General features: G+C 41.4%; 3 protein-coding genes across 4 annotated transcripts in view; 2 read left to right on the forward strand and 1 right to left on the reverse strand.

The window, feature by feature from the left end:
* Positions 1-4,089: 4,089 nt before the first annotated feature.
* Positions 4,090-37,918, forward strand: HOOK2 (hook microtubule tethering protein 2). The gene is made up of 22 exons (XM_072399492.1): positions 4,090-4,249; positions 5,075-5,160; positions 7,709-7,781; positions 9,418-9,468; positions 12,211-12,343; positions 12,900-12,967; positions 15,053-15,115; positions 16,164-16,244; positions 22,694-22,854; positions 24,970-25,110; positions 26,556-26,757; positions 26,863-26,973; positions 27,786-27,873; positions 28,231-28,300; positions 29,182-29,319; positions 30,786-30,873; positions 30,959-30,993; positions 31,505-31,587; positions 31,812-31,915; positions 32,902-33,006; positions 34,243-34,314; positions 35,254-37,918. Exons 1-22 carry the CDS (start codon positions 4,202-4,204, stop codon positions 35,422-35,424), a joined length of 2,172 nt encoding a protein of 723 aa, XP_072255593.1. The 5' UTR covers positions 4,090-4,201; the 3' UTR covers positions 35,425-37,918.
* Positions 37,919-39,920: 2,002 nt separating this feature from the next.
* Positions 39,921-46,677, reverse strand: PRDX2 (peroxiredoxin 2). Of its 2 annotated transcripts, none has more exons than XM_072399494.1 (6): positions 46,509-46,677; positions 44,407-44,517; positions 43,071-43,224; positions 40,651-40,773; positions 40,425-40,555; positions 39,921-40,161 (listed from the first exon to the last, which is right to left on the reverse strand). In XM_072399494.1, exons 2-6 carry the CDS (start codon positions 44,507-44,509, stop codon positions 40,076-40,078), a joined length of 597 nt encoding a protein of 198 aa, XP_072255595.1. In that variant the 5' UTR covers positions 44,510-44,517; positions 46,509-46,677; the 3' UTR covers positions 39,921-40,075. The 2 variants fall into 2 exon arrangements, with proteins under 2 accessions (XP_072255595.1, XP_072255594.1); XM_072399493.1 differs by having other exon boundaries at positions 46,462-46,596.
* Positions 46,678-52,282: 5,605 nt separating this feature from the next.
* The window catches only part of RNASEH2A (ribonuclease H2 subunit A), a 20,023-nt gene continuing 18,558 nt past the window's right edge, over positions 52,283-53,747 (forward strand). The window contains exon 1 of the mRNA XM_072399495.1: positions 52,283-52,456. Within this exon, the coding sequence (XP_072255596.1) occupies positions 52,285-52,456 (172 nt within the window). The 5' untranslated portion in view covers positions 52,283-52,284. The remainder of the gene's footprint in view (positions 52,457-53,747) is intronic.

A 53,747-nucleotide genomic window follows, 5' to 3' on the forward strand; every position in this document is an offset into this window, starting at 1 on the left:
CAAGGACCTTGTCTCAACACTGACTGAAGTTTAGAACAAGGTGGAGATACTAAACCAGCCATTTATAACCAGAGTTTCATGGAAACCTAAAATTCCTCCAGAAGTTTCCAGGGGTTCCTGATTTGTGGCTCATTGACCTCTTATAAGGTTGTGCTTAGCTATGGCTGAAAATTATTTTAAGGGTTCCTCATGCTTGGAAACAGGACTGGGCCAAGGGGAGTTTTGTTTGATGATCAAGGACCTTGTCCCGGCAGTGAACGATAAGGAAAAACTGATGAGCCATGAACAATCTAAGCTATAAATATTTTTTTTGGGGATATGAAACTGCTATCACAATTCAGAATAATTATTTCCCTTTCAGTCACATGTTACTCCGGAGCTGTGTCATTTTCTCTGCAATGACATTTCCCTAATCCTCCATGAGGTCAAAGGTTTCAATCTCCTTTTCCATACTGGGTAAATAAGTTGTTGGGTACTATAAAGGAGGAGTAGAGATTTATAACTGTAAATTGCAACTGAAAGTCATTTTTGAAGTGACTTCTTTTAATGACTTTTAATGACTTTGCATTTTAATGACTTTTTGGCCTTTATTGTGGGGTTGTATTTTTTACACACAACGGTCACCTCCCGTGATCGCCCATATATGATTGAATGGAACTGACATCCCTTTCCTGGGACTTTTTAAATAAGTCCCCTTGTATTCATGAACTACATACATGGATTTGAAAATATAGAAGGTGAGTAGAAGATGATACTCATCAATACTCTGGTGGTTTAATTTTCTTTTCTTATTCGGGCCCCCACCTCTTTGCACTAAGGAAGTTTCAAAAACACCTGAACATCTGCTAGAACCTACCCAATGCTCAATACAATGCAATTTTAAGGTTAGAGCCCCGGATATGGGGATGGGGGGCTGCAATGCAAAGGGGAGGCAAGCAGTAACCTTAAAGGTATAATATGGTGACCAGGGGCATAACTATAAATCAAGGGACCCACAAAAAAACCCTTGGCCTATCCATCAAAAATCACATTCAGGCCCAAAGGGTCCCTTCCATCTCCATAGCATGTGTAACACAGGGATGAATTTCAAGTTTGTGAGCGATACAGGGCAGCTAAAAGAAGGGGTAGGACCTGTCGTTGGAGGAGGTAATATATTTTTAATTCATCTCCTTGCTACACTGGATGGGGGGGGGGGGGGGGGGAGCAGATGCTGCCAGGGAAAGCATTGGAGGGGAGGGGGATCCTGATGGATAAGGGATACGAAATTGGGTTCCCCAGTATTTCATGGAAGAATAGAAGAGTTCAATAGTATGCACAGTAACAGAAAAAAGTCATAAGATTTTTATTGGTATAATGGGAATGGGGGTCATTATTGGGGGTAAAAATGTACATGACAGGTCCTCTTTAATTAAAGTATGTCACCTGCCCTCATATAAGGATGACCATTAGAAGGAGCATTTCTACTTTCAGGTAAATGATGCAATAGCGGGTACATAGACTATGCACCTGCTATAAATAATTTTCTCTTGAAGCAATCTGTATTTTTAGTGCTGCTTTAAATACCGCATGTTGTTGCACTTTGAACTGTTTTAAATAAAGCCAATGATGAAAGAATGAATTGTCTTTATTCCTGCCTCCCAACCCCAATTATAGGATTTTCATGAGTCCCTGTATTTAGGCCAATCCGCCACCCTGACTTCAAGCATATCAAACAGATCAGAAGCTCCAAACACAGGTCACAGAATTATTCTGTATTGGTTATGCTCATGGCATAGACTGGGCCTTGTACACCCATAGCCTATTACTTGTTGTTACATATTGTACGGCTACAGGGCGGCGGTTGATAGCGTATGCTATGATTAGACTTTGATGGTCTGAAGATTTGGAGCTATAGTGTATTAATAGTTCATGTGCTAGGGAGGAGCTAAAATACTTCTACATTTATTAAATTGCATTTTTTTTTAGCATTTTTATACATTTTTCCCTCTGTATTTTATTTTAGCCTGAAGATAACTCTAGGACCTGGGAATCATAGGGCAACTGTATTCAAGCAAGATTGGCAATAGGGGCAATAAAAAAAAAAGTGACAGAATTACAAGTGCCAATAATTCTAAAACAAAATAACAACTCCAGATCAGTATGCCACCTCCGTCCCAACCCTATGCTTACCTTTGCTGCAGGTAACCCTCATCCCCATTGGCTTGGGCTGTGCCAGAGGGAGGAAGCACATCTCGCAGCTCATCCTGGCACTGTCTTCTTCCCCAGCACTGGCACACTCTCTACTTCTTGGAGCATGGTGACCCATCAGATATGCTTATTGGTCAGAGTCTTTAAAATCAAGAGACTCCCCAGCTTCCAGGTGGGCTAATATTGGGCTGACAACACACTCCATCTCCCGAGCGTGCATAACGGTATCACATGAAATAGATAAGTAGTTTTTGTTGCTAAATAAAATTTAAAAAAATGATATCTACCTGTCCTACCAACAACAACTCTTCTTCTCTCTCTTGTTGTGCTCTGGTTCCACTTGCATTACTAGCATGTCCCTGTAGTGTCCTAATGAGGAAGCAGAACATGGTTAAAATCACAATGCTGGAGGAGTTGGTAGAAGGAAGTTTTAGCTTGGCTGAATATGAAGTAGGGGCCCCAAATGTTCAGCACTCCAGCTCCCTGCACCTCTGCCATTGTGCCAATTAAAGCCCTGGAGGAGGTGAAGGTACTGGGCAATTGCCCAGTTTGCTCTACTCCAAAACTGGCCCTGAGTCAGCATGATGCCAACAAGATAAATAAGGCAAAGTTCTCCTCTCCTTGAACCTTCCTACCTATTCTGACCTAATCTATACAAGCTGATCCTTGTTGGAGGGGAGCCAAGCTGAACATTGCAGGGCAAGAAGCAAAGTGCTCTGCTCCTTGTACCCTTTCTAATTATGGCTGCTCTGTATGGAATGATCTAGAATGGAGCGGTTGGAGGCAGGGTTACCCTGAGGATCTGAATGTTATCTCAAGGGTTCCTCCATGTTATAAAGGTTGGGAAAAGCTAGATGGGTTTCCAGTTAAGCCTTCTGTGCACAATGGTGGCTATACTATGGTATCTGTAGGAATATCCTCCTAGTTGGCTAGGTCAGGCGGGCATTAATGTTGTGGTTTTATTCGTGAACCAGTCCCACTCATCCACAGACGCCTATTGAGGATGAATAGGGGTGTAGTGAGCATTCAGTACCATTCATTGAGAACTACCACAAAGGCTGGGATACCTGGCAAGGTGGCAACCGTCGGGACCTCTCTTCCCACCACCAATCTAACCATATTGCCTTATAAAGAGCCATTATAGCCATTGTGTATAGTGCTTTATAACACATTCTGCTAACCCAACCCATTTCAGGCACCACCATGATGGCACTGTTGACGTCAGTCTGACCAAATTATGGTCAGTGGGTCACTGTAAACAATTGACATCTCCTAGATATCAACCATTTAGCTGCTTCCACCTTGCACCCATCGCCTTGTAAAGCCCACTTATGATTACAACAGCACCCCAACAACCACCAGCCAATGGGAAAGCTTCTCCCTGACTTTTCCACTGACAACTGGTATAGCTGGGTTGTCAATGTACACTACAGGAAAAGCTCCCATTGGCTGGAGTTTGTTGAGGAGAGCTGCACATAAATTTAACAAAAACCACGCATTTCTAGCCAAAGTTTAATTAATATTGCTTAGAATGCATTATTTATTAATCATGTCATGCTTTAATAACTAAAATCTAAACAGTGCAACTAATTGTCTCATTTTAAAAAAGTTAACATCAGATTAATTACTTTTAATTCATTAACAATATTTTGTAACATATGTTCAGTGGCTTTTGGCCACTTTAGGTGTGTCTGACGTATGACACGTCAGATACTTTAATCACTACAAAACAACACTTTCCAATCAGGCAGAACTAAAGACAGCCTCTAGTCCAAAACAGTAGCGAGTGCAGGACCTTTTTCAGGAAGTGTTGCTAATGGCCACCGGTGAAAGCCGCACGCTGATTGGAGGATAAATGGAAAGGGGCGGGTGTAACTAGATGATGCATGGTGGAAGTTAGCCGTGGCTGATACGGTGGCCGAAGAAGGACATAAAGGGTTTGAATTGGCTTTGGTTGGCCTAGAAGGATTCCTCCCGTATCGGTGCAGCGAGAAGAACCGGCGAGAGAGCGGAAATGAGCGGCAGGAGGCGAGAGGAGCAAAGTGACCCCCTGCTGACATGGGTATATAGTGGGGTCGGCAATACTGGGGAGTGCAGTGGGGTAACTTTATGTAATAACTTTCTTTAGACCTGGACAAGTCTTCCTATTACCCTCGGTGGGGGAAGGGTTGCTTCATGATACACCTGCTGGGCCCTGCATACTGCCCCTGCACCATATGTCATCCCCCACCTCACTTCCTATTCTAATTTGCTGCATATAAAGCATATTTTACATAATGTGCACATAAAGCCACTTCTTTATACTTTTCACAAGTTTTTATTGCTGTCTGTGTCCCCTTTAAAGAAATTCCCACTTCTATATGTCATGGTGACCACAACAGGAAGTGAGGGGAAATCCAAAAACTGTGAGTCTTTCATTGGGGACACCGGTTCCAATGAAAACACCCTTTTGAAACTTAATTAAATTTTAGGTCCCCTATAAAATGGTTTTATTGAGGGTCAGTAGAAAAATGTCCTCTATCTGGTTATTTTGTACTGTCTGCCACCCACAAGGGAGATCTCCCTTCACTTCCTGTATTAAAAGATGCAACAGGAAATGAGACTTGATCAAAGGCCTCATCCCAGATTTTTGTCACAGCCGATCCTCCCTCTCCTATCCTGATGATATTGTAGAATTTTGGATTATTGGTAATGATAAAAATGGGGTCACCTGTTCAGGTAAGGAGTTTTCCCATCACTTACTGTTGTATCTCCAGGACAGGAAGTGAGGAGAAATCACTTTGCCTGAACAGGTGACCCCATTCGTTCTGTATGTAAATGAGTGGATGCCTTACCCATTGACCCCACCCCCTATTATAATCACATTTTTCATTTCTGTATTTTCCAGATGCAGACATTTCAGGTGTCCGGACCCTGCACGTCGTATGAGGATCTGGCAGGCGGTGTTGCCATTGCTCAGGTCCTGCATGTCATGTGAGTAAATGTCCGTGAATCATTGCTGCCTTACAGCAGTCCCTAAATAAGCCGGTGGATTCTGGTAATCGTAAGAGGCTTCTTCTCCTGCTGTGGCTCATTCCTGGCACCTGTCGGGTATAAAAAATGTAGCCTGGCACCAGGGCAGCGTGACGCCTGTGTGCAGATCATCAATGGCTACCCATTGGTGCACTCAGAAAAAAACTTGGAGGGACTGTAAATGTATCAGGGAGTGCAGATGTCACATGCTGCAGGATAACCCTGTAGAAGGCGCCGTTGTGCACGTGGCAAGACCCAGCAAGCAATAAACTTTCACTTTGAAGGGAACCTGTCCTGTGAACACAGTGGCGAAACCTGAAACAGGACTATAGTTCTGCTTTGAAATCTGTGAGCAGGCTGGTTTATTATTGCAGAAGGAACAAGGGATGTCCCCTCTGGAATATAGCACACTTAACTGCCTGATCACAATATTCTCTTTATTAATAAACAGTATTTATATAGCGCCAACATATTACGCAGCGCTGTACATTAATTAGGGTTGCAAATGACAGAAAGATACAGACAGTGACTCGGAGAGGACCCTGCCCAGAAGAGCTTACACTCTAAGAGGTAGGGGAAGTATCACACTATAGGAGGGAGATATGGAGTGGTGGAAATAGTGAGGGTTAAGGAGACAGAAAAAGACCAGTAGCCAAGTTTGAAAAGATGGGTTTTGAGTGATCTTTTAAAAATATGCTGACCATGTGCAGCTCACTGATCGATGCCAGGTAACATAGCATACGCCAGGACTGATTGAACTCCCACACGCATGAGCAGAAATTGCGTCATCCCAGCCCAGCCAATCAGGATGGCTGAAGATCAGGAAACCTGGATGGGAAGAACATGATGGTGCCCTTAAAGGAGCAGGGACAGGTGAATGTTTCCAAAACTTGTCATCAGGCAGGTAAGGTTATTTATTGCAGAAGGGACATCGCCTGTCCCTTCTCCCGTAAAGGACCTTCCTGGTCACAATTTTTCATGATAGTTCGGCTTTAAAATGTAATGGTATTATATTTTCCATGTCCCGACGCCTCCCTCTCTCTGATATGAACATGGAAGTTAAAGTTTGAATTAGGATATTTATATTACAAAGTGATGGTGATGTCATTGCTGGGTCTCTGTGCTATGCAGACAGATTTAGACTGGTGGGGTAAGAAGGGTGCTGTGTATGGGTTCCTGAGCCTATCACAGCACCCTACCTTAGTATTCCTCTGAAGCAAGCAAAGCCCTGGGGAAGAAAGGGATAGACCATGCTGGCCAACCTCCAATCAGTAATCAGGACGAGCTCTATCTTGCAGGGTAAGCGTGAGGGGGGCCGGGGGTAATCCCAACATGGAAATAAGTCTCATGTACAAACTGGGACGAGATTCCAAGGTAACAATATAAGCACTAAAGATCCTGAAATTCAGAAATCATAGAAACTCTGTAGGCCAATCCAGGCTTATTTCTTTCTTTGCAATTCCTTCCTATCACATTTCCTTTTTTACACTTACATTGGTCTAGTCTATACAAAACCAAAAAGGGGACACATAGCACTTATATACCCCCAGCCACAGCGATTATGGGAATGAATTCACCAATGGCAGCTTGCAAGATACTTCTGTTCCTGTACCAGCTGTATGAGCTCCCAGAGAATTCTGGGAAAAAAAGAGCTCACAGCCAAAATAGATTAGCAGCTTTATCCCTCTGTAAAATAACTACAAAATGCCGGTTTTATGTTTTGCAATAACAGGCGATTATGTGCAGAATGCAGAGGCTTTACAGACAATGGCTCATGGTTAATCCCTCTGCATTCTGCCCATAATGACGTATTCTTGGAAACCTAACACTCGTGTTCTGTTTTCGGTTAAAGTGGACCTGTCATTACTTTTAGAAGTCTGCAAAAAAAGCATGGCAGTAGTATGAAGTCTCCACCTTAATATATCGCTGCCCTTGCACTACAGTGACTTTTCTTAGGCTTCTATAATATCAGTCTGCTGCAGGAAGAAGGAAATCTCTGCTGCCCCAGTGACTAAACAGCAGCATTGTAACTCAAGGTGGGAGGATGCAGAATGATGTCTGACTTAGAACTGCACAGGCACCAACATTTACATGGCATTTTAAATTTGGAAGCAGATGGTGACCCTGGAGGATGCTGGTAAAAAAATGGGACAATCCTGATATGGAAAGAAAAGCAGATGAGGGCATTGCCAGGATGGGTTCTGTGATGGTAGTGAGAGGTCATAAATACCTGGCAGTTGAAGAGTTACACATTTCCTAGACCCTGACCCCTACCCCAACAATGTGTTTTTGGCATTTGTCCTATTCAAAAAAAAAAAGTGTTGTTTTGGCTGCTGGGCGCTGCCATCTTCCTTATCTTTTTTTGCATCCCCTAGAACAGGTTGAAGCTCCAACGCCCCAATCCCAAAATATATCTATGGGACCATTAACCATATTTTATCTGTGAACTGTCTACTGTCTGCTTTGTACTCCTGCACAGGTTACTGACCTTCCTTTGTTCTGTCTGTAGTGACCCCACCTGGTTTAATGAGACCTGGTTGATGCGGATAAAGCCGGACACTGGAGATAATTGGAGGATGAAGGTGAGCAGTGATAAAAGCAGGAATTTAGAGATCTTATGACGCCTCACTTTAACTTTAGGAAGCCTTCAAGACTTTGAAGAAATCTATTCCAGGTTTACTGGATCACCCAGCTTCACTGAAAGTGTATCCTCTCCAGCCTTGGAGAGCTTTATTAAATCAGGCCCAGTGTGTTCACATGTAAGAGCTGCAGGTCTCCTTGCCTATGTTGCGCAATGAACAGGTTTTCTTAGGTTAAAATAAACTTGTGTCAGGGTGAGCTGAGCTGAACGGACTAAGAAAAAGACTTAAAGCATAAGTGCACCCTAAAACAAAGTTCATTTGCCCCTCTTCCCTGCCATAACTTGGTCCACCCTCTCCTTCTGCAGATACATACATACAAATCCAATAGCTGCTGCTTGTTTATGTAAAGTGCTTTGTGTTTGCTGTCTAGCTGCACCTGTGCATTACAGCTCCCTAGGCTTCTATAAGACCATCATCATCAATTGTGTGTGTGTGTGTGGGAGGGGGGCTAATGCACAGGTGCAGCCAGGACAGGGGTGATTTGTGGACCTGGATGTCAATGAATAGCTGAGCCATGGCTATCAGATAGAGGCACATATTTGTCCTTTGGAAGGGAGCAGAAAGAATAACCACGTGGTTTTAAAGGAATTCAGTGTTTTTTGCTTTGAGGAATAATTTCTCCACAGCACCCACAGCGACATAGGTTAGTAAAAGCTTGTTGGAAACAAAACTCTATTAAAAATGTAAAGGACAGTTACTTGTCCTCACCTGTACATGGGGAAATGTACCGGTAAATGGTTTTGTGGGATAAACTTACAACAGCCACATACTATGCCACCGGCTCTGACCCTTCTATATAAACAGTAGCACACTACTAAGTAGGCTTCTTGTCTCACTGAGAATAATAGCAGTTGGGTTTACTTTTTCGATGAAAGTAGACTTGCTTTATTGGTAATTTAGGAAGACCACAGCTTGGGTTGCAGTATGTATCTGTAACATCTCTAGAATTTCTAAGGGACCCCCTTTACATCTCATTACTACTGGGGGACAAAGGGTAACTGTACTTTGATTTATGAGAACAGTAATCCTTCAAAGCTGTTTGAAAAAGTCAGTTCTGATAAAAGTTCTGAGATGTATAGACACATCAATCATTTATATTTCCAAAAATTCCATTGTTCTTGTAACTTCCTGTGCACTGAATTGACTCTTAACTGATATAAACAACAATCCTATTCGTTTTCAAATTTTTCTTCTTTATACTACAAAAGAACACCACTGCGTGTAGTAGAAGAGGTGAGCTCCCTAGGGTGATAATTCTGTTCATTCCCTAAATGCCTTTTAAAGAGCGTTGTCACTATAGTACAGGAAGGGTAAAAAATAAAACACTGAAAACTAATGCAACCACCACATCTAGGGACTGGTAAGGTGCACTATAATAAATATGTGGGTTCAAATTCACTTTATGTAAGTATTACATCTCTATTACTTGGCCAATGATTTAATTTAGAGTTTAACGTATTGCATATGAATAAATATTTTCTTTAAATTCTAGATTTTTTTGATTTTAGGCATTAACTATCCACCCAATTACTAGCAAACCTCAAAAGCTTATCTTGTCTTTTGTTATCTTTTCCAGGTGAATAACCTCAAGAAAATCCTTCAGAGTGTTCTGGAATATTACCAGGATGTAAGTACATTTTATTCTTAATGTAAAATATTTCTTTAATACTTATATCAGGACAATAACCCCCTTAGAGAAGATATTCAGGCAAAGGCAAATTTAATGCTACACCTCCCTTACCTTCTCCAGAATGTATTTTAGCACAAGATCTCTCTAAGAATGCCTGGCCTGGCTAAATGGACACATCCTAGATTGTATGTAGGCCACCCAACTCTTTTTGGGTGGCTACTGAGGAGTTGGGTCACAATACAGGGGCTGCCATCCATCTACAATTTCTTCCCACCCGGGATAAAAAAATTTCTTGGACACTGTGTTTATAGAGGCCTAATATATTTTACACCAGCAGTCGCCAACCGGTGGTCCGCGAGAAAATTTTGGTGGTCGGTGGCTCTGGCTGGTGCACCCCCGAGTGGGGTCAGAAGAGGGAGCCCGCTGGGGGGCCACACCTGCTAGAGCCACGGACCATGTCCCCCGTTTAAATCCCTGGCTCAGGGAAGTGGGCGGGCTGTGTCTCTGGAGCCAACCCACCCACTCTCCCATCCCAGGCTCAGATCTGCGATGGGAAGTGGGCGGGGTTATGTCATCATGACGTCACTATGGGGGAGGTTTCTCCTTTGAGTGACACCCGGCTCCTTGTGCATGCATGGTCAGGAGACGGTAATTTTAGTGGTCCGCGGGATGAAAAAGGTTGGCGACCACTGTTTTACACAGTGCTTTATAGAGAGTCTATAAGTATGTCATTAACTGTCCCTTAGCGGGGCTCACTGTCTAATGTCATTCCCCAGTGTCATAAGTCCCAACAACAGGACAATTTTAAGGGAACCTAATTACCTTAACCACACAAAGAGAACATTTAAATTTAATGAGAATCCTCTTCTGGTGGAGATTCCAACCTAGAACATCAGGGAGCAGCGTGAGCATCCCAGGAGGCTCTTGGAAGAAGGAGCCTTTTTTTTTAATTGAAGGAATAAATTGCCAATCTCATGCATGCTCAGTGAGATCCACAATTATTTCCCCCATCTACGTCACCCGATTTTGCACGGTCACCGGATAGCTTACTAGGTCCCAAGTGCCCTAGGTCTTGCGGTTGGGAACTAGCTCTGCAAAGGCCAGGTTACTAACCTCTCCCTGTCCACAATGGCTCTGAATATTTGAAGGTGATTGCAAAGTTTAATTAGAATTGTAATTTTGATCAAAAGAGAAAATCCCTTAGTGGATGCCGAGTGTAATCCTATGACTCCCTGCAGCTTCTAAGCCATTGAGTTCCCCCTGTTATTCTTTTCTTTTACTCAAAGATCTACACACATACCATTGTGTCATGTGTACCTTGTAGAAAATAATTTGGTGGATTCCTGTGGATTTTTTTCAATTGTTTTGCATCCAATGACCTATTAGTAAACAAAAATTTAAAATTTATTTTCGTTTTAGCATTCCACCAACTAAAACTTTCCCTCACCCATGACATTGGTCCACTGTTTTCTATGCTGGGTTCCTGTTTGTTATTGACAGCAGAGTCTTTGTATTGTTGGAGTTTTCTTATCAGAATAGCTATCTTATATGCAAAGTTTTCTCGTGTCATTTACCTCCCCTGCACTTCCTCGTCACCTGCTGTGCAGTCCCGCACCACCTGTATATGTTAAAAACCTGTTATGATGGAAAGTTACCCTCCATGGTGACTTGGCTAACTGCCCGCAAGTTAAAATGATATTCCAGCAATTTTTTGGGGAAGTGGTGATAGTTAGAGCCTCTGTTAGGTTTTCGTTTTTTCTTAGCAACGCAACGTAAACTTACTGAACAGGAACTGTTCACCTAATGTGGCTTTTTTTATGGTTGTCTTTGTCCTCATGGAAGAGATTCTCCTTCCTCAAGTGGAGGGAGCATTTCCCAGCAGAAGCATAAAAATGAAAATGCAAGAAGCGTTTTGGCTGCAGGGAATAAACACAAAGGTCATACATTCCTATTTTTCCACTGTCTTTCCTACAGTGGAGAATAAACATCTTAAGGATTCTTTTTTTGAAAAATATTCATATTCAGGGGTATTACAAATCATGCTGAAGATGGGAATGAAGTGTGGAGGATATGGCTGCAGGAAGATAAAACAGTAGGCAATATGTGCAGGAGGGGAGTACAGAGGATATGATAGCTGACAGTGTATACAGGAAGGGAATGTGGTGGGAATTACGTCAATATGAAATGATTGATGTCATACACAGTGTGCAGGGGCAATATATAAAGAGATAAGTACAGAGGGTTTATTAAGGGGCAATATTTGCTTGAAAAAGTTTTGGGGGTATGATGGCAGGCACCGTGTTAATGAGAGGAATGCAGAGGGCATACCAGTGCAGTTGGTGGGGTGAGAACGCAGTTACCACATTCACAATGTATACAGACAACATGTCATAAAGGTAAAGTAGTTGAAAGTGTAGAAGGATAGGTAGGTTTTATTACTTTTTTCCACCACATGTAAAGCCACATCAATGATTTATACACATGAACTTCCTAATATTCGATATTTGCTGCCTAGATTTGTTCAGTTTCTAATAAAGAAACCTTGTGATAATCATGTAGCATTGGTGCCTTGCATATAGGGGCTTTAAGAAAAGCTGCATGGTTACTTTTCGGCTTTGTAAATATGAAGGCTGTTGGTACAGGCCGTGCAAGGGCTTTAGGTAAATGTCATGTTATACATTGATCAAGGTAGGGGTCCTTATGGTAAAACTTAACATTTGTGTTGTCATGTCTGCTCAGGTATTAATTCATCCAGTCTCCGAGGATCATATTCCAGATGTGGCTTTGATCGGAGAGTTCTCCAGCAAAGCAGAGCTCAGGAAGATGGTGCAGCTTGTCCTGGGATGTGCTATCAGCTGTGACAAGAAGGAAGGTGAGTGGAAATCTTGCCTTGCCTTGACAACTTCCTGCATGTGGAATAGTCACTCTTCTATTAAATGCCTTTATTTAAAATGTACCTTTAGCCAAAACTTCTTATGTAAGAAAAGGTTTATTGCTGTCTATTTTCCAATTTGGGGAGATGCCCATGCACTTCTGCATCTCCCCAAATGGGGAAGGAATACCCCCTCTAGAACAACTGAAAGAAATACCTCGAATGGGGAATATTCTCTTCAGTTCCTTAATCGGTGACTGTTAAATTTGGATTCAATGTAACAATAACCGTGGTCCCAAGTACAATTAGGTGGGATATCCCCAGTATAACTTCTTCCCACAATGCTGTAATCCTCTTCTTCGTGTCTGTGACTTTACAAAGGCTACCGAGGTCTTCTGTATCACCTGAACCTGGAACAAGGATCCAAAAGCCTTATCTGCATCTGGAAAAAGTAACACAGACCATAGTATATACCCCTCCTCGCAGCTCTGGTGAAATGTATTTTGCTGACTAGCGCATCTTAAATGTGATGTTGTAATATTATGTTTTGATACAGAGCACATCCAGCAGATTATGACCTTGGGGGAATCCGTCCAGCAAGCAGTCATGGAATCCATCCAGGAGGTAAGTGGAGAACCTTCTACTAAGTTCTTATTGTTATGACAAAATATATTGGGTTTGATTTTGCTAAAAGGTGTTCACTTAGTACAGATAATGGGGAAATGGTGCGAGTGTCCCTTTTTTAAAATATATTTTTATTTGAGTATATGTACGAGATAAACAATACATACAATGAAATAACTGCATGAATGTACAAATATCTTACAAAAAAACATGTGTTTACAGTAATTCCAAAGGAAACGCTAGTAAAAAGTACTTAGGTGATAGAAGACAATACATAATGAGCCAGGAAGAATCAGTTACTACCGGTATCATATTCTAAAACCACCGGGGGATCATTAGCAATCATTCTCAGAATATACCATGATGTCTGTTCAAAGGTTTGCTTCCTTTTTTTTTTTTTTTTTGGAGTGGGATTCCCATATCTCTATAAAAATTTCAAAATCTTGCCTCTGTTTCCAAGGAAGCCTCAATCCATGGATATGCGAAATATATAAGCCATATTTTCTTTAAAAAGACCCTAGGTTGGCGGATCTGAATCGAGCCATTTGTGCAGAATAGTTTTTTTGGCCATCAGAGACACATTAGATAACACGTTTTGGTAATTTGTGCTTCACGTAAAATGAGTGTTCCTAAGAAGACCCATGCCCATTTGGAGGATAAGGGTTCATAACCCTTGGGACAATCCCAAAAAGCATGGTACAAGTCAGTCTGATCACATGTACATTTGGGACAATGAGACGAGGGGCTAATCCATACACCAGGGGTCCGCAAAGTTTTAAGGCCATTTATAGGGTGGGCAGGAGCACAGTAGACCAGACCCCCCTCATGGCTCCGCCCACCACCAGGGAACACCCCTGAAGTGAAAGAGATTTACCTTCAGGGAGCTTTCCCTATTCACCGTATTTTTCGGACCATTAGACGCTCCGGACTATAGGACGCACCACGTTTTCCGCACGGGAAAACAAGAAAAAAAAATTCATTTGATTTCCCCTGAGATCCAGCTTGCGGCACTTGTGCCCGCCCATGAAGGCGGCTCCGATCGGCATTCATCAAATCAATCGGCGCCGCCTTCATGGGCGGGCACAAGTGCCGCACGCTGGAACACAGGAGGAAAACGGACAGAGGACCGGCGGGGACACAGGTAAGTAAAAAAAATATGCCCCTGTACCTCTGCATTCGGACCATAAGACGCACCCTGATTTTCCCCCCACTTTAGGAGGAAAAAAAGTGCGTCTTATGGTCCGAAAAATACGGTACCACGGTGGTGGAAGTATCAACGCTGGCCTCAGTAATTAGAGGAGCAACTGCAAGGGGGCGGCTCTGGTAGTTCCTAACGCCCCCTGGCCGATCCCCTGGCAACCCGCAGGTCCGGAGCTGTGGGTTGCTGGCCGGATCAGCCAGGAGGCCGGAACAAACTACTGGCTGGGCTGTATCTGGCCTAAAGGCCGGAGTTTGCCGACCCCTGCTATATACTGAGTGCCACTTTTTAATGGGTATAGCAGGTGTGTAGACCCAGGAACCCAGAACATCTCCCCAATGGAGTGTCTGGGGGATAAAAGGAATTGTCAGTTTAGTTCTTCAAAATGTTCCTAAAACAGAAATCTAAGGGTTGGGTAGGCTGACTCTTTAGCAGGCCACTGCCACAAAACAATGTATTGTAATACCTGTGTTCATTTAATGATAGAATTCCGTGTCCATTACATCAGTTGGAACAAATATGAACACTGACCACTATTGAGCAGCTGCAGCAACTGATTTTGTTAATTGATTTAATCAATATGCTTGGAAGTGTTCTAGTTAGTCTTGGGAAGATGAGTTTCATATTCCCATGCAAGTTTGTCAATGCAAAACCAACCTACAACAGATCTAACGCAGGGCAATCAAGTTGCTTATGAGGTCATTCTTGACAGGTTTAGCAAACTGATGTCCTCAATATACCCTGTCACTTTTTCTGGACAGCTTGGTCTGCATATAAATGTGGAGTTTGTATACAGATCATGAACACAAACACAGGGATTCTTCCTTATACAGCTTGTACTACTGTCAATATATTTTATTTGCTTTGTGTACAATATTTCTCTGCAGCTACTGAGTAAGGACCCCTCTGATGTTGTGACAGCCGACACTTATGTGAACTATGACAGTCAGGTAAGTAAAAAATGATCTTCCAGTTTGCTAGGCATGCCATATGATCTAAAACCTGCAATAATACCTCTGTTATGGCTGATTCTTTTATGAAAGCAAATGTTTGCACCTAAAAACTTTCTTGCGGTCTCAATTTGATTTCTATAAAGCTTGGTGTTAACTGTCCCTAGCTGTTCCCTGCCCTCTAGTGGGTATATTTCTAAAGTGCAGAATAACCTGGCTGACTTTAAAAGTCGTTGATTATTATTATTACATATTACGCAGAGCTGTACATTAACTAGGGGTTGAAAATGACAGACGAATACAGACAGTGACACAGGAGGAGGAGAGAACCGTGCCCTGAAGAGCTTACAATCTAGGCGGTGGGGGAATTAACACACAATGGAGGGGAGATATGTAATGGTGGGAAATAGTGACGGTTTCAAAAGACAGAAGAAGATGGGTGGCCAACTTTGAAAAAATGGGTTTTGAGTGCTCTTTTAAATGAGCAGAAATAAGAGTAAGCCGAATTGCCCATGGAAGACCATTCCAGAGAGTCGGGATAGCTCTAGAAAAATCTTGGCACTGTGCATGTGATGAGGTTATGAGAGAGGAAGTCGGTAGTAGATCATTGGACAAAAAATGTACAAAAAAATGGTCATTTGCTAATTCAAAGCTCTAAAAATGACTATTTCCCACAATGAACTCCCTCTGGGTACAACCTTACATTGTTCTATGGTACTTTTATGCGAAGGGCTGAGTGAGACACTAATTGGCACAGAATCCCCCCCCCCCCCCCATTAAAACTAAATTAACCCCCCCCCCCCCCCCCCCCCCCCCCCCCCCAACCAACGTGCAGAAGCAAAAGTTACTCAATTTTTTATGGGAGATTTTTTTTTATTCAGTGCTGATTGATTGAGAACTCAGTCAAAGCTGATTGTATATTTTTCTTAGCATGCCCTCTTTCAATCACTCTCTGTCTCTTTGTATGCCCCCTCTTCTGTCTTTTTTGTTTTTTTATCCCACTGTTCTTTTTCCATTTTTATTCTTTGTTTGTCATTCTCTCTTCTAGTCACGTAAATATTACTACATAAGTGAAGACACGGATGAGAAAAGTGATATCCTGCAGCGTTGTCATGACTTGGAGCAACAGGTATGTGTGAACCTGTGATACAAGAACTGTATCTTTCCAGGTAGCGTTATGTCTGACATTGCTCAGCACAGCACTGGGTGTTTGTGGTGGTGTTTTATTCTGCATTTGCTGGTTTAGAAACCCTCCCTCCAGTGACATTTTTCCTCAAAGGATAATTCCGACATAAACCCGTCAGAGTAACATGCAGATACAGGGAGAGTTGTGTAAAAACCTCTGCCACTATGCTCATTTTTGTTTTTTACAATTCAATCATAGATGGAACTTATTGGCCCATAGCTAGGTCTGTTTCTAGTATGGTGCACCCCCATATATTTTTGGAAAGCTACTAACATACAGCCACGTTTGCATACATTTGAGTGATTTTATTTGTACTTTAAGTAGTCTTGCTGTGTGCTTCTCACGTATTGTTTAGACTAGCAGGGAGATTAGCCTGTACTGGGGACAAGGTGAAGTCCACCTGCCTGTGCATAAAGATTTATACAAACATTGAGGCAAGAAAAAGACAAACAAACAGAAGTTTTCTTTCTGATCTCCCATCTCATTGTGATACAATGATATAGTGGCACTTCAGTATTTAAAAGTTGTCTGGGCAAATAATTTGCTGGTTTCCTAGCTCAGCTTTGCAGCTTCATTTGTCACTTCCTTTCATTATTAGGCATCATTTCATCTAGGTGGTGTTCTGAGGAAGCCTTGAAGTGTGATAGAAGCAGCAAAACTTAAACGGGACAGTATACAGAAATTCTAGAAATGGGTAAGGCCCATACTGGTCAGTCCCTGTTCTAGCTGTTTTGTTTTTTTTTTTTTTTATTCGGCATAGCACAATCCTAAGGCTATGTACACGGGTCACAAGATTCGAATGTGTATACAGCGATAGTCCGATGTTGTTCATGAATCTGTCCTGGTGGATCCACGAACAACCATAATGGAAATGAAGAGGAGAGGGCACAGTGGCGTGCCGCTTGCTTGTTCTCCCCCCTCACCTTTCAGTACAGCACTCGTTCATGCATCTTTCAGTCCTTTGATGGTGAAAAATCCTTTCCAAAGACAAAAGTCTGAGTGTATGTAGCCTAAGGCAAAAAAGGGATGCAAAAATGCAGAGCAGTCAGTCCATGGAGCAGAAGGGGCCACTATTTCCGTGGTGTGATGCACACAGTAAAATTACCTTGGTACACATAACAGCTGCCTGGAAAATCAGAACTTGGAAGCCCGTGTTGGAAATACAATGGTCTTCTGTATTCTAACAATTAGTGTTGATCATCTATTGATGGACACAGGATCTCATACCATTGGTTTGTACTCTTTACTTTTTCTGATTAAGACTTCTACAATCTTGTGATAGCTGTCCATTTGATGCAGTTAACTAGACAGAAATCTACTATGACCTAAAAGTGATTTTGGACTTTTGCTAGTCCAGATATGTGTGAGGCCAACCTGAAATGACTCCCACTGGTGCTGGGTCTTAGTTAAAGGTGTTTCCAGATCTCTTTGGTTAAGTTAGCTGCAGGGTGCTGTTCAGGTCCAGAACTGTTACATTTAACCTGTCTCTGCAGCCTTATTTGAATGAGTGGGCCAATCAGTCACAGCAGAAGAATAATAGTTTTAGGTTGTTGGGTAACCCTTTCTCGTCATTCTGTTCAGCTGCAAAACTGTCTAATGCTGTCTGAGAACAAATGTGATCTGCTGGTCGGTCCCTGTTGCTACAACATCTCTAGGCAAAGCCCCGCCATCCCAGGCATCCCTACTTCATATTCTACTGATTTTTATATATAACAACCATTACTTTTCTAGGCACCTCATCATTTTCATTTCAGACTTTGATCTGAAATAGAAAGCATTGAAGATCACATTAAATTTGTTACTGAATTGCTTGAGGCAACATTTCGGCCATTAGTGGCTGAAATTTTCTGATTCTCCTGACTTCCTATACTCTAGTCCTGATAAGTAAGCGCCTAAAAAAGTTGCAGTCTTTTTCTAGAACACTCAAGTTGAAAGATACTTTTGGTTCTGATTTTGTGTATACAAACTTATAAATGGAAAATCTGCCTGCTGCCTCCACCAGTTTGCATTTTCCATTTTAAAGCCCTTAAGGTGGCACATAGGGTAGCCCTTTGCACCAGCTGTTTGGTTTTTCCTACATAATCCACCATGTTTTCACCCATCCAAAATAGCTCTTAGCCTTGCACTCCTGTCACTCCACTCCTGTCCCCACGAAAAAAAAAAAGCTATCATTCCATTAAATCAAGATCAAAAGGCTGCTGCATGGAATTATTGCAGTGATAGTTTACTGGAAGCTTCCCAGCTTTCTTCTTGCAAGAGTTTCCTTTTGTGAATTTGTGGTTCTTCAAGCTAGAAAGTCTTTGGATAACGTTTATTATGGGACATAGAAATCCTTCTTTTTGCATGTCGCTAGGATTTTATCCTAGAAAGTGCATTATGGGACAGGTCCTTCCTGAGAGTATTGTTGTACTGCTTCTATGTACTTGTGGCATTCCAGGCATAAGATCCCCTGGCTCTTATCCTCAAGTGTTTTTTTTTTTTTTTTTTTTTTGCCAATGCCCAATCTTTCCAGATAACCTAATGGTTTTAGAATTCTGTGTCTATCAATGGAATCAAAAAGAAGTTTTCCAGTAAGTGAAATAAAAAATCCAAATATGGAGCCCAAATTCTGTTTCATAACAACGTACCAAAACAGAGCTTCTTGCGCCCAGCTATACAACTGCAATACAGATTTTAGAAACATTTAGGATTTAGGATTCTGCTTGGCTTGCAATCCATACTATCTAATCACACTGTGTAGCTAGGAAGTTTTTTTTCCACAGTGCAGAACTGATGGTCACCGGCTTTATCTTTGAACAGAACTTTAGCACCATTACAGTGAGCAGGCCGGTCACACAAGTAGCTTTAGATATTGCAGATAGAGAATATGGAATATTCTTTCTGGCTGTTCTGTGTTACAGAGAGGAGCAAGACTGGCCAAACAGAATTACCATCTACAGTATACTACCAGCTGAAAAAACACATTTTTGCTGCAGCTTTGTGGCTTAAACTGAATATTAGAAATGCATGTGATCGCTGACTTGAGGGAAAAAATATTTCTAAAACCAGCACCCACTGAAATGCTTTTGTTTTATCCCAAGTTTTCACAACAGCACTAGTTATTTAATGGCTCCTATTGTGTTTTTGATTTACTAATAAGTTGTCTTCAATCAGAAGAGTGCAGTGACATTTGGCTAATAAATGAAGAATGCTGCTTTTTTTTCATTGCATGATATCTTGTTATATAAATCGGGATATAAAAACCAATATTTCGTAAAATAGCTGTATGAACTACATTTGCTCCCTAGCCCATTTTTTTATTGTTGCACCTACACACAGACTATTCACATTAAGGATAAGGTCAGAAGAATATTTGTCAATCACATGGTTACCTGCTCCCTCATGCCCATGTTCAAGTACCTGGCATCAGAGATTGGTCAATATCATTTTTGACAGGCGCTTGCAAACCTTTGCTGAAGGTTGGAAGTTTATGGAATCTGTTTGAGTGGTAAACTGCCCTCAGATGCTGCATGAAACCTCTGAAAACTGAACTGCCTTGAAATGCCTGCAGAAAAAGGGATTTTAACCAGTCCCATTCATTTTTATGATAAGCAAGGCATTGGCGAAGTTTAATACCTTGTGGGTGGGTTTACCTGTATGTGTTTGAATTTCAACACAGGTGTACACTTTAGTTTAGTTTAGCTCGTTTGACACTTTTTGTCCTACAGTAGCCAAACGTTGGTAAATTAAGACAAAAGTTGCTTTAAAATGAAACATAATTCATCACTAGAGACTACTCTCTCTATATTATTTAATATAATCGGGACACTTGTTGATTAAAGGGACATAGCCTGAACATTACCTACATCATTGAGGTGCTTTGTAAATAACAGAACACAGCATATCCTTACACTGGAGACTAGCAACGTCATTAAAATACTTCATAATTATAAGGTGGTGGTGTATATTTTCACTACCAGTACTAACATTGCTGAGATACTTTGCAGTAATTTCCCCAGCCCCTTTTAGTTGGGTGCTCCACACGGCACTTTTCAGCAACCATCCGGCTGTTTTTGGGTGGTTACTGATGAGTTTGGACATAATACAGGGGTTGCCACCCACCAGCAATTTCTTTTCCACCCAGCTTAAAAACAATTCTGGGTTGAGACCTGCGTATTCAAAAGAACACTGCATATCATTTCACTAAAGACCTGTGATATCTCTTTCTTTATGTTCATACATATACAACCTATGCATTCACTAGACATCAGAGAACCTTAATTTAGGAGTATGCAGCCTATGCCTTCAATAGAGACCAATGACATCCCTGAGAATGAGTATAGGCAGACCGTTTGAATGGGTCGCTTACAGCATAGCAGCACACTAAAGTGCAGACACAATTTAATCTTATTCCCACCTTATATACCTGGCATTGTAGTGTGAAGCTCAGCAAGTTTGCTGACAGGGTGCGGTGCCATTCAGAATGATTGGCGCCACAGCAAACCTGCATGCGTTTCAAGCATTATCATTTGCTAATGCATCACAGAAATTTAAACTAAGTGTGATAGAATGCAGAGTCTCCATTCTCTAGGAACCAGCGACATCCCTTCAAATTCATGTGAACACAGCCCATACGTTCACTAGGGACCAGTGATATTACTGACCCTTTATATTCAGGTGACCACAACCTATACATTTAAGAGGACCAGTAACATCCCTGGCACTTCATATTCAGATGAACACAGCCTATACATTCACTAGAGACCAATGATATCCCTGAAACTTCATATTAATGTGAACACGGCTTATACATTCTCTATAGACCAATGTTATCACTGACACTTCATATTGAAGTGAACAAAGCCTATACATTTACTAGGGACCAGCGATATCCCTAGCACGTCATATTTAGATGAACACAGCCTATACATTCACTAGAGACCAATGATATCCCTAAAACTTCATATTAAAGTGAACATGGCTTATACATTCTCTATAGACCACTGTTATCACTGACACTTCATATTCAGGTAAACTTGGCTCGTCTAGTCACTGGACCTAGCACAGTCCTTTCATATATATGAGAAGCCTATACATTCACTAGAGACCGGTCACATCACAAAGGCATTTTAAAAAATTAATAATTATAAGCACACACTGTCAATTCTGAGTTTCTTTACTCTTTCAAATATAAAATGTTAGGTTTACACCTTGCATCATACTGACAGAATCTCCTAAAACAAACTCTGAAATATTGGTATATTTCTACCCCTATTTTATGTAACCGATATCAACCAGTGTGTTTACTGACCTGCGGTCTTTGGTGGTGGGATTGGGTTTCTAAGATCTCCCTCTTCATTGAGTGATTTTGCCCTCTAAAAAGGTTTTAAGCTGAGTTTGGTGTGACATCTGGAGATGTGGGTGAGTTTAATACCTGCCTTGTATCTGCTACCTCTAACCGTCATTTTCTGCATGTCTGCAACGGTTATGCCATGCCTGCTAATCTAACCCAGCACAGTACCCCTGCCGAACGGCAGCGGGCAGCCGTGACACTGAAACTTGCTTGGACTGTGTATGCTTGTATGCCAATGTTTGTGCATAACTGGTCGTGTGACCCATGTCGTCCTAAAAACTGATATCCCTTCTAATGTTATATGTACAATAAAGTGCTAACAAGATGGCCAATGAATGGTATCCATTTACTAGGCAGCACTAGGGGATGATAATACAGCTTGGTCACAGTCACAAGGTAGCCAAAGACTCAATATTTAAAGTATATTAGAGCAATCAAAACTAAAGATGTAAAATTTATGGATAGATTTGCTAGAAGTTTATGAATATGACAATACTAAACCTACAATGCACAGAGGCATGATGTTTGGTCTCTAATGGAAAAGATTCACTCTGGTCCATGTATACCTACCTGTCCCACCCCTACCTCCGTGAATAGTACAACCTTTCTACCCCACTTCATCAGTTATTTCCCTCTCCCAGTTTGCTCCCCCGTATAGGCGAGGTATAGGAAATTGAGTCTGGTATAGCCCTTTATATGGAATGGCAGAGGGTCACCTAATATTCAGGCATCTGCTGCATGTTCTTGTGCAGGATAAGTGGTCTTGTATCTGCCCTGCCTATAGTACATAGGCTGCTTAGTCCCATCTATAACTTTGATCTCTCTGCAGCAGAGGGATGATGTCACTGCCACTTTCATTAATCTCATCCAATGTGACTATAGGGCAAGGCTTTTAAATATTTCTGTTGTCTAGAGTTCAGCTTTAATTTTCCTCTTTAACACATTGTCAGCTGTAGCATGACAGGTCCTCTTTAATATTTCTTTCCTCTTCATTCCTGTTTCTCACACAATGGGGTTCTGGTACCTCTCCCCCCTTTCCTTTGTCCCCTTCCTTTTTAAGGTCTCGGTGCTTATGGAAGAAAAGCGGAGCCTGATGGTGGAAAACCGAGCCCTCCGAGAACAGCAGCAGGAGGAGGAAGGAATGGGATCACCCCAAATGTTCAACAAGAAAATGCTTCTGCTGCAGAGTCAGATTGAGCAGTTACAGGAGGAAAACTACAGGTATCTGAGAGCTGGATTAGAGCCTGACAATGAGTGGCTGATATTTCTTGGTGCCTATCAGTAAAATTCTGGTATATACCGCTAAATACACCTTCCAGGTGTTTACAGAGCATACTGATGTTATATTATTTCGTCCTTGCAAAAATAGATCCCACCGTCCCTTGTTTCCCAATCACACTATAGGGTTAAACGTCTGATCACATAGTGTATTTCTGGATTGTAGGAAAAAACTGGAGCTCTAAGGCATTATACACAGACACAGAACATGCCTATGCCCAGAGCTTATTAGGCAGAGCCTTTCACTCATCTGTAGGCCTCTTCTTATTGGTTGTTACGAGTTATTGGACTTTAAACCTCATAAATTCTCTTGGCACAAGCCCAGCCTTTGATAAGGTGACTGCAAGGGAAAAAACACTTTAGATCACCATAATGAACATTACCTAACCACCTTTAAAGGTAATTGCAATGTGTTAACATAGAATATATAATGATGTGAATGTCAAGAGCTTGGTCCCATGCAGAAACAAACAGTCACAGAGATCTTGATCTGCCGGTTAGGCAGTTGGGTGACATCAATAATCTCCTCCCAGCCAGGCAGGGAGAAATCCTAGCACAGGTCTCTGAGTCTGGAGAAACTTTAGAGATAGGAGGGGTCCAGAATAAGACGTCTCCCTGCTGTCAGAATAATCGCATATTGCTTCCTAGGACAGAATATTTAGGGACCAGACATGGTAAGTAAGCTGTCATGGAGTTATTTACATATTGTTTGTTTGTAATATTAAACTGGCCAAAAAAAACTTCGTGTAAGGCTACACGTCAGATTATTCTCGTTCGAGAATCTCCTCGGAGATGATATCAGATGAGAATCTAGCGTGTGTACAGCGCTCGTACTGACGACCGTCCTGGCGGTTCCACGAATGAGAAACAATCATAATGAAAGTGAAGGGGAGAGAGTGCAGCGGGGTGCCGCTCCATTGTGCACTCCCCTCCTTTAGAGCAGAACAGCACTGTATGTTCAGCTCTCGTTCATGCATCGTGCAGTTTTTTATCATTAGGATCGTGAAAGATCCTTTCCAATGACAAATATTGCATGTGTATACCCAGCCTAATACAGAAGCACACCTTAGCACTTAGGCTAGATTCACACCTACAGTTGGGTTGTGATGTGTTTACTGCTACCTCATGCATAGACCTGCTGGCTATTGAGAGACACTACATGGTAGTATCTCCCTGCGGCAGCACCATAGGGGAATAAATAGGAGCTACTGTGAGCAGTACTAGTACTACCCACTGCTGCCAACTGTCACACGTGCAGACATTTGCTCTGGCGTTTGAGTGTTCTAGCGGCTGTCTAGGTGCAATGTGCCAGCTCGCGGTGCAAGGATTGCACATTTTGTAATAACCTCCTTGGGTTTGCAGGTTCTGTCTTTTTGTTGTAATTTCCCAATAAATTTTCATTTTTGTGGTTTCAACATCTAGGCTGGCTATGCTGCCTGGCGAGATCCCATGGAGCCTCCTTGTAGCCACCTTTGTGTTGCAGCTCCTGACAGGGTCTACAGCTCGACCTTCCAACTCTGCATTCATTGACATGCACGTGAAAGCCTAAATGACATTAGTCCACTCCCCCGCTCTATAATTGTCAGCAGCTCGGAATCTGATGGTTATGCTTTAGCTGGCACAAGAGAGAATGGGTCATGTTGTCCCAATAAAGATGATGTGACCTTGTGGTTCTCCATACTCTCTCCCCAAGTGGACGTTTAATTTTTCCCTTTCAGACCTATAAGTAGAAAAGGTCAAGATTTGCATGCAAGATTTGACTTCAGCTGTGTGGAACTCTGGATCCACTGCTTGTCTTGATATTTAGATAAAGTGTCTTTAGCATTTGCATTCCTTTAAAAAAATACTTTGCACAATTTGTTTTATTGCTTGTATTTGTGGCAGAGTTACTTTAAAGTCCTACTAAAGCGATTTTTATGATGGAGTTTGGATACCTTTTATGTTTTTATTGCCATCTTTGCATGCTAGGGAGATTCATTGTTGTTACCATAAATAAATTGATGCCATTAAAAATACAATTGTCTGTTAAGAGCAATCATTGTTCTCGGTATGCTGCAGGTTGGAGAGTGCACGGGATGACTACAGGCAGCGATGTCAGGAGTTGGATCGGGAGGTGCAGGATCTACAGCAGCGTAACCAGGATCTCACAGGCCTGGCACACGAGGCCCAATCACTGAGGGATGAAATGGATGTGCTCAGGTGAGACGGTACTTTTGAAATAATAATAATAAAAAAAAGAGATGGTGCCCTTCAAAGAACAATTATCCTTGAGATCTCAGTTCAACAATAAATAACTTTACAATACTGACTATATCGTTTCTGTGCTGTGACTGCTTCCTTGTGAGTCCATGGGACGTTTCCCTGAATATTGGTTAGGATCTTGGATACAGAGAAGCACAGACCTACATAAACAAATATTGGCGCACTGACCTCAGGATCATAGTGAAAAAATATTATTTATCTTTGTCAATGTCATCATGGAAATGAAAATGGCATGTGAATGTTTAAATATGTAATGCATTGTGGTCTTGAGGATTGTCTGTAGTTGGAGCAGCAGGTCAATATTTCATTTATCTATTTTTTTCCACTGGAAGAATAATGGAAAGTCCTGGTCGCCACAGACCTAACAACTCAATGTGCTTTATGCTGTCTGCATATACATTATAATGTTTAATACTTTTTTATTTTTTTTTTTATTTTTTTAAATGTATTTAATTTTTAGCTAAACATCTACAAAAAACATATCTCAAAGAACAACAGCAGCACAATATTGTAGATATATAAACCAAAAGAAAATAACACATCAGTTCCACATAAGACATTGCTACAAGTAATTATACTTTGTATAGTCCCTTAAGATTCATAAAAATATCTTAACACAATAAGTAATTATCATACCAAACCGTTATGAACATTTCCATGTGGCAGTCCCAGTGAAAAAACGATACAGTAACAATCAAATACATGGTCAAAATACTCTGTTCATAATATACCGGGTAGAGTATTCAAATTTTCCATAAATGGCAGACTTCTCAGGGAGCAGCAAAACCTTATCAACAAATGCCACTTACCGAAAAAGTGAGTGACATCAAAATCATCTTCCTGGTCTGCTTCCAGTAGTTTCCTGTAAAAAAGTCGGTTTCCAAGCTGTTTAAACCTCGGTTAATGTGGGTGGTCGTTAATAAACCCAAGAAGCCATGATGGCTCTTCTTGCTGCTAATAGAAAAATACTAGCCCATCTTTTGGAAACTCACCCTAGTGTATTATCGTTAATATGGTCCCAACTGCCAAATATACATAAAAGAGGATCCTTTAACCCTATGTATAACTTGTAATATCTTTTGCCAGGAGAAAGAGTTCTGCATTTGTTGCACTGGGGTTGCTTCTCCTTCTTGCTACTTTTTGTGGGTAGAAAACCTTGTATACCTGGTGCATTCGTTTAGGCTGAGTTTCTCACCAACTTTCGTTGGTCATACTTTAATATTTCATTTGATATGAGAGGTATCAAAATTGAATATATTGGTAATATAATAATAAATATGTAATTTATTTGTGTGTTAAATTGATTGGGGTAATTCAGCTGTACAGTAGACAGCAGCATTTACTATAAATTTTAATCTTTCATCACTGTTACCTCTCTTAAGGCACTCTTCTGATCGAGTGGGGAAGTTGGAGTCTCTTGTGGAGTCCTACAAAAAGAAACTGGAAGATCTGGGTGACCTTCGCCGCCAGGTGAAACTTCTGGAAGAGAGAAACACAGTTTACATGCAGCGCACCTGTCAGCTGGAGGATGAGCTTCACAAAGCACATGCATCTCGGGGACAAGTGGAGGGGCTCACCAGACAGGTAAGACTTCCAGTGGCATTAAAATAGTTGCTAGGTTTGCATTCATCATCTTACTGCTTGAATGTATTAATTCCGCTGGTATGTTTTTATACTTGTACAATGCAGATCCAGGAACTGCACAAGAAGCACTCATCAGAATCTCTGCGTGCTGAAAAATGGCAGTTTGAATTCCAGACTCTTAAGGAGAAGTATGAAGCCCTACAAAAGGAGAAAGAGGTGAGCCTGCATTATAATATACAGTGGGAGGCCCTTATTCCAGTATTTGGTTCATATGTGGCAGGAGCTTTATATCAAGTAAACTAAATGTAAAATAATCGGGCTGCTTTGGTAGAATAGGTTTAGACTGGGTGGGGTGAATAGGTGTTCCCATGCGGCTCCCAAAAGCTGACAACTTGCTCTCCACTCAGCCGTCCACACCACTGTGTAGCCATGGTATTGGTCTTGCAATGCAGTCTGGGTTATCTAAAGGCAGTAATCTTTATTTTGTGACTCCCTATTTCCATCTGTGTGCAGTAAAGGAGTCAAGGAGAATTCAGTTCACAAACTTTCTGCATCAGACATTCTTGTATGTAAATAACAGCTGTTTTCAAAAGTAATTGCAATTATAGTGACCCTATTTCTAGATTACAAAACGCAACCAATGCCTCCTCCCCCTCCTTTCTCGTAAAAGAAGCTATTGAATACTTTTGGACAGGTGTTGTTTCCATTCTTTGCACAGCTGCTATCTGACATTACTTGGTGTGGGAGGTGGTACCTCCCATTGTACACGACATAACTTCAGAAAAAAGTTTTGATAAAATTACAAGTTAGTGTTGTCACTTTGATTTATACTGGTATTACTTTTTATTTCAGTTTTGGGTGAATCAAGACTATTATTTTTTTGCAGTTGTTTGTAGTTTATGGCCTACGTCTCTGATCCTGTATGTAGTGGAGATGTGGACTTATACTTGTGTATTTGTCTCTGGTTGATAGTGTTTGAAGTCGTTTTTTGTATCTCATGTTAATATGTATTTGTTTTTTCTCCCCAGCGGTTGGTGGTGGAGCGGGACTCTCTACGTGAAACCAATGAAGAGCTACGATGTTCCCACCTCCAGCAGACATGTCTTGTACAGGGAGGTAGGTGGCTGTGACAACTTTCTTTTACTCCTGAGTGTTGAAGGGAACCTATTATTCAAAATAGAGCCCACCATTGCTGACATCAGTCTGAAAATGGTGGCTGTTATTCTGATTGTCAGTTTCCTTATTTATTGTGTCAGCGACTTGGATACAGCCATGGAAATGAGAAAACATTTTAAATGGTTGAGGTCCGTCATAAGCACCTGTTGATATACTCTATTCTCAGAAGCATCTGATCTCTGAGCTTGCCATTATTTCAGGACCTTTTTTATAAACACCACTTAAACTAAATCTCAAAGGGGAGGGGGTGCTGTATACGTTGTTTGTGTAATGTGTTCTCATCCTTCGCTGTTTCAGATGTTCTTCTCTCTGGGCCATCCCCTTCAGTGGAGAATTTGGCAGCAGAGATCCTGCCCGCAGAACTGAAGTAAGTCTGCCCAGCAATGTCTTTCTGTGATGTGCTGTGGGGTGGAGGAGTAGAAGCAGCCATGTTTATATGCAGCGCATGATTGCTGAGTCTGTGTGCCTGTAATCTCTGTCATAATTAGACCTTGTGCTGTCCTGGACCAACTAAATGATGGTGCAGTTTTTGTAAAGCTCCCCCCACTTGTTCCATCAGAACCTTTCAGTAGGTGGTATTACCAGGGTATGCTGTTGAAAATGGCAAACTGCTGTGTATGCATAATTACATTTTAATTTAAAATTCCACCAAACAAGAGCAGAGAGATGGGATCATACCTACTAATTAACATTTCCTACACCCCAGTACTACTGATTTTAGCCACAAAGGTCTAGAAGTAGACAGAAGAGGTAACCAAAATTAGAGAGTTTAAGTTATAAGGACTGTCCTGATTGTCAGCCATATGACATGGGATCCTAAAAAAAGTACCCGCTAATTCCTGTCCAGAAAAGTAAATGCCTGGAACCCAGTGTTTCACGTGACAACTAATTCAGGTATTAGTTTAAGGTATTTAGAGCTTGGGTAGGGAGAATGGAGTAAGGTTTAGGGTTTCTTTTTGAACACCCTATTCTTTACTTGGCCATTCACAGAATACAAGGCACTCTGTGATTGGTCAGTAGGAAAGAGTGCATCAAAAGCATAGCTCCCAGTATTGCTGCTTTGGAAGTACAACTCAGCTGTGGTGTTCATTGATGCTTAACTATGAATGCACAGCAACTGGGGGAAGGGGTGCTTTCTGTGGAACCTAAGAAGGTAACTTTTTAACTGTTTTTGTTCCTTGGCAATATACTTATGATTTATGCAGTCCTATAAGTCATGTATTTTACGAAGTTCTGTATGTCTACCAGGGAGTCAGTAGTTCGGTTGCAGCAGGAGAACAAGCGGCTGTGTGTTCAGGAAGGCTCATATCAGGAGCGCCTCAACGAGATGCAAAACCTGCTGGAGGAATCAAACCGGAGCCGTAACCGCCAGGAAAGTGAGAACCGGTAAGGCAAATATATATATGTCAGAAGACAGACATTTATTGTGGACTAATTGAACCATACTGCATGAATAATTACCTCATGTGTCACATGTTTACAGATTTAGTAGAAAGTTTCTAAAAGCTGTCCTTTTTATCATCTGAAAGTTGTTCCTAAAATCTACATTTTCCTAGGCTGAGATCATTTCATCTGTCTGCTTCAGGCAGGCTAAAGCATTGCATTAACCTCTTCACCCTCATTGATTAGACTGCAACAAATGAAAGGTTGAGTTGCTGCAACAAGTTCTGATCCATATCTGACATTTGTGAACACAGCTAAGGCTATGTATGCTCAGATGATCAACGTCAGAAGATTGTCGGCCGATTCGAGCCACAGGTCTTGTCTCAGACAAAAATCTGATGTCCGTCCGGTGTCCTTCATAGATCCGTCTTGGTGGATCCATGAACGATAGAAGACAAACTGCAATTGGAAGTGAAGGGAGGAGAGCGCAGCAGTTTGCCCGTCACTCGTTCTCCCCGTCCCCATAGAGCAGAACAGCGCTGTATGTACAGAGCTCATTCATTCATTTTTCAGTTGTTTGTAATTTGAAACGATTGTGAAAGATTCTTTTCAACCTCACAAAACCAAGTGTGTGTACATAGCCTAAGAACTGCTAACACAAATACACCCTGATTTTAAATGATTGATCTCTGAGCCAAATTCACAGTTCAGTAGTAGTAGATGATGACCCTGAACATAAATCACTACTTCTGGTGAGCAAAGCTGTTGAAGGCATTGTCACAATTGTACTGTGATCTTTTAGATTTATTAAATGGATGTATTGCACTTACACAATACTTGGCAAACATGCTCCTAACAAAAAACATAATCCGAAGCATGTAGATACCCTTCCAAATCATTACAATAAACAGAATCTTGTCAAAACCTTCCCAGTGAAGTGGAGACTAAATATAGGTTCAAAGGGAAGCCAACTCTAAAAATTCCTATAGCTTTTGAATGGTATGCCACATTTGTGATTGGATGGTGCCCACATACTTTTTATATTTTATATAACTCAACACAGAAATTATTTTAGGCTGGGTGGGTAGAAGTTGTAGTTGGGTGGTGTTTCATGTATTGTGATCCAAATCATCAGTAACCGCCCAAAAACAGCCAGATGGTTGCTGAAAAGTGGTGGTGCCGGGTGGTGCGCCCAGCTAAAAGGGTCTGTAACTTATCTAATGCCTTGCAAAAATGAGAAAGAATATTTCAATGTGCCATTGCTACCATTTAGCTACCTGGATTCACATGAATTCACATTTTTGTTGACTACAGTACTCAAGGATGAAGGTTAGGTTCTGAATTCCGGGAAATTATTGGGAGCCAAAGTCAGCCAGGATAATGGTATTCTGGATGTCCGCCATGTTGGCCCTGTCAGTCTCTTAATTTAGATTTATATTATTTTGACACTGGCTCTGATCTTGTTTCAGACTCTACCAACAGCAAATCCAGGAGCTCCGGGTCCAGGTGGAGGATCTCCAGAGACAACTACGGGAACAAGGCAACCGTGCTGAAGATGTGAGTAGAGCATGAATGTTTGTGTAGTGTAATGTGTATATCATATATGTAACTCTGACCTCTATAATATCCTCTCTTTTTGCAGTCATCGCAGCTGAAGAGGAAGCTGGAGGAACATCTGTAAGTGTGAACCTGCTAAACAAAAAAAAAAACAAAAACCCTTCAACATAATTCTTATTAAAAAACTTCTTTGTGGTAAAGCTGAATTCCAGCCTTCCCTTGAGGCTAGGTTGCAAGGCCAGTGACCACAGCCAGCTCTGACCATTTTCTAATTACTTTTACAATTTGGTGTTTTCTTTTATTAAAGTTCAAAATCTCAAATCATACCTTTAACCTATACAGAGAGCAGTAATATAGGACTATAAAAGAGTGGGGCAGGTGCCTAAGGTCCACCCTGATATTGGCAGCTAGGCTTCACCTTCACTGTATTATGATGGATGGTGGCACCTATTATAAGATTTGTTTTCTGATAACTTGCCATAGTTTTGTTCAGTGATTATGCACCACAAGCTGTTTGTAGCTAAATAGTTCATAAATGGTTTCAGCTTCTGTACATGTTGGCAAAGAAAGGGGGTGCAAGCTAAAGGCGATTTTTAGTCTATAAACTTTACCTTCTCTTTAACTTCCTCAGTGATATGCTGCATGATGCTCATTCTGAGCTACAGAAGAAGAGAGAGTATATAGAGACCCTGGAACCCAAAGCTGACCTGAACAGTAAGTAAATGTCACTTTTCATTTTGTCATCCAGTCTTTTGATTTACATTCCAGGTTCTCTCATGATAGTCTGTCCTTTCAAATCTAGGACCGCTTTAAAAAATCAGGCCCTATATATTTGGCATTCTGCTTGGGGTTCACGTTTACTTTGTTTTATGTTATGTTTGCTTAGTAATTACTTTGGGAATGTCATGGTGATTTGTATACTGGCTCTCTTTCCTTAGTGTCCAAAAAAGTGGATGAGTTACAACAAATCCTGAGGCAGAAGGAGGAAGACATGCGTGCCATGGAGGAGAGGTACAAAAGATATGTCGAAAAAGCCCGCACGGTGAGCAAGTCTTTAGTTATAGTAGTCCTGCAGCTTTATCTTTGATTGATCAGTTCCTAAAATGTTGTTCCTGGTCCTGCCTATATCTCACTCCAATATGTTTCTTGAACAGCAAATATTTTTTCCTGGCACACCTTCCATGCAATTTTAATTGCTATGATTTTTTTCTGAATGTAAACTCCTTTAATTTGACTCAAACTGTTGTTTGCGGATCCCAGTGTAATTTTTTTCTTTTAAGATTCCTTATATCATTACCTGGCCAGGTGTTGGGCTTAATGTGCTGGACATATTAGCAATCTCTTGTCATCTAGGCCTTCTGTAGCTTCTTTTCCTTTCCTATTTCATATAATTTAGCAATCTTTTCGAATCAGTTTGCCAGATTCCTAAACCTCTACAGCCTTTTTTCTGAGGGCCTTATAGAGCCCCCTGATCTCGTCACAATTACACCACAAACAAATAGCAAAGGGAACACCAGACCCTCAATATCTGAGGTTTATACAAAACTGGTTCCACTGGACCACCCCTAAAGATGGTCTTATTATTGGCACCTTATCTTAAACCCCTTTTTTCATTTAATTTGAGGTGGAAAACTCAGGGGTGTACTTTTTCCACACAAGGAATCTATATGTTTTTATCATTTAGAAAATAAGAATGGATACTCAATGTCAATTTTAGTGTATCTCATGGTCAAGAAGATTGCCCAACCTGTAGGTGATGTTTAAATGAGGATCCAATGTTTATCTGGTAAAGTATTTGGGAAGATTTCAATGAGATTTACTTACTTGTATAACATGACTGTATATTTTATAGTTTCTTGTCCAATAGAATTTCTTTTCCTTTTTTATTCCATACTTACTATTATCTTATTGGCACTTTCCCTGTTTAATGCTCTTGTCCGTAGGTGGAATATTTTGATGGTGCATGTACCTGGTAACAGTATTAGTTACAGGCTGTGGTACCATTACAGATGTTTATTTTATGTGCAGGTAATCAAGACTTTGGACCCAAAACAGCAGAATTACATCCCTCCTGAAATCCAAGCCTTAAAGAACCAACTGCAAGAAAAGGAGACCCGGATCCGGCATTTAGAGGTCAGCAAGACAGCTGCTAGTTTGTGTCTAAATAGTAAAGTAAAACTCTAAAAAAGTAAAACTGTTTTTTTTTTTTCCTATATATTGATCTATATATGTGTGAACTTCACCTAAATGGGTCAATGTGACCTTTTCAGGTCTTTATATTCTCCACGTGGGACAATAGGCAATTATCAGTATTGCAAAGTGTGATACACCCACAATGGGAGCGTTCTGCTGTATTGTTTTGTGCAAATAGGCTGACATGGGGACATCCATGACAGCTTGGCCTTACAGGAAATGGGTTGAATAATGGTGACTTTTATTAAACTTCCAGTAGAGAACCAGAAGCAAAATGGATCTTTTGCAGGAAACCTACTGAGTACTGTGGCCAGAGCTGCTTTTATTTACCAAATCATCTGTGTATTTTTTAAACTGGAGTTTTGCAATATTTAGGACTAGCCTTTATAAACCTTTTTAACTTTGAGGAACTCCTAAAATAATCAACCTCAGGGATCCCCTGTTAAAAGCAGACCTAAATTCAGTGCAGAGCCGCTCCTATAAGTCTTGATCGCCGCGGCAGAGCCTTCTAGGAAACCTACGTCACGCATCCAGGGAGGCTCAGTTCACAAGGGGTATTTTTACCTTTAAGGGAAAAGAGATGCCGATCTCAAACATGCTCAGTGAGATCAGTCCCCCCTCTTTACAGTGGGCTACGTCACCTGACCTCACACCTGCGCTGTGCGAGATCGAGTGACCTAGCTAGAAGACTGGAAAAGAAGATTTATGATGGCTTCCTCAGCGCCAGGACGAAGAAGAATTCTAGAACGACGTGGGACCAGATCAAGGGATCTGTGGGATAAAGGTGCTTTTTTTTTTTTTTTTTTTTTTTTTTTTTTTTTTTATTTTCACTTTAGTTCCGCTTTAAGATCAATTAATTGGGATTCAGTGGGTATAATGTTCCCTAAATTGGTGGCCAGTGGATGGTGCCTCCCTTACAGTGGTGGCTAGAATATCATCTTTATAGACCTCTATAAACATCATTAATCATGCAGCTGGCTCTATCAAGTAGTTTTGGTCCCAAAATGTTGCAGACAGTAACATATAGGAGGTCAGTCAGCCACAGCAACCCCTGAAGGAACCCTGGTTGAAAATCATTGTTTTAGATTAATGACAATTTTTTAAATCTTTTCTATTCATATTCTTTAAACAAAATGTTGATTTAACTTTTTTTTTTTTTGTTTTTTCACCTTATAGAATGACTTTGACAAGACAAAATCTCAACGAGATCAAGAGGAAAAACTTATAATAAGTGCCTGGTATAATATGGTGAGTGACAGTTTTCTCTATGAATAATTGTAGGTGATGTTGGTCTGTACGTCAGATACTTCTGCATTCCTAACACTGTGCAGAGGCTTCTCAACCACATTTACAACTGGCAGCTCCGGTCCACTGGGGTTTAGATGGAGTCTCTGTGGTTTGTACGCTGCCACTGATGCAATGGATGGATGATTAAATAATTCCTTTGGTGCAGGTAGAGGCAGAATACTTATATTACTGTAATCCAAGCACCTGCAGTCCCATCCTTTGCCTAGAAAGCTCTTGCAATCCAAGCTCCTGTGTTATGCTTACACCAGCTTCAGCCATAGAAGACAATGAGCCAATATGATGTTCTCCTAGCTAAGGATATTTGCATAACTGGACGTTAGGTTCATTGGCTTCCCTCTAAATTGACCTAGACTACATTAATGATATATGACTATAGTAGGGACATTAGATTGTGAGCTCCTTTGAGGGACAGTTAGTGACACAACTATGGACTCTGTACAGTGCTGCGTAATATGATGGCGCTATATAAATACTGAATAATAATAATAATAACAGAACCCAGGTTCATATTACCTTTTTAGAGCAGTGTTCTTCAACCTTAACATGGGGAACCCTTGAAATAACTTTCAGGTCTTCAGGGAACCCGGCTATAATTCTTATATCGACAGCTCACAGTATGATAAGCGTGATGGTCAGTGGGAAGAATATCTTACACTGCTGACCATTGGGAAGAATGCCACTCTTACTGATAGCCAAAAAAGATCATTTGGTATTAGTTAAACTGACCTGAGAGGCACAAACTGGTCATTGCTCAAGGAACCCCCAGCAACCTCTGGAGGAACCCTGGTTGGGGAAATCATGCTCCAGGTCCTCCTTTTTTAAGTTAAGTGGCAGATTACTAGCTTACACCCCCTAATTGAACCTTTTCTCTCTTTGCAGGGCATGGCACTCCAGCAGAAGGTCACAGATGAGAGGACTCAGGTCCCCAGTGGTGCCCAGTCCTTCCTGGCTCAACAGCGGCTTGCCACCAATGCCAGACGCAGCCAGCTTTCCCGCGCCTCCATTTTACCCAGATATACTAATGCCGAGAAGCGCCAGAGCCTTTCCTGATTCTTCTCATTTTAAAGCTATAGACATTTCAGAACAAACTACAGAATAGAAAGCTAGGCCTCTAATAAGCTATCAACTGCCAGGCTCTGTAACTAGGGAAAAGGGAATTCACTTGCTACCCATGATCGTCATTCTGCTTGGGTGCCTGGCATTTGTTTTTATAGAATGAATCTCCTCTAAAAGCCAGGGGGAGCTGCCTTTTATCTTTCGCTGCCTCTTTTTATTTAACGCCATGTAGATATAATGCTGAAACGTTCCTGCACTTATTCCCCTGCCCCACCTCCACTGTACAGGCAATCACTACTTTTTCACCTTTCTAATGAGGTATAATGATATATACTATGCCCCTTGTAATGCACAGATGGGCATCTTCTTGTCCTGCTAATTAGCCAACGTGTCAATGTGACATGCTGAACTTTTTGACAGCCTCATAAGAACTTCTGTTCAGCCAGTCAGCAGGAACAAAAGTGCCCACTTTCTTTATAAATGGTACTATTTAATGTCCTTTCAAAGAGTTAAAAATGATTTTATATAAGATTTTTAATACAGAGGAAATATTTTAAATTAAAAATATGGGCACCGTCCGTTTTGAAGGTTATATACACATTATATGTTCTTTCTATCCAGATGTAAGTTATTGAAAAAGTACCCGAAATATCAGCTAGTAGGTGACAGTTCTGTCCCTTGGCAGCCATGCTGGGGAGTGAGTTTATCAGGTCCAGAGTGATGGATTGCCACCTAATGGCTGTTTTGGTTCACTACAAGCTGAGAAAGTTTTTGGGAAACTTTTTTGGCACTTTACTAGTAAAGCACAAACCAAAGGCCTCTCCTAGGACACGGCCACCTTTTCTCCTCTTTCACAGAATTCTATTACAGCTGTTGTACAGATACTGCCAGCAGCTCCACATCCAGTATGAATTTTGTCCTTGTAACTCTTATTTGGTAATGGGCTATGTAGGGTGCAGGTTCCCAACCAATTAGTGTTTTGATTCATCTCCTCTATAAAACATGATTGGCTGGAATTGGGTTATCCTTATCCTCCTCATTTATTTTTTATTTCCTTTCAACAGAATTTCCCTGCACCCATAGGGGTCACCCAACAACTGTCATTGATGTCCTTTATGATTTTTCTTATTTATAGTTTGTGTCACGTGTGTACTATTCAGGTGTTTGTTCTTTTTTTTTTTTTTTTTTTTTTCTTTAAATCTTTTAACTTCTCTACAAACTATAACTATGATATTCTAAAATCTGTGAGCATATGCAGGATGCAGACACCAATAGCAAGCTGGAGAATATTTTCTAACGGTAACCCTTGTAAGGTATAGCAGGGACTTTCACCTGGATGTTTCCCAAATTGCAGAAGTGCTAGTTCTATTGTAACCTACCTTGGCACTAGCATTGCTTTTGCAAGGTAGAGCAGTACCAGCTCCAACCTGTGCTGGTTGGCATCTACAGCTTACATTTGGGTCCTTTTAACTGTGACATAATTATTGCTCATTGCACCGCCTCACAGATTGACATCATCACATAAAAGTACTGTAAGAAGATCGGTCCAATCTCCTGGGGACCCGCTGTGTTGTGTGAGAGCTTTGTGTGTTTCTGTATAGGACTTGGAGGTTCCTACACACTTAAACTTTCCAAGCTTGTTCCAAGGAGGTGAAACTAAAAGCACCGCCATGGAATATGCAGGTCGTCTCTCCTGACCTGGGGCTCTGCTGCATGCTTGGTGCAGGTCAGTGACTCTGACAGCAGCCATAGCTCCTATGCTTATTTGGTCCCCTTTAAGTATTTTTCTGCTTTGGTGTTGAGTAGACCCGGTCCTCAGTAAAGAAATACACTTATACTTTTTTACCATCATTTTTCAGTAGACTGTTTGTATGCTTTTGGTTTTGTCCTTATATATGTAAGCTGTGAAAAGCAGTTCACTCTAGTTTTGCCATCTTTGTCTATATAGATGTTTTACCTGGATTTTGTGTTCTTCCTCTCTTATTCCTTCAAGGTATGACATGGGGCATCATTGTATCAATAACGTCATAGAAGCTTTGCTTTCAGTTAGATTCTTATGGTCATCTTAATTAGCACAAACATCTTTTTATAAGTTATAGCGGAACTTAAAGTATATAGAGTTGATGCTGTATGAGTGAGCAGCCTGTCGGTGGTGCTATCATCATTAGGATTCAACAGGTAATAATTCGACCTTTGTAGAACTAAAACTCTCAGCATGCCTTGTCAGCCATTGGCTGGTGTAGCATTTTGGGAAGGATGTACTGCTTTTCCTTCACGCCCGTACAAATCTCGTTCGTGTTTTTTTTATCAGTATTTCTAGTGTAATGTCATTCTGAGTTATAAAGTTTAAGTAGCCACAATTTATTTATAGATGGGATGTTGAGGAAGCTTGAAGACTCTTGTAGCTGCTGTTTGTTCTTCTTTAGTCATGTTGTTTTTAAACTGTCAACTTTTATACACTACAAATAAAGTTTTATTTCTCTTTTTATCTAATCTGTTTTTTTCCTAACTTCAAGACTTGCAGGGCCAAAAAAAAAATACCTAAGTACTTGGGGGCAGTGTTCTGATCTGGGGTGTGGCAGGCCATGTTCTGGGGTCAGTGTTGTGATTTAGGGGGGGGCCTGTTGGAGGCAGTGTTGTACTCTAGGGAGGGGGGAGAAGTTGATCAGGTCCAGGTTCACTACTGTTATGTGCCCAAAAAATTTCAGCTGACTCCCTGAAAATTCTCAATGATAGGTTTCTCCATCAATAGATTTTATCCTACGATATCACGGGCATACTCAAAGATGACAATGCCAGGATTCACTGGTATCAGGCTGTGAAAGATTGGTTCAGAGCATGAGACATTCAGACCTGAACCCCATTGACCATCTTTGGGATGAGCTGGAGAAAACATTGCAGTCCAACTCCTCCATCATCAATACAAGATCTTAGTTTTGAATTGGGTATACTCTTCCACATTTTCATGGCGATCATACTAATCTCAGGTTTTTTTTTCTTAGGCTCCAATCATTGCATGGTGCACTCTTGTGTCTAGAAGCATGATTAATATTTGAGCGTTGGGGCTTATTTACAAATGATTGTATGCTTGTGGGATGCCATCCTTCTTTCCTAATTAATCTTCTAGGTACACTTGGTTTTGCTGGCTCTGTGGCTCTTTTTGGTAATTACTTTTTTCCCCCCCGCTAACGTGCCATCAATTCAACCTTTGTCAAATTCTCCTCAATCAGCAAGGGTGCAGTACAAATTTGCATCCACCAGAACAAAGAGCCCCAGACATATTTCAGCCTAAATACCACTAATTACTATTAAACATGTTGGTGCTATAATAAATACTATTATACCCCATTAAATAGGGATTGCAAATGACACTGCACTGAAGAGCTTACAATCTAAGAGGATACAATCAGCTGCCCCATCCAGTAAACCTTAGTAAGGGGAGGAGGACTAGCAGAAGTGTCTGTAGCCACATTATAGGGAAGGGGCCCCAGAAAACCAAAAAAAAAGGAGCCAGGTGTAGAGCCAGATTAAGAATGGCAGCTGTCTGTGCAAGCAGAAATTTAAATTTGTTACAAAGCTGTAGAAAAGGTTACTTTGAGTTGTTTTTACTGTTAACTTTTGAGTAGTGCATCACCTTTACATGACTGCTATATTGAACAAATGTTTTGCTGCTTACCAGGTAAATTGTGTGAGTACTATAAATGATCAGTTTGGCCTTGTTACATAATTATTCAATACAAATACAATAGTACCATATCAGTAAATTTGTGCTACCCCAAGCATACACCCTAAATAATAAAAGAACCTTAGCATAGGCCAAGCTGGGGGTAGAGCCAGCAAGGATTATGTGCACCCTAAAACATTAGGAACCCTTACTGAGGCATGCTGGAGGTGGCATTTACTGGATAGTAAAATTTTTTTTTTGGAAACTGATAAGTTGGCAAATTTTTTTATAAAAAAAAGTGTTGTAGGACCCTATTTATTAAAGTGCAACCCATTCATTTTGGAATGCATGCACAGAGGTGTGTTTAATCAATATACCTATGGTAGTGAGTCTGTAGTTGTATCCTACACACCTGTTCCAGGTAACAGGTGAGGTGCACCTGCCATGACAGATCTATGAACAGCTGTTACTAACTTCCAATTTAGTTATTTGGCAGTAATTCTGATCCATAGGTGATTTACCTGGAACGGATATGCAGATGAGCAAGGATCAGAAAACCTAACATGCATATGGTTTCTAGGTGAGAGTTTAGAATGTTGGTCAGGTGATCACACCTGTACCTAGAAAACTAGTTTATAGAAGGCAGTCAAGGTGACAACTTTCCCTCCCTTTTGTTGCTAGTAGCATTCTAAGGAGAAGACAAAAAGGAGATTAATGTAATGAGCGCCCCTATTATCTCATGGCAGGTTCCCTTTATCCTGCAAAGTACTAGAATACTTTGCAGGAACCCATGGAACCAGTATAGCTGAAGACATCATACACAGAATTTCTAACAATGTTTTATTTAAGATGGAAGAACTAAGTGCTTTAACCTCCAGAGCAAGGAGGGATGGAGTGTCAGCATGAATACAACAAAATCAGTGCAGATCAGGGGGTCCTCTTATCACAGGGGACATTCACATCTTATGGAGTGGAGTCAGCTCAGTTGTTTGCAGAGAAGTACTGTTTGCTCTCCTTCACGGTGGGTTTGATGGTGCTGCTTCCTGGCCTCCATCCTGCAGGGCAAACTACAAAAAGAAGAGACCGCAGTGGTATTAAACATCGGCTCTGGGAGGAAACCTCTGAATCTATGGCGAGGAAAGGTTTCATGCATGTTACTACCACATTCATGACGTTCCTACTCATGATGACTTATGTGCACAGCTCCCAAGTTTTCCCCCAATCCAACTCATTGGAGAAATTTGTTGGCTCCTGCACATTGGGTTCCTAATGACCCACCACCCCCAGGGTCCACAGCCCTGACTGGCAGCTATTGTGAATCCCAGCTTACCCTCTCCATGCTGGTCGGTAAACTGGAAGGCTTGCACCAGACGGAGGACCTCATCCACAGAGCGGCCAACTGGCAGGTCATTGATGGTGATTTGGCGGAGGATTCCTTTGCCGTCAATGATGAACAAACCCCTGAGAAAAGCAAAGCATGGTCAGTGCCTGGGGCTAGAACACTATGCAGATGTCTGAATGGTAAATGTATCCTTAACCTTATTTTCAGGTCTTACCTGAAGGCAACACCATCTTCCTCCTTTAGCACACCATAGTCCCGGGAAATGGAGTGTTTCAGATCAGACACAAGGGGAATGTTCATGGGTCCCAGACCACCTTCTTTGCGAGGAACGTTGGTCCTGAAGGAAAGTTTTGGAGAGGATTAGTGAGCTGGCTTGCAGAAATTTGTTTTCAGATACCCAGAAAAGTGTTTAACGGATCTGCTCAAGGCTCCCTACAGCCTGCATACATGAGGGTGAAAGGGAAACTTCTGTACACAAACCCCATATGCAATTCTATAAAATGAATTGAGAATCAGGAATTTGTTTCTACCCTTTGAAGACTTTAAACTTTCAAAGTGTGCAGGAACCACTAGTGGAAATCTTAAGACCCTATTAATATAAAGGACAAGGAAGTATAATGCAACCTTGGTGGGGGGACCAACTCATGCAAAAGGAAGTGACTGACCTGCTGGCTAATCTGCTGAACTACACTGAAGGACAGACATCATGCTGCCAAACTTCCTCCCCATATACCTGCCTGTACCCAAACCACATCCAAAAAACAGGAATTCCAGGTACGAGAAACTGGTGGCTGGAAATGTCCTCCTAGAATGGCAACATATTTGTGTCCCATTCTGGTGAACAAGCTGAACCCTGCAATCAGCTTCTGTCCAGTTCGTGCAAATCTTCCCTGTGGGGTGTATTGCAAGAACAGCCAGCAAGCTTAAAATTTCTTTGGCCAGGTATATTTCCCACCAAGGCTGACCTTAAACTGCCTTTGCAATCACATTTATAGGATTATTCTCTCTCCTTTTACCTCTGTAGGTCAGTTTATTCACTGGTGACTCCTGAAAAGATTTGATGCTTTTTGCTATGGAGGACTAGCTTTGTAGTTTATGCATTGTATAGGATGATGTGTATATGATCAGATATGTTCATTAAATTGAGCTCCTTTGAGGGACAACTAGTGACATGGCTATGGACTTTGTACAGCACTGTGTATTTTAGCACTATATATAAATACTGTGTAATAATAAATACAAAAAAGGTAAAGTTTTGTATTATGATTTACACTTATTATACTCTATGTTCATTTCAATCTCTTGCAACACCTTAACATGCTTATTAATTGCAATCTCATCTTGAAATGAACATTGTTCAGAAAGTTCTGTTTCACAACTGTTTGAACTTTGTTCCCCAATCTTTATCGTCAAAGCGGCCAGCCTTTGAATAACTTTGTGCACCTTATCTTTTATATGCAATTAAACTGTCCAATATTTTTAAACTACTTGCACAAATATGGTTTAGATGAGATTGCCAATACATTCCATTGCTGAATAAATGAAAGCCCCGCAGTTTCCTTTGTATAGATTACTCAGGCATAAAACTTCACCGTTAACACCGGAGCAGATCTGCAGTCACCTGATAAGCAGTAAGAGGAACGGCCAGCACTGTACTGGCTGGGTGGAGAATAGCAGAACCCTGCAGAGATAAGGAGAACATCGGCCACCTCCACACCCTGCCGCATTCTGCTGAGTCTTCACGTCTCATGTAATATTCATGGTCAATGACAAAAGCACTGAACAAGCCAGAACCTCCGCATGCCGTACAGAACGTGGGAGACTTTGACAGTTCGAATGAAATTTGTAATAAAGTATACAAGTCAAAACTTTAGGTTTTCCCAATTTACAGGATAAAATTAGCCAGGGCTTGCCATGTATCCAATTACCGTCCTGGTAAAGGATTCACTAAAGCTAAATATTCTTGGTTGTCACCAAACTCGTCGCCTTTAACATTTATCACTTCCCACTAGTCCAGTGGGAAAATGTTGGGTTTTTTGCATGACTGACCTGTGACTATGGTCTGTAGGACAATTGTATGATATCTCCAATAATGAAACCAGTTAAAATCTGATTGGTGCTCTAATCTGCTTTTTTTTAATGGCACAGAATTGTGTTCTCCTTACCGCTGACCCTCTTATTGAAGACTTTGCACGCTGCAACATTCATTGTGCAGTAAGACTGAACACATTATTTGCATGGAGTCATTTGAGAAGCCCCAGTGATTTTAGCCCTGAACCACAGGGGTCTTTAAAGATCATTTAAGGCAAAATGAAAGGATCCTCTTAATCAGTCAATGCAAATACCTTGTATCAGCAAAGAGGTCCATGACCCAGCAGGAGCAACTAACAAAAGCCTGTCAGTATTAACATTGCATTTCTATCCAAAAATTCCAAATTCTTGCACCAATGCATTGAAAGCTTGGACATTTCTTCTGCTCACTGTCCTCCCCAGCCTCTTTCAGATGGGTGCACCACCCGGCTGTTTTAATGGTTACTGAAAAGTTAGGTCACAATACAGGGACACTGCCTGCCTACAGCGTCTTCCCACCAAGCAATAAAAAATTTGGGGGGAAGAACACTGCTGCTTATTTACCATGCGAGGTGGCTGAAGTGGGAGTCTACGGAAGCGGCGATGACCTCACAGCCGATCTTACGGAAATCCTCGGCGTGTTCACTGAAAGCGATGATCTCCGTGGGACAGACGAAGGTGAAGTCCAGGGGATAGAAGAAGAGGACAACATATTTACCTGCCAAAGAGAACCTGCGTTAGCTTTGCACAAGACTACCTGCGTTCTGAATGGTAATGACTGGAAAGCTATGGTCACCAATGGCTTGTGATTCCAAAAAGGCCTCGGGAGGGTGAAATAAAAACCAACATAGATCAGGTCTTACTGCAGAATAACAATTCAAAAGTAACACTGTATGAATAAAAGTTATCCCCTGCTAGTGTCTCCCAGAAGGAACAGCAGGAGCTTTGTTTCCCCTTTAGCTTTATTTTCACATGAGCAGGTAATCTGATCATAGGAGAGGAATAAAAAGCAGGCGGCTGCTATGGGAGGGAATTCAGTGCTGAGACTATAAACTAGAGTTATGAAAGACTACAGAGGGATGTGTAGTGTAGTCTAGCACATATTAAATGAAGTTTATTACAAAAGTAGTGGTGACTGCAAAAGGCGTCAGTAAATTTAACATTGAGTGAAATACAGCATCAGTGGAATTCCAGAATTACTGTTCTGTTGAATATGTATTATTGTATGTTTTCTGTAATCATTATTCAATTTTATCTGTCTTTAACCTTAAAAAAACTATCATGAGACTTTAATATAATTCCTGCAAATCTCTTTTCTGTAAGTAACTTGTTAATGTGGTATTGATAGATGGGATTCAAACTTTTCTAGATTTTTGGCCATTAAGTGTTGGGAATAACAAGCTTTGCTATAGAACTGGGCAGGACTGAACCCAGCATGGAACTGCAATGCTTTATCAGTTCACTCCATGAAGTTAGCTCATTAGATTTATGACCGGATCAACATATCTGTATTTGTAGTGTTTTTATTGAGAAATCATGATGAATTGACCCCGGGTTTTCAGCTTTTCGTTTCATATTTAGCGTCACGGTTTTAAAATGTGAGGGTGACATCACCTGTGTACCCTGGCATATGGTGCCAAGTCAACTGCCCATCAACCAAACATTACTATAGACAATTAGTTCTAAATATTGTTACTTTTTATTTTAACGACAGCACAGGGTGTCTCTGCACCTATCAATGTCTCCGCAAGCACCCTCGGTATCCCAAATCCTAAACCAAATGCCTCAAGCTGGTCCGACTTTTGTCAATGGCAATACCCACACATAGAAAGGAAGCAAAACACCAGCATTGGTGCCTATCCCATGCCTTCCCCCCCCTTCATGCAGCTTTACCGCTCACCTCTGTAGTCTGACAGCTTAACTTGTTTGAATTCTCCATTCACCACAGCCGTAGCCTCAAAATCTGGGGCTGGCTTCCCGATGTGAGCGTTCCCTGCAGACATGATTCCACCTGTAAGACACAAATGACATACAACCCATGAGACAGCTGAATAAAATGTATGCATAGAAGTGTCCCAGGTTTTATAAATGTTAACTAGCCAAGAACCTCATTCTTCTGGTATGAGAATTTATAGCAAACCTTACCGTGTAAATGCAATCCTATAAATGGTTTATAGCTGACAAAGTCCAACTCAAACTTTACCAGGATGTGTTGGATCTCAAATGTATGTGAGGGTTCCATCATGTCAATGGCACCTGTAATACTAACCTTGGGGTAAGCAAGCTAGATATCAGTCCATGGTTTCTCAACCAACGTTCAGTGGACGCCTAGGGTTTCCCCATAGGTTGTAGGGAAAACCATAAATTGAGAAATGAAGGTATTCCAAATAAACACTGATCAGGAATATCTTCTCTTTGCCCAATCAAGGGTCGTTCCACTTCATGCCAATGGAAACACTGCCCGCCATTTACAACAGCTCTGCCCATTACTGTATACAATTCCAATGGGCTGCTGGTTGTACGAGCTTCTTACGGAGTTATTATACAGAATTTATAGCACCAACATATTACTGTCTGTATAGACAGTGACACAGGAGGCGAGGACCCTGCCCAGAAGAGCTTACAATCTAGGAGGTAGAGGTAGTAACACACTAGGAGGGGTATATGGAACTGTGGGAAGTACTGAGGGTTTAGGAGACAGAAGACAGGTAAGTTGAAAAGATGGGCTCTTAAATGTGAAATAGGAGCAAGCTGAATAGGACGAGGAAGACCATTCCAGAGAGTCGGGGCAGCTCTAGAGAAGTCTTGGAGCCGTGTATGTGATGAGGTTATGAGTGAGGAAGTCAGTAGTAGGTCATTGGAAGAGTAAAGAGAGCGGCAGGGGGAGTATTTTTTTTTACCAAGTCAGAAATGTAAGTGGGACAAGAACTGTGTAGAGATTTGAAGGCAAAGCAAAGGAGCTTGAATGTTATTCTAAGGTGAAATGGAAGCCAATGGAGAGAACTACAAAGAGATGTAGCAGAAGAGGAGCGGAGGGAAGGATGGATGAGTCTGGCTGCAGCATTCATGATAGATTGTAGAGGAGAGAGTCGGGTTAGTGGAATACCAGAGAGGAGGAGGTTACAGTAGTCCAGACAAGAGATAAGAGCGTGTACAAGGAGTTTGGTGGTCTCAGGGGACAGGTAGGGGCGGATTTTGGAGATGTTGCATAGGTGAAAGTGACAGGACCTGGAAAAGCTCTGAATATGGAGGGGGTAAATGAGAGGGCAGAAAAGAAGGTGACACCAAGACAACATGATGAATAACAGTGTTAATAATAGTTAGGAATAAAACTGGGGGAGATTGGTCTACTAGATTGTAAGCGCTTCGGGGCAGGGTACTTTCCTACTGTATCACTGTCTGTATTAGTCTGTCATTTGCAACCCCTATTTAATGTACAGCGCTGCGTAATATGTTGGCGCTATATAAATCCTGTTTAATAATAATAGGCATACTATTCTGTAAGTGCAGCAAGCAATAATAGGATAACTTGCCAAATCTCCAGCAACATCACAGGTCAGCATGCAACATTAAATGCAACGTATTTTGTAATTGCATTTATCATCACAGTACAGCAATGGAGAAGCAGGACTGGTATAGAATGACACTGCATATAATAAAGAGAACCTGTAACAACCTGGATTAAATATGACATCAGCAATACAAAACTAGCACAGCCACACAATGCATTCTATAATTATAGATATAAAATGATAAGGTAGAAGGTATTTATAGAAAGCTGAATGAATGACAGCCCTCTGCAGTATCCCCTTCCAGGAATAATGAATGGACACAGCTTGTTGCTTTGTTCATGCAGAGCACGAAGCAGGTTATATATTATTTCCCCCAGCATCATACTGCATAAATCCTCCTTGGCAAAGTGTCACCATACACCCAGCACACACTCCATTCTCACCTCCTCTGCTCAGTGTCAGCACACGATGTAAGGGGCCCGCTACTGACCTTTCCTTTTATAGCTGCAGGCTGTACCACTTGACAGAGGGAGCCGCCTGTCTAGTCTATCACAGCTCTCTGCAATAAAAAGCAGCGAAACGACTCGTTTATTATGTGTTGATAATAATGGAAGCTAAAGGTACGGTCAGGTTGTTCCAGGACTAATGGGATGATTATAAAGGTAAAAGGAAAAAGACGGCTCCCCTATTCTTCAGGGACATATGGTTTCGCCAGCACCTGCCGCCTTTCGCGCCCCTTGTGAGGATTTTTGTGGAATCCGGTGCGGTCTGATGGACTAGGGTCACGTGGTGCGGTGTGATCACGTGACGTGTCATAAGCCTGGGGATGACTGCTGCATATGTGACCAGGCACATACATGTACAGCTCAAACTTCATACATAGTTTATGTAAGATAACCAGCTGCCTTATTTATAATAAAAGTGCATTATAGGTATAAAATAGTATTATTATTATTATAATTACACAGGATTTATATAGCGCCAACATATTACGCAGCGCTGTACATTAAATACTACTAATTATTTGGTGCCTACAGTCAACACTGCACAAAGTTCTGTTTGGAGAAAATCATTTTTGGGGCAATGAGGCATTTTGGGATATGTGAGGAAACCCATAAAAACACAGCGAAAACATACAAACTCCATGCAGATAATGTCATGGACAAGATTTGAACCTAGGGCTGCAGGATAAGTTCTGACAACTTGTTATCCTAAGGACACAATAGGAAATGAGAAGAAATTTCCCCAAACTAGGGTAAATTTGCACCCTATTCAGTTGTCACATCCAGGACATTTGGGAAGAACTGTAATTTGAGGAACCTAATGATCGGGGTCATGAAAGATGAGACAACTGTACATGGGCACCATACGTGAATAATAAGTAATGGCTGAACATCTAGAAGAGTATTTCTCATCCAGGGTTCCTCCAGAGGTTGCTGGGGGTTCCTTGAGCAATTGGTTCCGCGCTGGTCAGTTATATGATACCAATGATCTTTTTGGCTATTGGTAAGGTTGGCATTCTACCCACTGGGCAGCATTGTCAGAGGCATTGTTCCCACCACGGTAATATACTGTGAGCTGTGGATATGGTCATTATAGAAGGGGTTCCTTGAAAGTTATCCCACGAGTTCCTCCATGTTAAAAAAGGTTAAGAAAGGCTGCTCTGGACTTTCCTTAATTGGGGTCAAAAATAGTTCTTAGCACCTTCTTTGATTTCAAACCATGTTGGTCATCAATTCCTTCTATATATGGCTGCCTTATCTCACAAAGAAGGGATGTCTGAGATACACTCCTCACTCATAACCTCATCACACGCATGGAACCAAGACTTTTCTAGAACTGGCCCGACTCTTGAATGGTCTTCCTCGTTCTATTCGGCTTGCTCCTACTTTCTTCTCCTTATCACTCAAAACCCATCTTTTCAAACTTGCCTACTCATCTTCTTCTGTCTCCTAAACCAGCGGTCGCCAAACGGTGGTCCACGGACCACCGGTTGGCGACCGCTGGTTTAGGAGACAGAAGAAGATGGGTGGTCCGTGGCTCTGGCCGTTGCACCCCCGGGTGGGGTCAGGCTCCCCACGCTAAGTCTTGCCTGACTCATGGCGACGGGTTTCTGACACAAAACTGAGCTGCGCATGCGCAACTTTAGTTGCCATGGAAACCCGGCATTCCATGCTTTCCATGCGTATGCTGGGATGACATATGATTATATCATCCCGGTTAAGCCAATCAATTTGTCCGAAGATCATTTAAATGTGGAAAGAAAGGAAAAAGGTGGCACTGCTGGCACTAGACTGTGTTAACGCATGCTCATTATTGCAATGCACTGCAGTGGTGATGCAACTTGCCCATGAGTCAGCCACAGATGCAACAATTTCCGAACTATTGTATTTATAATAGTTTATTTCACGCATAATTTGGATTTTTTTTCTGTACCATGCGTGTCCTGTCAGTGCCTCCTGCCATATTGACAGGTATGGCCATTTCTTTTAAAGGTATTGGGAACGTTAGAAACATATTTTTCTGTCAGTTACAACATGAATGGGGCTCAGTGTTCCTGTTTTAGCATTAGAACCGTCTGTCAGAGCTGGTGAACTCCATCACCTCACGTATCATTCACACAACAAGCGGGAATCAGCAACTCCCGCCCGAATCAACCTATAGCGAGCCAGCACATGGGCGGGATTATTGGGGCCAGCGTGACAGCCAATCAAAGGATAGGATAGAGAAATTCTTAGCCAATCAGCAGCTCAGAGCGTAAAAATACGGGATGTGTCTATGTATATGCTGTTTGAACATCGTCAAATCTACGGGCACATTTTACCATAACGATGGTTACTACGTGCATAATGAATATTTACAATATTGTGTATGAATGTAACAACGTCTTATTATCAATGATAACGGTTCACAATCTCTGTCATTGGCTGCCTACTGATGGTGTCATAGACACCATGGCAACCTGCTTCTTTCATTACGGATTGGTCCTCCTTAGACACACCTTTCATCTGATTGGTTACTGTCAATTGTGTAACGTTACATTTCTCCCCGCCCCCCTGAGAAGCAACTTTGACCTAGAAACCTGTCCTGGTGCTACTATTTGATTGGCTGATTCCTTTGCCATAGCAACGCCAGGATATAAAAGTAGTAAAATGTTCATAAAGCAGTGAATGTGACATTCACAGATGGAGAATCATCCATGTGTTTTATTAGCTTATTTAATGTACAGTGCTGCATAATATGTTGGCGCTATATAAATACTGTTTATTAATAATAATAACAACAGTAATATTTTTTTAACATGGGAATGTTTCAGTGAATATCAAATTTACTGCTTTAAATATTAGACTCCACTGTATTGTTACTTTATTAGTAATGCAAATAAATGTTTATTATCTGAGGGGAAGGGGGGTTGCATATATAATGTAGTATTTGAATTATATATATATTATTATTATAATTCCCATTAATATATTTTATTATCACATGGGAAGTTCTTTAAATTGGAACCCAGCCAACTCACCAATCCACAATCCAGCGCCGGACGCCGCCATCTTCCTTCTCTTCTTCCTCTACTGGAGATCTTTGGATGTATTGATTGTTGGCAGCAGGATGACGTAGCTGTCGTTCATTAATTTCGGCACACGCAAAGGAAGCCAGGAAGGCTGACGCTACGCATGCGCATATCGATCAGACAGATAAGATGCATTATTGCAGAAGAGACATCTCCTGTCCCAATAATGACACGCCTGACCATTCAAATTTAAAAGTGGAACTTTAATTCCACTTTAAGGCCTTGTTTACACGTGTGTTTTATAGTAATACATATGCCTTACTTCAATGCGTATGCCGATAACGCATAATACAAGCTTCAAAAAACATGCAGTATGCGCTATATTTTTGTGCATTTTGGGCTGCCTGACGCAATGTATACAGCACACCTCAATGCGCAATAATGCATCTGTTGCAGTTCAGTGCCTCCTGGTGTGAATGGGCTCCTAAACTCATAACACCTCCTAGATTGTAAACTCCTCGGGGCAGGGTCTTCTACTCCTTCTGTGTCACTGTCTGTATCTGTCTGTCATTTGCAAACCCTTTTTAATGTACAGCGCTGCATAATATGTTGGCGCTATATAAATCCTGTTTATTAATAATAACAACAACACAGCATTCAATGTGATTGTACAATCTCCTTTAGATCTACCAAAACTTACAAAGTGCAGAGGCCTGACTGATTGGATGGAAATAATTGCTTTTGTTGGGTCACCCTGTTCAGGTGTAGGAATTGTGGGATATAGGTTGTATATAATATTAATTACACAGTATTTATATAACGCCAACATATTACGCAGCGCTGTACAAAGTCCATAGTCATGTCACTAGCTGTCCCTCAAAGGACCTTACAATCTAATGTCCCTACCATAGTCATATGTCTTTAACACGGGGAGAACCTGCAAACTCCATGCAGATAGTGCCTGGCCGGGATTCAAACCTGGGACCCAGTGCTGCAAAGAGTGCTAACCACTGAGCCACCGTGCTCCCCAGTATGTATAGGTCAGAGTTTACACATAAATTGTCTGCACCCCATGTAACAGTGCTGGGCAATTCACTAATGCCGTAACATAGCAATCAGGTGCTTTCATACCAGCAAGTACCAAGTGTTTTCTTTTATTCCATTAGCTGAACCGAAAGCTGGGAAAGTGAAGGAAGGGGAAAATTTGCTGCCAGGACTTTGCTGCATTCAATTGATGTGCATGGACATAGCTTGACGCAAATAATACAATGATCTATATAATTGCCATGAAAAAGGTCCAATACTGATATTACAAAATAAAAAACGGGGTTTATCATGTACAGCAAATCACAGCGGTCATGTCAGGGCAAAAATGACAGTATCAGTCCTTGGGCCTCAGTGGCCAATCACCAGGCCTGAACTACATCACATGACAGAGAAGAGCAGGTAACTCTGTGTAAGCTCCAAGAGGGCACTTACACAGAGTATAGATTTGACATTGCAACAAGGACATGGAGCAGTAGGGTAACATAATGGAGGCAAGCGGGTCATGGTGTAGTCTTTAAAGAGAACCTGTTACTGCCCCACTGACAAACACAAAATAAATATCAATGCCCCTTTCCACTAGTTGAAGCACAAATTAGTGCTCATCCCCCAAGCTGCTTCACTTGCTCTCTCCAAGGTTGTCCATGCACATCCTGGCATTGGAAAGCAATGGCTGCTGCTGTAATATGGAATAATTTAACTGGAGCTTTGATTTGCATTATTTTCCAGGTTTTATACAATCATCACAATGTATGAACTATTATTTCTTGCTATGAGTGTGGCCACAATTGATACCCTATAATCTCTTTTATTTAATAGATTGGGTGAAGTTCATCCTAATAGCTTGGCCCAAACTCTTTTCCACTTTGACAGTCATTAAAGTATACCTAAACTCAGGAATTTCACTTTACTTAAAAGGGTAGAGAACACTTTTTTGTAAGGAAAAAATCTGTTTGTTTTTTAAGTGCTGCACCCTTTTTTATAAAAAAAAAGAACTTAAAAAAAAAAAAGGGTGCAGCACCGCCCCTAATTCTCAATTGCCTAGGCAATCAAGAACAAATGGGAGCGCAAAGCCACCCGGGATACCTACGTCACGCATCCCGGGAGGCTCCGGGGTGCTCCTTCCGCGCATGCCGAGGAGCCTTTTCGTGAGAAGTGAAACATTTGCAGATCTCACGCATGCGCAATGAGATGGCAAATGTTTTTTTTCCAACCTACATCACCCAATCTCGCGCCTGGGTCAGGTGAAGTTGGAAGAAGAACCAGGAAAAAGAGGCGAAGATGGTGGCACCCGGAGTGCCGGCTCAGAACGGATGCCGGGATGAGGGGGGACCCAATGGAAGACACCTTTGGTTGATTAACTGCGCCGCGGGATTGAAGGTAAGTGGATTTATTTTTGTTTTAGGTATTTTTGGGTTTAGTTCCTCTTTAAAAAAAAAATATAAATAATTTATACATTAGGCAAAGCCAGGAACTTCTCAGCACCCCTATATATATATATATATATATATATATATATATATATATATACACAAAATAACCTGACTCCTAAGCAGCACAAACTTTGTGAGATTTGTTCATCTCATACCAAAAATCTCCAATAAACACTTTGCCTGGTCCTTTAATGTTTGCTTCTTGGTTTCCAGTCGATAAAGTTTATTGATACAGTCTATAAGTGATTGGTCAGGAACTGCGCTGACGTCACTCAATGTTGGCGGGAAGCCCGCGTGTTGCCGGAAGTGAAGCTGTCAGCATGGATCTAGAACGGTTCGAGCGGGACAATTCCGAGAACTGTCTGTTGTCCTCTCCGGTACCGGAGCTGTGCACACGGGAAGACTGCTGCCTGGGGATAGATGAAGCCGGCCGGGGCCCCGTTCTGGGTAAGAAATTAAAGAAGCAAGAGAACCTGTCACTATTACTGGGATATATGTGAAATTATTAATGTAAATAATAATCTGCGCACTTTTTATTGATAAGCTGTCTCCAGTTTTGTATTCTATTATTAGGTAACCTTATCACCATGTATCACTAAGTATGTAGTGCAAGGGTCACACACTGCCTCATGTCTGCTGGTTGTAAAGAATTGGGGCTAAAAACCAAAACTGATTTCTATATACAAATATTTATCTCTTAGGATCCTTCTGTTCAGTTCCTGTAGCTCTAGGGAATGCCAGGATACCCAGCATATCCAGGCATGGTGCGATGAGCTGCACATTTCTAGCGTTCCTAAATATAAATAAAAGATCAGACAGGTAAGTGTGATGTTATTTTTTGCAGTAAAGACATCACCGGCCCAATCCAGACTGGCCATGTCACCAGGGGTGTAGTCGTAAAAAAAGAAGAGGGGGCTTAGTAATAGTGAAGGCTATGCATGACGAGCGTGCATGCACGCCCTTGTTATGTAAAAGCCTCATTTCCAAAAAAAAGTGAGGGCATGACATGCCCACGTGTGCTCGTCCTATTACACCCCTTCCTGTTACGCTTCATGGTCATAAAAGCAGAACAATAATTTTGCTTTCATGACCGTCAAGGGTCACAAATCATTTTGCCCTTTTCATGTAAAATTTGGAATTAAGCCTTTCGAACTGTTTCATAAAGCGAGCCTATCATCAGAATTTTTATTTTTCATAAAAACGTTATTTTTTTTTCTCTTCAACATCCTTAAAGAGGATCTAAACTCAAAAACGGCCAAAACAAGAAAAACAATCCACTTACTTTTAATCTCTTTCATCGGGTCCCGGTATCCGTCTTCGGGCCAGCGCTTCCGGCGCCGCCATCTTTTCTTCTTCCGGGTTCTAACTAAAAAAAAAAAAAAAAAAAAAAAGCTTATCTCTCACATGCGAGTTTTTTTCCTAAAGTACGTCACCCAATCTAGCGTCTGGCTTGGGTGACCTAGTTTGGGGAAAAAATTGCCAATCTCACTGCGCATGTGTGAGATCGGCTTTTTTTCTCCCTTTTGACGAAAGGGCTTCTTCTGCGCAAGTCTGAGGTGCTCGGGCATGCGCAGAAGGAGCACCCAAGAGCCTCCTGAGATGTGTGATGTAGGCATCCCGGGAGGCTTTACGCCCCCATTCATTCTTGATTGCCTAGGTCTGGGGTCTGCAAGTGGGGGACACCTGTGACTAACACCCCCTAAAATTTAATTGTTAGGCTATCATCAGAACATAAAGA

The sequence above is a fragment of the Pyxicephalus adspersus genome, chromosome 2, assembly GCF_032062135.1.
Source record: "Pyxicephalus adspersus chromosome 2, UCB_Pads_2.0, whole genome shotgun sequence".
Classification (NCBI taxonomy): Eukaryota; Metazoa; Chordata; class Amphibia; order Anura; family Pyxicephalidae; genus Pyxicephalus; species Pyxicephalus adspersus.

Excerpts from the sequence above, each read along its gene's own strand:
- HOOK2 (XM_072399492.1), top strand. The coding sequence starts at position 4,202 with ATGAGCGGCAGGAGGCGAGAGGAGCAAAGTGACCCCCTGCTGACATGG. Across the intron at positions 15,116-16,163 it reads ATGTGAACTATGACAGTCAG|TCACGTAAATATTACTACAT; the intron begins GTAAGTAAAAAA and ends TCTCTCTTCTAG. Across the intron at positions 30,874-30,958 it reads AAGGCAACCGTGCTGAAGAT|TCATCGCAGCTGAAGAGGAA; the intron begins GTGAGTAGAGCA and ends CTCTTTTTGCAG.
- PRDX2 (XM_072399494.1), bottom strand. The coding sequence starts at position 44,509 with ATGTCTGCAGGGAACGCTCACATCGGGAAGCCAGCCCCAGATTTTGAG. Across the intron at positions 43,225-44,406 it reads TAAGCTGTCAGACTACAGAG|GTAAATATGTTGTCCTCTTC; the intron begins GTGAGCGGTAAA and ends TCTCTTTGGCAG. Across the intron at positions 40,162-40,424 it reads TACCGACCAGCATGGAGAGG|TTTGCCCTGCAGGATGGAGG; the intron begins GTAAGCTGGGAT and ends TTCTTTTTGTAG.